Source organism: Apium graveolens, chromosome 11 (genome assembly GCF_009905375.1).
Source record: "Apium graveolens cultivar Ventura chromosome 11, ASM990537v1, whole genome shotgun sequence".
NCBI lineage: Eukaryota > Viridiplantae > Streptophyta > Magnoliopsida > Apiales > Apiaceae > Apium > Apium graveolens.
In genome coordinates this window covers 161,145,982-161,218,070 of record NC_133657.1, presented here as the reverse complement: position 1 = coordinate 161,218,070, position 72,089 = coordinate 161,145,982, and the positions used below count along the sequence as shown (strand labels likewise).

Genomic DNA, 72,089 nt, shown 5'->3' with positions numbered 1-72,089 from the left:
TCCTGCTTTATAGCCTCTTGTCTTTCCGGGGAAAAATTTCTTTTCTTTTGTTTCACTGTCTTCCTGCTTGGATCCACGTTTAGCTTGTGAGTAATTAACTCCAGGTCTATGCCTGGCATATCAGCTGCTGACCATGCAAACACATCACTATTTTCTTGCAAAAATTTCATCAACTTCCCTCTAAGGGGCTCCTCTAATGTGGCTCCAATGAAAGTCATCCTCTCAGGATTCTTGGGGTCTAAAGGAATCGAAACCAAATCTTCTGCCGGCTTTCCTCTCTTCTCGTCATTTTCTCTGACATCCATATCTTCAATAGGAAGAACCTGCCCCCCGACTCCATCTGCTCTCAAAGAGGCCACGTAACAGTTTCTAGCCATTTTTTGATCTCCTCTCTCTTCTCCAATCCCGTTTCGGGTGGGAAACTTCATAACTGAATGGTAGGAAGAGGGGACTGCCTTGAAGGCATGTATCCCTGTTCTCCCCATGATAGCATTATAAGTTGAACTAGCCTTTACCACTACGAAATCCAACATCTACGTTGCTTGCCTTGGTTCCGTACCTATGGTTGTTGGAAATTTGATTATCCCTTCCACAGGACATTCTACTCCAGCAAATCCATATATCGGCATGTCGGTTGGTTTCAACTGAGAGTCGTTATACCCCATCCTTAAAAAGGTGTCGTGGATCAAGATATCCACAGAAGCACCATTATCCACAAGGACCCTCTTAACCGGGTTGTTTCCTATTATCGGTGTTATGACCAGCGGGTCGTCATGGGGAAACTTCACACCCTCTAGGTCGGAATCATCAAAAGCCAACGTTACTTCTGTCCTGGCCCTCTTCGGGGCTTCTCCAACAATATGCATAACCTCCCTAGTATATGCCTTTCTGGAATTTTTGGACAATCCAGCAGCAGTTGGACCTCCAAAGATCGTGTTTATCACAGGTCCTCAAGGGGGTTGCGGTCCTCCAAAAATTGCATTTATAACCGGCCCTCTGGGTTGGGGATTTCGCCCCTGATCGTCTTGGTCCCTCCTACAATCTTCAAAGTTCTTCCTTCCATTATTATTTCTGTCCCCTCCATCTCCAGTATACTTGTTCAATCTTCCTTTTTAAATCAAAAACTCAATTTCTTCTTTCAATTGCCTACACTCATCGGTTTCATGGCCAACATCTTTGTGAAACCTGCAATACTTGCTCTTATCTAGCTTGGCGGGATCAACCTTTAAGGGCTTAGGCCAGCGAATATCTCTGTCTTTCTCAATCTCCATCAAAATCTGACTTCTAGGAGCATTCAGCTTAGCGTATTCAGTAAACTTTTGCCCAGGTCCTCCCTTCTTGGGGGTTGAATCAGGGTTTTGTTCGGTTCTAGGATATTTGTCCTTTGCAATATATTCTAAATCAGCTTTCCGCTTCTTGCCTCCAGTGGGCTCATTACTTACTACGGTCTTCCTCATACTTTCTTCGACCTTGATATACTTCCCTACCCTCTCTTGGAGCTGCAACATGCTTTCAGGGGGACGTTTGGCCAAAGACATCTTAAAAAACTCGTCCCTAGTTCCTTGTTGTAGTGTTATCATGGCTACCTTATCATCAAGGTCCGGGACTTCTAAAGCCTCCTTTGTGAAACGATTCAGGTAATCTCTCAAGGATTCCTTAGCACCCTGCACAAGACTCATAAGAGATGCTGAACTTTTCTCATGGAATCTTCCACTGATGAATTGCTTAATAAAAGCCTGACTTAATTCTCTGAACGATCCAATAGAATTTGGGGGCAGGCGACTGTACCATCTTTGAGCCATACCCGACAAGGTTTGAGGGAAGGCCCGACACTTTATAGCATCATTCACGGGTTGCAGCAGCAGTGCATTAGAAAATGTCCTAACATGATTAGCGGGGTCTCCCGTGCCATCATAGGCTTTGATAGTGGGCATCTTGAATTTCCTTGAGATATGGGCATTCATTATCTCTTCTGTGAAGGGTGGAGTTGGATCATCAGGATCTCCAAGGGGAAGGAGATTGCTTGGATCAGTTCTTGGGACAGCAGCCCTTCTTCGTACTGGACCATCCAGGTCTATGACAGGAGGAGGATTTCTCCCCCTAGGAGGTATCTGGGGTCTGGTGGCCTGGTGAGCCTCCAAATCACGCCTCAGCCTTTGGATTTCAGCCTCATGAGCCCTGATCCTTTCCTGCACTTCTTGGGGATTCACCCCTGGGGTGCTTTGGGGGCGTTGCCTTCCATCGGCCATTGGCTCTTTTCCAGGACGCCTTCTTCTCGGGGCCACTTCATCATCCGAAGATTCAGAGTCTCTCTCAGTGTAAGGACCAGAAAATTCCCGATCCTCAGGGATAGGACCCAAACCTCGTATATAGGGGGCGACTTCCCTCGTGCTTCACTTTGCCCAGCATATCCGCTTCCTCCAACCTTGAATAGTCGGGGGAGTTGTCCCTTGTGGTTGAGGTTGAGTTGCCCCTATCTGAGCTTCCCCCTGAGTAGATGCATAAGTTGAATGGAGAGGAACCTCCACGGTTGACGAAATCACCTGGGTTGTCTCTGATGGTGTTCCTTCCTCTAGAGCTCTAATTGTTCTCCGTGTTCTCGCCATGGTTGTTGTTGTGTTTCCCACAGACGGCGCCAAATGTTATGGATTAAAACTAATAGATATAATTGCTGTGTTTAATAATAATAAGGAACGTGAGCTTCAAGGCTCGATTTGACTGCTCTTGTGTTTCGTGACTCAATCTGCCTTAACAAGATGCCTACGTACCTTGCTGATTGCCAAGGATCAAGTCAAAAAACGTAGTTTTGATTGGTGGGGGTGAGACCCCTTATATAGATGTTGGGAGTCCTTGAATTGGACTTGGTATAGGAGACTTGGTGGGCAAGTCTCATAATTAGAATGGACTTTGGAGTCCTAGATAGTAGGAAACTGATTCCTTATCCTTTTAGGTCCCCTTGAGGCTAATCTATAAGGATTTATATCCTTATCGGGACTCTTCTCAATAGCTGATTTTTCTCTTATTAATTAATTACGAAATTAATTAATAATCAGGGCTTTTGGGCCTTCTTTATTTCATCAGGCCTGATCTGGTCCATCAGGCTTAATCTTTCCGGTCTGAGTATCATATATCTTTTTATTGGGCCTAGCAGCCCACAACTTGCAGTATTTAATTATACTATCATAATTTATTTATCCCTATTAATCTCCCTCTCCATTGTCCCCAACTCAGGAAGCTGCTACAGATAAGGCAAACACACCATCTATGTCTCCTGTACATGAAACTGTATCTCCTGTAGACCCAGGCACAAGTGCTGAAATTGATATTCACAACCTGGTTGTGCCTGAGGTTCTCTACTTACAAGCTCCAACAACAATTAATCCATCAACAACACCTTTTACTGATGCTACTAAAACTCCAAAATTTTCTACAATACCTTCTCTGCATCTAGATGTTGATGATAAGAATATAGGTGAGCATCAGGATATGGCTGTTGATCAGAACATGGAAACAGATCAGCACTTAGAGGATGATGCTGAAGCCTCAATTGATTCTCATACTGTTGTTTTATCAGAAGATGCTGATTCTGTCAGTTCTGATGCTTCAAATGCTGATACTACTGGTGATGCTGCTATTAATGTAGATGCTGATGAAGCTGGTCCTTCAGGACATGCACCTCAACAAACTGTTCATAAATCTGAACTAGTTAAGAAGTTTGTTACAAGAGCAGCACCAGTACCTTGGAGTGAAACTCCTAGAGGACAGGAGTGGAATAAGGAATGGAACTCAGTTACCTTTGTTCCATCTGAAAAGATTCTTGCTGAGCACTTGGCAAAAGCTGATGAAATGTTAATTAATGATGATTTCAAGACACAGCTTCGAGTCACTGCATTGAGTAGTAGACATCTTCAAGGTCTCCATTCAACAACTCATGCAGATTTACATAATATTCAGGAAGAATTGCTCAAGCAAGAAACGACTCAGAAAATTGATAAGAAAAAATTCTTCCAACCTACCTTTGACAGAGTTGCTTACATTGAGAAGACCCAAGAGAAGCAACAGTCTCAGATTGATGATATTTTGAAAAATCAAGCTTCTCAGCAATCTCAACTCGATGAAATCCAAGCCTCAGTGGAATTGCTTGTCTCTCTTCTCTTACCCGCTGATGCCAAAAAGGGGGAGAAAGTAATTAAGTCCAAATGCAAAACTGTTAAGACACTGAAGGGGAAGGATGATGAAAAAGATGACTAGGGAAACTCTGGAATGGGTGGAGGTCATGGTCAAGGTAGAAGTTGATGGAATTTATGGATGAGCGGAAGCGTGAAATAACTATTATTCCGTAAAAACCATATACCGCACATATAGAAAAACATATAAAAGGGAAAAACTGAGGAATCGAAACCATACCTCGTGAATCGAAGCTTTATAAAATTGGGGTGCTAGCAGTTGCTCCTCAGTGTGTGAAACACTCTACCGGTATCCACCAAGAACGATCCTCTTCGATGAACCTTTTTATAAAACTAAGCTTTTATAAAAATGGAGTTTTGGGAGAGAAAGAGAGAGGAAGAAGATGGAGGCTAGGGTTTTCACAAAACCAAAATTGTGTGTTTTTTTACAAATGAGCCATCCATCTCATTCTATTTATAGGACTCTCCTAGGGTTTTATAATATATCTTTATATATTTTAACCCCCACATTTTATCTTCATAAAATGCTTTAATAATAATTAAAACTATTTTAATCATTATTCCTTTTTCTTAACTATTTAGAAAAATAATTCTCTCTCTCATTATTCATCAAAGGAAATATTCTTTTATGGTGTGACCCTGTAGGTTCAATATTATGTCGGTAGTAGAAATAAATAATAATAAACTTTTTATTAATTATTTATATGAATATTAAAATTCACTAAATATAATTAACTGATTAATTATATTTATTCTACATCGTGAGTGATGCTTCTCAACATATCGCGACTATCCGGATAATATGAATTCACTGCTTAGAATACCAAGAACCTGTCAGTGAATAGTTACCGTACAATTAACTCCTTCTACCCACCAATGTCCTGATTAAATACAAGGCATGGATCTTGTGTCAAGCCTATCTAATTTAATCATTTGATTTTTCCATTCACTATGCTCAGTTCTATGTAAATTAGAAACTCCTTTCTAATTTCATTCACTCTGGCCAGAGATTCCTGAACTAGCATAAGTGGATCAGCTATGAACATTCTTTTCCTTCACTGGAAGGGGTAGATCCTTTATTGATCATACACTATCTTCGTGTACAAATTCCTATACCCAATAGAGCCCTAATAATTGTCCCTGGAGACTAAGAACTAAACCAAAGCATAGTTCAGTGTACACAAGATGACTATGATGACCTCAAGTCTAAGGATACTTGTACAACTATCACTATGTGAACAACTGCTGACACGTGAGTGAACTCCATCAGTTGTTCAGCTATGCGAGTCATGTTCAGTGAACTTATTCTATAATAAACACCTACATACTAGCTATAGTGTCACCACATAAATGCCTATGAGAACAGACATCCTCCTGAAGGGAGCAAACATAGTATGTACCAATCTTTGCGGATTATTAATTACCAGTTAGTAATCCTATGACCGGGAACTATTTAGGTTTAGAGTTATCATCTTTTAGGTCTCACTATTATGATCTCATCATAATCCATAAAAAGCTTTACTCTAAACTATGGTATATCTTATTTAAACACTTAAATAGATAGAGCCCGAAATAAAAGCAAAACAAGTCTTTTATTAATATCAATGAAATCAAAACAGATTACATAAAAGTTATTCCTAAATCCTCATATGTGATTGGACTTAGGACATATCTCTTTCAATCTCCCACTTGTACTAAAGCCAATCACTCTGGTATCTAATACCCATCTTGTCTTTATGACGATCAAAGTGACTTTCAGAAAGTGGCTTTGTGAGTGGGTCTGCTATGTTGTTATGTGTGTCAACTCTCTTTCAATACAATACAAGAAATGTTATCGCGCTCCCACTAACCCTTTTGTAGACACATGGTTCATCTACGTTTTTGATAAAACGAAACTCTTTGATTATCTCATCAAAACGGATGTTCCATCTACGAGAAGCTTGCTTTAAACCACATATGGTTCGCAGCAGCTTACACACAAAAGAAAACCATCTGGCCATCTGCCAGATCTCATAGTCGTAGTAAGCAGCAATCGCAAGCAAAATCCGAACTGATTTTAACAGGGCTACAGGTAAAAGGTTTCATCAAAGTCAATCCATTGCCTTTGTTTGAATCCTTTTGCCACAAGCCTGGCTTTAAAGGTCTCCACCTGGCCATCTGCTCTAATCTTTCTTTTGTATACCGTATACATAGATTCCATTTCGGATTTCATGGCACTTTGCCATTTCTCTGAGTCAACACTACTCATAGCCTCATTATAGGTCATAGGGTCGTCATCATCAATGATTGACAACTTATTGTCATTCTCAATGACAAGGCCATAATACCTCTCAGGTTGGCGAGACACTCTCCCTGACCTACGAATGGGCTGTTCCACAGAAGGTTGTTCAGTCTGAACAGGTGTTTCCACTTGATTCGTAGTAGTTTGTGCTTCTTGAACTTCATCAAGTTCAATTTTGCTCCCACTATTTCCTTCAAGGATAAACTCCTTTTCCAAGAAGGTAGCATGTCTGGAGACAAACACCCGATGATCGGTGTAAAAGTAATACCCTAAAGTCTCTTTAGGATATCCCACAAAACTACATTTTACGGATCGAGATTCCAGCTTATCTGGGTCAACTTTCTTGACATAAGATGGACATCCCCAAATCTTAATGTGTTTAAGACTCGGTTTCCTTTCTTTCCATATCTCATATAGAGTTTGAGGAACAGATTTGGAAGGCACCTTATTCAGTAAATATGCTGAGGTTTCCAATGCATAACCCCATAAGAATACTGGAAGATTCGCATAGCTCATCATGGACCGAACCATGTCTAACAAAGTTCGATTTCTCCTTTCAGATACCAATCTGGAGGAGTCCACTGGGAGACTATACCCTTTTATTTGAGATAATCTAGAAACTCTCCATTCAAGTATTCACCACCTCGATCTGATCGAAGAGTTATAATACCATTTTTGGTTTGTTTCTCCACTTCATACTTATACTCTTTGAACTTTTCAAAGGCATCAGACTTGTGTTTCATCAAACACATATCCAAATCTAGATCTATCATCTATGAAAGTAATGAAGTACGAAAATCCACCCATGGCTTGCGTAGACATTGGTCCACATACATCTGTGTGTACCAATCCTAGCAAATCTGTAGCCCTCTCTCCATGTCCAGTAAATGGAGACTGCAGTGCCACAATGAAGTGAGATCTTCATCATCCCTTTTCTTTTATTAGTTTGTTCAATCTGAAGTAAATTATGTCACATTTATACAGACCATTATTTAAAGTACCACGTCCATAAATAATATTATCTCTAAGAATAGAACATTCATTATTCTCAATAATAAATGAAAATCCAGCCAAGTCTAACATGGGAATAGAAATAATATTCCTCATAATCGAGGGAACAAAATAACAATTATTTTAAACAATAATCTTGCCCGTAGGCATATGTAAATGAAATGATTCTACATCTTTAGCAGCAACTCTTGCTCTATTTCCATCAGTAGAATCACCTCCTTTTCCTCAAGAGTCCTACTTCTCCTTAGTCCCTGCAACAAATTACAGATGTAAGAACCACAGGCGGTATCTAATACCCAAGTAGAAATTTGACTTAATGATATATTCATTTCTATCATGAACATACCTGAATCAGAAGCGGTAGTCTCACTCCCCTTCTTCTTTTTCAACTCTGCAAGGTAAACCTTGCAGTTCCTCTTCCAGTGCCCCACCTTGTTACAGTGAAAGCAAACAACTTTGCTCTTGGGGTCTTCAGCTTTTGGTGGAACCGGCTTTTCTTCACCTACTTTCTTCTTCTTGGAAGGGTTCCTCTTCCTTATCTTAGGATTGGAACCTTCACCAATTAGAAGAACGGAACTCTTCTTAGGGGGAAAATTCGATTCCGCAGTCTTCAACATGTTGTGGAGTTCAGCCAGGCTGACATCCAACTTATTCATGTGAAAGTTCACAACAAACTGCGAAAATGAACCCGGAAGTGATTGCAAGACCAAGTCTTGGCTCAGCTCCCCATCCATGGCAAAACCAAGTTATCCAAGACGTTCAATCAAATTGATCATCTTAAGTACATGGTCATTCACGGATGATCCCTCAGACATCCTACAACCGAACAGCTCCTTCGATATCTCATATCGAGCTGTCCTCCCTGCCACATCATACAACTCTTGTAGATGCATAAGGATAGTGTGAGCATCCATATGCTCATGCTGCTTCTGTAGCTCAATGTTCATGGAAGCTAGCATGATGCATTGAGCAACATTTGCATCATCTATCCACTTACGATACACAACATGTTCATCATTATGTGCATCGTTAGCAGGTTCAGTAGGCTTAGGTGAGTCAAGCACATATTCCAGCTTCTCCACCCTGAGAACAATTCTCAAGTTTTGAAGCCAGTCAGCAAAATTAGGACCAGTCAACTTGTGAGCATCTAGTATACTCCGGAGTGATAGTGCAGAAGACATAACGAATATAGTAAATCTGTGAATGATAAACATATAACAACACTTAGCAAATATTCAATTTCATTTCAAAACACTATATGAATCGGGTCTTTATTCATAAGTGGCTCCCACTAGTTTATTTAATTTATTCAACCCCCTACGTGAAAAATAAGCATTCATAATGCTAGTGGGAATAGGGATCCTACATTCCATCACACAACCTCGGCTGTGGCACGAACAACCATGTAATGTTCAATAGGCAGACAACTCTTGTCAATTACATCTTATGTTATTCCCTAATCAAACTTTAGCCTCTTGAATACTTGAGTCACGGCTGTAGCACGACAAACTCAATATTCTAAGTCAAGTCTAACCCAACATTCCGTACAATTGAATCAGTCTCCAACGGCCCACGGTTGTGGCACGTAACGACCTTTAGATTCTAATTCAATGTACACATCTCTATGTAATAGACAAGTATTTCTTATTTCGAAATTAAAGCCCTCGGCTGTAGCACGAAACAACAATGATTTAAAATATAAGAAGCACTTTCTATCATGTTGGAAGGCTATGACCGACACAAGCCCGTTGTGTCATTGGCCAATTACTACTTGATATTATTTAATTTTAGAGGGATTATATTACGTTACAATCATAATCATATTATAAAGAGATTCTTCCTTTTAAATTAAATATTTCAAATCAATAATCGATAATCAGATGATTCCCAGATCGGGTGGAGCATTGTCAAGAGGCGTCACTTAATAACCCTTTCTTACAGATAGAAATCTGTTGTTGACAGAATCATCCTTTATCTCAAAATTGAAAATTCATGTTTAATTACGTATTTCATAATCACAAGAATCTCATGATTGTATTCATAATATTATTGTCAAGGCAAGAAACGATTCCTATTCTAGATTTTCTAGAGCACGCCTTATATTGATTTAAGTTCACCTAAATCTATCATCGCATGGTAAACACAGGCATATATCTCATATATAAAAATAAATAAACAAGTAAGCATGCTAGTAATATCATGTCACACATTGATATAATGATGTATGGATTTATTATAGCATTTAAAAGCAATTAAAACAATTAAAACATGCTTTAAAACACTTTCGGGAATATAAATAGTTCAAAACTTTTATATAAAAAAAATATTTGACCACTCCATTAGATCCGTCTCGGAAAAATGAATCCAACGATATATTGCACGCCCAAAACGGAGTTACGAAACTCCCAAAAAATCAAATTTAATATGGACATACGGGCTGTAACGCATGTACGTAATGCGTTACAACACTGTTAAGCCATTTACGCGTGTAACGCATTCCGTAAATGCGCAACAGTGTGTAACGCATTCACGGAATGCGCAACACCCCCCCGGCCCGCGTGCGCTGCACGCGCCCGCAGCAGCCAACCGATAGCAGGTTTTTTTTTTCTTCTTCCCTGCTAATGCCTGTTGCCTTTCTGCTGCTGTTACAATTTAGGAGATGTAACCCCCCTTTCCCTTTACTCCCTCATTAATAACTCTTAATTAATTTATTATTTTAATTTTATTATTAATAAATTAATTAACATTTAATTAATAAATTAATAAAAATCAAAATAATATGATTTCTCAAACAGGGAGTAGCAGAAAAATACCAGATCAGCCATGGGTCCTTGTGCAAATTTTAATCATAATTATTCACATGCATAATTATTTCATGAATTTTAATTAAAACAATTTTTAAAAATTCATAACAAATAATCTACACATCACAAAATTATGAAAAAAATACCTAGATGATCTACAACACTTGTAGAACCCAGATCAGTAGTCAAAATCTCATGCAAAAATTATTTCGAATTAATTCATAATTAAATCCAAATAAACTTGCAAAAATCATAATAAATCCATACATGCATTAAAAAATCTGAAATTTTTTATATGAATCTCTATATGCAGAACCTGGCTCTGATGCCAATGATGGAATTTACGGATGAGCGGAAGCGTGAAATAACTATTATTCCGTAAAAACCATATACCGCACATATAGAAAAACATATAAAAGGGAAAAACTGAGGAATCGAAATCATACCTCGTGAATTGAAGCTTTATAAAATTGGGGTGCTAGCAGTTGCTCCTCAGTGTGTGAAGCACTCTACCGGTATCCACCAAGAACGATCCTCTTCGATGAACCTTTTTATAAAACTAAGCTTTTATAAAAATGGAGTTTTGGGAGAGAGAGAGAGAGGAAGAAGATGGAGGCTAGGGTTTTCACAAAACAAAAAATTGTGTGTTTTTTTTACAAATGAGCCATCCATCTCATTCTATTTATAGGACTCTCCTAGGGTTTTATAATATATCTTTATATATTTTAACCCCCACATTTTATCTTCATAAAATGCTTTAATAATAATTAAAACTATTTTAATCATTATTCCTTTTTCTTAACTATTTAGAAAAATAATTCTCTCTCTCATTATTCATCAAAGGAAATATTCTTTTATGGTGTGACCCTGTAGGTTCAATATTATGCCGGTAGTAGAAATAAATAATAATAAACTTTTTATTAATTATTTATATGAATATTAAAATTCACTAAATATAATTAACTGATTAATTATATTTATTCTACATCGTGAGTGATGTTTCTCAACATATCGCGACTATCCGGATAATATGAATTCACTGCTTAGAATACCAAGAACCTGTCAGTGAATAGTTACCGTACAATTAACTCCTTCTACCCACCAATGTCCTGATTAAATACAAGGCATGGATCTTGTGTCAAGCCTATCTAATTTAATCATTTGCTTTTCCATTCATTATGCTCAGTTCTATGTAAATTAGAAACTCCTTTCTAATTTCATTCACTCTGGCCAGAGATTCCTGAACTAGCATAAGTGGATCAGCTATGAACATTCTTTTTCTTCACTGGAAGGGGTAGATCCTTTATTGATCATACACTATCTTCGTGTACAAATTCCTATACCCAGTAGAGCCTTAATAATTGTCCCTGGAGACTAAGAACTAAACCAAAGCATAGTTCAGTGTACACAAGATGACTATGATGACCTCAAGTCTAAGGATACTTGTACAACTATCACTATGTGAACAACTGCTGACACGTGAGTGAACTCCATCAGTTGTTCAGCTGTGCGAGTCATGTTCAGTGAACTTATTCTATAATAAGCACCTACATACTAGCTATAGTGTCATCACACAAATGCCTATGAGAACAGACATCCTCCTGAAGGGAGCAAGCATAGTATGTACCAATCTTTGCGGATTATTAATTACCAGTTAGTAATCCTATGACCGAGAACTATTTAAGTTTAGAGTTATCATCTTTTAGGTCTCACTATTATGATCTCATCATAATCCATAAAAAGCTTTACTCTAAACTATGGAATATCTTATTTAAACACTTAAATAGATAGAGCCCGAAATAAAAATAAAACAAGTCTTTTATTAGTATCAATGAAATCAAAACAGATTACATAAAAGTTATTCCTAAATCCTCATACGTGATTGGACTTAGGACATATCTCTTTCAGAAGTTTCTCATCAAGAAGAGCTGAAATTACAAGTCACAGGACAAGTTCTGATGCTGGAAAAAGAATTATTTCTGCTACTGGTAAAAGGATAAGTTCTGATGAACTTTTGGATCTCGATGAAGAAATATCAAGACAGCTATTTCTGAAAGAAAATCCAGGAATGGACTTTGAGAGTCTGATGGAAGAAGAAGCTAGACTTAAGTCAAAAAAAGTCAAATCTAAATCTGAAGCTTCTGTTGGTAAAAAGAAACTTCCAAAGGCCAAAGGCATTGTGATAAAAGAAAGAACAAATCCTGAAGCAACCAAGGCTAAATCACAATTGCAGATAGATCCAAAGTCCAAGGGCAACGAGAAAGTTGGTGAACCTATCAAGGTTTATGTGCCTCCTGTGAATGAAGAAATTACTGTTGAAGATGCTGATCTTGCTCTGACTTCAAGAAAAATTTCTAAGACAACCTCTGACATGGCTCAAGTTGTTCAGAGTCAAGATATAGTTAGTTCTGATATCTCAAAGAAGCAAGTAACCTCTGACATAGCTCAAGTTAACTTGATATCAGAACATAAATCAAAGGAAACCTCTGACATTGCTCATGTTAAAACTTCAAAGTTACTCCTACCAGGATTCACCAAAGCCAAACAGACTCAACCTTTGAAGACTGATGTAAGTGGTTTTGAAGCAAGAGTGGTTACTGGAAAGGAAGCAAGAGATAAATCTGGATTGGGTAGTGCTGATGAAAGAAGAATACAGAACACAACCAATGATCCAACTTCCTTAAGTGAACTAGGTATTGGAGCAACTCCTGAAAGATAGAATCAACTAGAATCTGTACAGATGGTTTATCATACCTACTTGAGAGAACACATCTTGTTGTACTTCATGATAGATGGTAGGGTTTATCATATAAGGGAAAATGCCATTCCACTGAAGTATTTTGAAGAATTGGAACATGTATTATTCTTACTTCAAGTGAATGACAAAATAACAGAAAGTGCTGCAAACTATTTGAAGAGTCAAATTCAGAGACAGAAAAGGCTTTATTCTGTAAAGTCTGACAGCACATATTTTCCAAAGTACAGAGATCACAAGGGTGATATTGTTGAGATGAAGCCTAACTCTGCTAAGATTATAACTACCTTTCTGGGTTACAAGGCTGTGGAATTTAATCTTGAGTCTGACAAGGCGTATTTGATCAGACTTGATCATGACATAAGGAAAGCTAAAATTAATGATCTCAGGGCTGCAATCTTTCAAACTGGTGAAGATTCTGTAGAACTTAAAGATGCTAAAAGGAGGATGATTGATGAACTCAGATATGCTGAGAGATGTTTGTTAAAGAACGATCTCAGAACAACTCCTGACATCAGAGAGATCAGAAAGTGAAGCCAAGTCAAGATCTACAACTGCTCAAATTCTGATATGAATACAGACTGAAGTTGTTATGAGAAGTTAAAGTTGGTAAAGCTTTAAGGACTGTAGGTTGTAGTTATCTAGTCAAATTCTCATGCATTTGTAGTTAATGTTTTTGACATCATCAAATATCTGTTAACTTGTATATTATGCTAATTTACAAGTTGGGGGAGATTGTTAGATATATTTGATATTGTCATGTCTCATATGATTTATGTTTAGTTTTCAGATCTTACTTAAACAGGACAAATCAGTACTTAACTGAAATCAGCACTTATACTGAAGTCAGAACTTAAGTCATCAGTACTTAAGGTTCAGGAGATATTTATCAGAAGATAATATCAGGACTTAAAGGAAACGTTCAGATAAGGAAGGCGGCTGATTGAAAGGAAAAGAAGATCAAGACAAACGTAAGAAGAGATATGCATTAAGAAGGAATTCTATGAAGAATAGAATACTTAGAAGAAAAGATATCTGATTGATATATTTTAGGAAGCAGAAATATATTCCATATCAATTAGCGATTATCTTATAACTGTGTAGTATATAAACACATACATAGGGTTTATACTATAAGTGTTATCATTATCGAGAAGATTATTCATTGTAACCCTAGCAGCTCTCGTGATATTTGTTCATCACTGAGAGAGGACAGTTCCATACTGTAACAGAATTTATTGCTTTGAATAAAGTCTGTTTTCTGTTACTTGTGTTATTAGAATTTGATTTAATTGTGCTATACACTGTATTCACCCCCCTCTACAGTGTGTGTGACCTAACAAAGGTACCTCAAACAACTTATGCTTTTCATACCGATGATATTACTGAGTTGAGATCTTATCTTAAAACCATATTAATTAGTTATAGAGATCAGACTTTAACTTGTGATAGGTTAACTTATAAAAAATTGGCTTTTAAGAAAAGGAATGACTATTTAGAAAAGGAGTTAGTTATGTTCCATCAAACTCAGAAAGAAAGAGATGATGCTTTTTATGTTAGAGATGAAGTGTTAAAATTAAATCAATCTCTAAAAACTGAGTTAGAAAAGGAAAGAGAGATTATCAGGACTTGGACTAACTCTGGCAGAACAACTCAGAATTTATTAAGTAGTGGAAACTGGAAAGAGGGCTTAGGTTATGGAGATGATAAAAGTGAAACAGGAACTGAACAAATTAAGCAAATTATTGTTAAACAGACTACTAAGCCAAAGTTAAATCCTATTAAGTTTGTAGCTAAATCTGTAAAGTCTGATTCTGAAAAGATGAAAGATACTGAGAGAGAAGTTAAGGCAGAGTCAACTTCTGACAAATTGAAACAGGATAAGACAATTGAAGTTAACATAGGCTTAATGACAAAGAAGCAGCTTAAGTATAAGCTGAAAGAGATTAAGGATATAAACAAGGTAAAGCCACCTAGGAAAAATAGGAATGGAAAGGAAGGTGTGAATAAAAGCAATAATTATAAGCCTGTTCCTAATGCTTCCAGAAAGAAATGTTATAACTATGGAAATTCTAACCATCTGGCTTCTTTTTGCAGGAAGAATAAGAACATAAACTCCTTACCTTCTAAGTCAGGAGTTAAGAGTCAGTCTGTTAGGTTTAAGCCACAAAATCCTTGTTTTCATTGTGGTAGTTTATGGCATTCCATTTATACTTGTAAGGAATATCATAGTTTGTACTATGATTATTATCAAATAAAACCTTCTTTAAAGAAAGTTAGCATTGTTCCTTCTAGTGTAAGTTCTGATGCAAAGTCTGATACTGTAAATTCTGATAAGAAAAAAGTTAACATAAACTCTGATGTTAAATCCGCTGCAAATGTTAACAAACTTAATAAGGCCAAAGGATCCAAGCAAGTCTGGGTCCTTAAAACTAATCATTAGTGGTCTTTGTGATTGCAGGGCAACAGGAAAAACATCCTAGTTCTGGACAGTGGATGTTCAGGACATATGACTGGAAATAAAGCCCTACTATCAGACTTTATGGAGAAAGCTGGCCCAGGTGTTTCTTATGGAGATGGAAACATAGGAAAAACTCTGGGATATGGCAGTATCAATCTTGGGAATGTCATCATTGAAAAAGTAGCACTAGTCTCAGGACTTAAACACAATCTGCTGAGTGTTAGTCAAATCTGTGATAGAGGTTATCATGTGGATTTCTTTGAAGAACACTGTGAATGTGTAAGCAAATCTACAGGCAAAGCTGTTCTAAAGGGATACAGGCATGATAACATTTATGAAGCCAAGCTTTTAACAAGTTCTGATGGTTCTGCAATCTGTCTGTTAAGCAGAGCATCAATTGAAGAAAGCTGGGATTGGCACAAGAAACTCTCTCATTTAAATTTCAACAATATAAATGAACTAGTCAAGAAAGATCTTGTGAGAGGACTGCCAAAATCAGTATTTGCTCCTGATGGCCTTTGTGATTCATGTCAAAAGGCAAAACAAAGAAAATCCTCATTCAAGAGCAAGACTGAATCTTCAATTCTTGAGCCTTATCACCTACTACATGTTGATCTATTTGGTCCAGTGATTGTCATGTCTATTACAAAGAAGAAATATGTTATGGTCGTAGTAGATGAGTTTACCAGATACACATAAGTGTATTTCTTGCACACAAAAAGTGAAACTGCATCTAACTTGATTGACCATGTCAAACAACTGGATAAGTTGGTCAAAGACTCTGTGAAAATCATAAGAAGCGATAATGACACTGAGTTTAAGAATTTGATCATTGAAGAGTTCTGCAAAGACCATGGAATAAAGCAGGAATTTTCTGCTCCTGGAACTCCACAGCAAAATGGATTTGTTGAAAGAAAGAATAGAACTCTTATTGAAGCTGCACGAACTATGCTTGATGAAGCAAAGTTACCAACCTACTTTTGGGCTGAAGCTGTGCAGACTGCTTGTTTTACTCAGAATGCAACACTTATTAACAAGCATGGAAAGACACCATATGAGATGGTGAAGAAAAAGAAGCCAAATCTGAAGTACTTTCATGTATTTGGATGCACGTATTTTGTTCTTAAGACTCATCCTGAACAGCTATCCAAATTTGATCTAAAAGCTGATGAAGGAATTTTTGTTGGATATCCACTTTCCACAAAAGCCTTCAGAGTCTACAATTTAAGAACAAGGGTTGTCATGGAATCTATCAATGTCTCTTTTGATGATAAGAAGATTACTGGACTTGAAGATTTCAATGATCATGATCAGCTGAGATTTGAGAATGAAGCTTTAAATTCTGATTCTGTAAATTCTGATAGTCTAAATCCTGATACTGCAAACTCTGATGGGTTACACTCTGATGTTACTGATACTGTGGTGACTACGCCAAAGGAAAATGTACCTGTGCAGGGGGAGCATATTGAAGATCCAATCACATTTCAAGAAGCATCAGAACCTAGAACAGGCTCTTCAAGTTCTGATTCATCAAGTTCTGATGGGCCAAGTTCTGATAATTCTGGAAACTTAAATTCTGAAGGATCCAACTCAGAGAGAATAATTTCAGGGGGAGCATCTGAAAATGTTGATGGAGTCAGCATGGATCATTGGGGAGCATCCAGTTCTAGAGATAATCTCCCATCTGCAAGGAAGTGGACTAAAGCACATACACCTGACTTGATTATTGGAGATCCTGAAGCAGGTATAAGAACTAGAACATCAATATCAAATGAATGTCTCTATCACTCTTTTCTTGAAAGGAATATGTCCTAAGTCCAATCGTGTATTAGGATTTAGGAATAACTTTTATATAATCTGTTTTGATTTCATTGATATTAATAAAGACTTGTTTTGTTTTTATTACGGGCTTTATCTATTTAAGTGTTTAAATAAGATATACCATAGTTTAGAGTAAAGCTTTTTATGGATTATGATGAGATCATAATAGTGAGACCTAAAAAGATGATAACTCTAAACTTAAATAGTTCCTGGTCGTAGGATTACTAACTGGTAATTAATAATCCGCAGAGATCGGTACATACTATGCTTGCTTCATTATGAAGGATGTCTGTTCTCATAGATATTTGTGTGGTGACACTATAGCTAGTATGTAGGTGCTTATTATGGAATAAGTTCACTGAACATGACTCGCACAGCTGAACAACTGATGGAGTTCACTCACGTGTCAGCAGTTGTTCACATAGTGATAGTTGTACAAGTATCCTTAGACTTGAGGTCATCATAGTCATCTTGTGTACACTGAACTATGCTTTGGTTTAGTTTTTAGTCTCCAGGGACAATTATTAGGGCTCTTCTGGGTATAGGAATTTGTACACGAAGATAGCGTATGATCAATAAAGGATCTACCCCTTCCAGTGAAGGAAGCGAATGTTCAAGGCTGATCCACTTATGCTAGTTCAGGAATCTCTGGCCAGAGTGAATGAAATTAGAAAGGAGTTTTTAATTTGCATAGAACTACGCATAATAAATGGTTAGCAAGTGATTGAATTAGATAGGCTTGACACGAGATCCATGCCTTGTATTTAATCGGGACATTGTAGGGTAGAAGGAGTTTATTGTACGGTAACTATTCACTGAATATGTTCTTGGTATTCTAAGCAGTGAATTCATATTATCCGGATAGTCGCGATATGCTGAGAAGTATCCCTCACGATGTAGAATAAATGTGATTAATTAATTAATCATATTTAATAAATTAGAGAATTTATATAAATAATGATAAAATAGTTTTATTATTATTTATTTCTACTACCGGCTTAATATTGAACCTACAGGGTCACACCATAAAAAGAGAATGATTTAATGGTGGAGGAATTAATTAATAATGGCTAATAATTATTTATTTGTGAAATAAATAATTAATTGGCAAATTTAATAATTGATTAAATGAGATTTAATTGATTATAAATTAATTAAGAAAAGTTCTTAATATTATTAATTAAAGGATTTAATTTTTGGAAATTAAATTAAGAGAGATAATTATTTCTAAAGTGTTTAGAAAAAGGATTAATGATTAAAAGGTGTTTTAATTATTAATGAGAATAATAAATGGGATAATAATAATAATATTTACGGGAAAATTTCAGCTGAAAATTTTGCCTATAAATACACTATTATAGACCCTATTTTATTCTAACCCACATAGAACCCGAAAACCCAAAAGGTTTGGAAAACCCAATTCTCTCCACCTCCTTCCTCCTCCTTAACATCGTTTTCTTGGTGGATACCGGTGGAGTGCTTCACACTTGAGGAGCAACTGCTATGGATCTCTGATTGTTGTCTCCGAATTATTTCAAAAGGTTAGATTCGATCCCTCGAATTTTTATTCACGATTTATATGCTTTTATTTAGATTTTGTATGTGTAAAAGTGTTTTGCCATGCCCCCGCTGCGTTTAAAATCCAACATTTCTTTCACAGGCTGAACCAAAAAAAGTGGAAGAAGCTCTTCAAGATGCTGATTGGGTGCAAGCAATGCAGGAAGAGTTAAATGAATTTGAAAGAAATAAAGTCTGGACCCTAGTGCCAAGACCAAAGGACAGATCAGTTGTTGGTACAAAATGGGTATTCAGAAACAAAACTGATAGTGATGACATAATTACAAGGAATAAAGCAAGGTTGGTTGGAAAAGGATATTCTCAACATGAGGGAATTGATTATGATGAAACATTTGCACCAGTTGCTAGATTGGAAGCCATAAGGATATTTTTGGCTTATGCTGCTCACAAAAAGTTTACAGTCTTTCAAATGGATGTAAAAAGTGCTTTTCTTAATGGAGAATTGGAAGAAGATGTATATGTTGAACAACCTCCAGGTTTTTTAGATTCAAAATTTCCTAATCATGTCTACAGACTTGATAAAGTACTTTATGGCCTTAAGCAAGCTCCAAGAGCATGGTATGAGACATTAGCTCAGTTTCTTCTGGAAAGTGGATTTAACAGAGGGACTATTGACAAAACTTTATTCTATCTTAACCGTGGAAATGACTTACTTTTGGTGCAGATATATGTTGATGATATCATTTTTGGTTCTACAAATGACAGACTTTGTAAAAGGTTTGCCAAGCTAATGCAGTCAAGATATCAAATGAGTATGATGGGAGAACTTAGCTATTTTCTGGGCCTTCAAGTCAAGCAGAATGAAGAAGGAACTTTTATTTGTCAATCTAAGTACACCAGAAATTTGTTGAAGAAATTTGGAATGCAAGATTGTTCAAGTGCATCCACTCCTATGGCCACTGCAATAAAATTGGATAAGGATACTGGTATATCAGTAGATTTTACTGATTAAAGAGGTATGATTGGCTCTTTACTCTATCTAACTGCAAGTAGACCTATTATCATGTATGCTACCTGTCTTTGTGCAAGATTTCAAGCAGATCTAAGAGAACCTCACTTAACAGCTGTGAAAAGAATTTTCAAGTACCTTAAGGGTACAGCTGATCTGGGATTGTGGTATCCGAGGGAATCAGACTTTAAGCTAATAGGTTACTCAGATCCAGATTTTGCAGGGGGCAAAATTTACAGGATAAGCACAAGTGGAAGCTGCCAATTTCTTGGAGGCAGATTAGTTTCTTGGTTTAGCAAGAAACAAAAGTCAATTTCCACATCAACTGTAGAGGCAGAGTACATTGCTGCAGGAAGATGTTGTGCATAGATTCTTTGGATGAAGAATCAGTTACTGGATTATGGGTTAGAATTTTCTAAAATCCCTATTTACTGTGATAATCAAAGTGCTATTGCTATGACAGGTAATCCAGTTCAACACTCAATGACAAAGCACATTAGCATAAGGTACTATTTCATAAGGGAACATATGATGAAAGGTACAGTGGAATTGCATTTTGTTCCAACAGATCAACAACTAGCAGATATCTTCACAAAACCACTGTGTGAAACTACTTTTACAAGATTGGTAAATGAACTTGGAATGGTTTCAGGTTCTTTCTCTAAATCTGTTTACTTTATGTTCTAATATATCAACAGACTTTATGATCAATATTTACAGATATTACTTTCTTTATGTAATCTGTGCTTAAATTGAAATTTACCTAAGTGCTGATTGTTGTCTGATGTGAATTTCTAAACTCTGATAGTGATATTAATGTTTCTGTGACTATTCAATCCAATGAGGATAATTGTGCTAGATGCTGACCTATTAGTCTTTAATATACTAAAGATCCCATGTTTGAAGTAATTGTTTATGTGGAATCTTTTAACACAAGCAAATTCTGATATTGAGCTTAGTTAAGTTTACTTTGTGTATCTTATTAATAAGTCAAAAACTAGAATAGTGCTTCTTATCTGTTAAGTTCTGATGTTGGTAAATCTTATGGATGTACTAAGTGCTGATAAGCCTCACTTATCAAAAGAAAAAGAAAAAGAAAAGAAATAAATTTCAGGTACTCCTTTGAGATCTAGAGAAAAATATATGTGAAAGGGAAGACCCAAGTGCATTGCTTGTATTAAGTAATATGCATTAGAAAAGAAAAATAAAATTTTCTTTGTGACTTTTCACATTCTCTGGTTACTGGAGAAATACTCTGATAACAGCATACATTTTGATAAGTAGTCGTGACTCACTTACACTGAGAAGCCACTGTAAAAAGGAATTTCAAAAGATGCATAAAATGAGCACAAAACAGTTGAGGTAGACTCATGCATGAACTCATTCTATAGTAGACTTCAGACTAATGACAGATTTTGAGCAAAGTTCTTAGTTATGCCTTATTTCTAAGATGTACTGAAGTGAATCAGACTTTACTCTTTGTCTGATATTTAGCTTAATGCACACACTTACACTCCATATGAATGATGAAAATTACTGTGGTGATCAATGTTGTTTTAGATGAACAGTTTAAGTGTCAGTTGCATAATTTCTGAGGACAAGTTCTGATGGAAGTTTTGATGATTAAGTTTTGAGAAAACCATATCAGTATTTGTGTGAAGAATTATAGAAATAAACAATCACTTTTTGGGTAAAGAAGCCATATTTTGATGACTTTAAATTCTGATAATAATCAAGTTCTGATACTTACGTGGCATGATTTATTTACTTGATTTATTTTTTTTAGTCAATACTTGAACAGTTATATTTTATCAGAATATTAGATTACGTGAGATAAAGCAGTCATAATCATTTATTTTGTGGGAACAGTTTTTTTGGAAAAACTGAATGTGCATAGTAATCATTACTTATTTCCCGTGCCCGTTAACTTTTGTTTTAACTGCTGCATGCCTGACAGGTGTAATGTCTGTTCCACTTCTCCATAACTGTTGTCACGTGGGGGTGTCTTAGTAAAAGAGATACAAGATTTTCAAATCTTTTATTTACATTTATGTTCTATTTACTCTCTTTCTTTTTCTTACTCTCTCATATTTTCTGACGGTTTACAATACAGACATTTTATCAAACACTTTTCAGGCATTCTAACTTCTCATCTATTTTCAATGGCACCCAAGGATATAATCTTTGATGGAACAAAGTTCGTCCCCAACAACTATGCTGCCATTCTCACTAAGAGTAAAGCTCCTTTGGAATTTCATTTTATACAGGATTTCTTAGCTAATAGTGAGATTGGGTATGCTCTGACTCAACCTCAATCTATTTCTGGAAAACAAGTGCTGACGTTCTGGCGAACTGGGTTATATGATGATGGTGGTGCTGCTGGTTCTCCAAGTATAATTTTTACATCAGGAGATGTCGAGTATGTGGTTACTAAATCGACTGTTCATAAAGCTCTCCATTTACCTGAAGACTGTACATTCTCAACAGTGGAGGAGCCTGTTTTACAGCAACTTATGGCCAATTTGGGCTATGACCAAAGCTTGGGAAAGCTGGGTCAATTGAAAAGATCACATATCAGAAAGGAATGGAGTTATTTCTTTGACTGCATCACCAAGACATTCGCAAATAAATGCTCCAACTTTGATGCTATTCCCATTCTGAGTCAGCAAATCGGGTATGCTCTTATAAATCAAACTCATTTTGATTATGAAAGAGCTGTGATAGGTTTTATAGGGGATAGGATGATAAAAGATAGGAATATAGTATATTTTGCTAGATTCTGTAAGCTTATATATAGTTACTGTTGTGCTGAATAACCCCAACTATTTAGTGACTTAATTTCACCCTTTAAGCTTGCAAAAAGGGCTTTTAATGATCTATTAAACTCTGATACTAAGAAGAGAGTTTTAAGACCTTTACAAATCCCTCAATCAGTAAAACAAGTCTTGGTAAATGCTGATCCAGAAACCTATACAACTCTATATCCTGATGTCCAACCCACCAACATACAACAGCCATCAGTACCTGCTCCTGTCACTCAACAACCACAAACATCAGATCAAGCCACTCAACCATCAGCACCTACTGTGAAGCCTTCTTCTTCTAGAGCAAAGAGGAAAAAGACTGTACCTCAGACACAACAGAAAAGAAGGAAGATAATTTTAAAAGATGGGTCTGATGATGAGGAGGTACAGGTTCAACAATCAGAACCTTTTGCTAAAGTAGCTAAGAAGGTCTTTTCTCAGAAAGTTCAGGAAACTGGGAGTTCTAGGCCCCTCAAAAGGTTTAGAAAGATAAATTCTGATGATAAAGCTCCCAAAGTCTCTCCACCCTTGAAGAGATGGAGGAAACAAAGAGCTAACAGGGACACAGTTGAGTCAGATTCAGAGGATGTGGAAGCAACAGCTAAGGAAGGGGATCAGGAATCTCTGATCTCAAAGGAGCCAATTGTGATTAAATCCCTTCCTTCTACACAACCAGAATTTGCTGAAGCCACTGAATCTTCACCACCACTGTCACCAATTCAAGCTGAAGAAACTGATCAAGACAGAGTGTCTACACCTCCTGTGTCTCCTATCATTGAACAAGTACATGCTGAAGACCCAGGTACAAGTGCTGAAATAGATATTCATAACTTGGTTGTGCCTGAGGTTCCGTACTTGGAAGCTCCAACCATTCTTCAACAAAAATCACCAATAACACCAATTTTAGATGCTGATCTCAATGCAGATATTCCAACAACACCTTTTCTGAATCTAGATGATGAAGAACATATATTAGGTGAGCATCAGAATTTGGATGTTGATCAGCAGTTAGAGGAAGATTTTGAAACCTCTATAGCCTCACACACTATCATTTTATCAGAGGAAACTGATTCTGCAGGCTCTGTAAGTTCTGATGTTGCAAATGCTGAAAATACTGGTGAAACTGCTATAAATGAAAATGCTGATGCAGCTGGTCCTTCAGGACATGCACCTCTACCAGCAGTTAATAAAGCTGATTTGATTAAAAAGTTTGTGAGAGGGGATGCACCAGTACCTTGGAGTGAAACTCTAAGAGGAAAATAATGGATCAAGGAGTGGAACAAAGTTGATTTTGTTCCTACTGAAAAAATTCTTGCTGAGCACCTGGCTAAAGCTGATGAGATGCTACTGAATGATGATTTCAAAGCACAGCTCAGAGTTACTGCATTGAGTACAAGGCACCTTCAAGGTCAACACTCAATAACTCAAGCCAAGGTGAACAAAATTCAAGAAACTCTGATTCAGCAAGACATGAATGTCAAATTGGAAAAGAACATGTTTTTAAACCAGCCTTTGACCGCATTGGGTATATTAAGAAAGCTCAGGAAAAACAGCAAGCTCAGATTGCTGAAGTGCTGAAAAATCAAGCTTCTCAACAAGTTCAACTAAATGAAATCCAATCTTCAGTGGAATTACTTCTCTCTCTCCTATTATCTGATGATGCCAAAAAGGGGGAGAAAGTGATTAAGTCCAAATGCAAATCTGATTTAGCATTGAAGAAAAAGGATGATGGAAATGATGACCAGGGAAACTCTGAAAGGGGTAGAGGTCATGGTCAAGGCAAAGGCTCTTCATTCATGAAAGCAGAAACTTCTACATAGCAATCAAGTTCTGATGCTGATAGAAGAATAAGTTCTGATAAGCAAGTTCTGATTAAGCCTGATGTTTTGAAACAGGGTGAAAGTCATGAATCACAGAAGTTTATGCAGACACTGAAGCTTAAGGGGAAGGAAACATCAGTCTACTATCAAGACCCCAAGTTACAGAAGCCGGATGAAGAAATTTCAAAAAGACTATTTCTCAAAGATAATCCAGGAATGGACTTTGAAAGTCTGAAGAAAGAAGAAGCCAGACTTAAAGCAGAAAATGACAAATTCAAGTCTAAAGCTTCTATTACTGCAAAGAAACCTCCAAAGCCTAAGGGCATTGTGATTAAAAAGAAGATAAACTCCGAGGCAACCAAATCTGAATCCAAAGCCAAATCATAAGTAGAGGTAGATCCTAGATCCAAGGGAAAAGAAAAAATTGATGAACCTGTAAAGGTTTATATGCCGATCATGGATCTGGAAGGAAAATCTGATGAAGATACTAGTCTGATTTTGAAGAAGAAGAATATTCAACAACTTCTGACAGAGCTCATATTGTTCAAGATCAGGACTTAGTAAATTCTGATATGACAATGAAGCAAGCAACCTCTGACAGAGCTCAAGTTGGCTTGATATCAGAAGATAAAGAAAAGGAAACCTCTGACACTGCTCATGTTAAACCTTCAAAAATTCTACTACCTGAGTTTACTAAAGCTCAACAATCTACACACCTTTTGAAGACTACATCAAGTGGTTTTGAAGCAAGATTTATTAGAGGAAAGGAAGCTAGAGACAAATCAGGATTGGGTAGTTCTAAAGAAAAGAGAGTAAATAATACTACCTCTGATCCAACTTCCTTAAGTGAACCAGGAATAGGAACAACTCCCGAAAGATTGAATCAACTGGAGTCTGTACAAATGGTTTACCACTCTGTATTGAAAGAAGATATCATGCTATATTTAATGACAGATGGGAGGGTATTCCAGATTAGAAAGGATGCTATTCATTTGAAGTATTTTGAAGAATTACAACATGTGTTATTTCTACTTCAAGTGAAAAACAGGTCAACATATGGTGCTGCCAGTTACTTAAAATCTGATATTCGAAGGTAGAAGAAACTTTACTCTGTAAAGTCTGATAGACCATACTATCCTAAGTACAGAGCTCATAATGGTGATATAGTTGAGATGAAGCCTAATACCGCCAACATCATTACTACATTCATTGGTATTAAAGGTCTTGAATTCAATCTATAGTCTGAAAAAGCCTATTTCATCAGACTGGATCAGGATACAAGGAAAGCAAAAATAAATGATCTCAGGGCTGCTATCTTCCAAACAGGTGAAGATACAGTTGAACTTAAAGATGCAAAAAGGAGGATGAAGAATGAACTTGAATATGCTGAGAGAAGTCTGTCGAAGAATTATCTCAGAACAACTCCTGACATTAGAGAGATCACACACTGAAGCCAAGTCAAGAACTACAGCTGATAAATTCTGAAGGCTATACAGGTTAAAGTTGATATCAGACTTTAAGGATGGTAAAAGCTATAATGACTGTGAGTTGTAGTTATTTAGTCAAATTCTCGTATGCATTTGTACTTAATGTTTTTGACATCATCAAATTTCTATTGAACTTGTATATTATGCTAATTTACAAGTTGGGGGAGATTGTTAGATATATTTGTGATGTCATGTCTAATAATGATTTGTGTTTAGTTTCAGATCTTAACTAACAGGACAAATCAGGACTTAACTGGAAATCAATACTTATACTGAAGTCAGAACTTAAGTTATCAGAAGATATTTATCGGGAGATAATATCAGGACTTAAGAAGACGTTTAGATGATGAAAGCGACTGATTTAAGGAAAGAAGAGTAAGGCAAACACAAGAAGAGATATGCATAGAGAAGAATTCTATGAAGAATAGAATACTTGGAAGAAAAGATAACTAGTTGATATATTTTAGGATGCAGACTTATGTTCGATATCAATTAGAAGATTATCTTGTAACTGTGTGTCTATATAAACACAGCATAGGGTCTACACTATAAGTGTTATCTTAATCGAGGATATTGTTCATTGTAACCCTAGCAGCTCTCGTGATATTTATTCATCACTGAGAGAGAACGGTTCCATTGTAATACTGTTTTATTAATAAGATTATTCTATGTTTCATACTTGTGTTCTTAATTCAATTTGATTGTACTAGACACTGTATTCAACCACCTTCTACAGTGTGTGTGACCTAACATATTCCAATTTGCTGAAAATCAAATATATATATATATATATTTTAAAGGAATATACTCCAAAGCAATGAGATCGTAAAAGAACTATCGGAAATATGATTTTTATCAGGCTCTCTTGCAATATTAATAAGGCAACAAGTTTGAAAAAGGAATATCAGAACTTTGATATTCTTTAGAAGACTCGTGCTAAATTTATTTCAAAAACAGATGGTTTTTAAAAGGGATAAAAAATATATCTTTCACTTCATAAAATATTTATAAATCCAAAAATATATTTTTACACTCCTAGAAATTAATATTTGATAAAGGAATATTAATATCTCATTTTATCCCCCTCCTCATATTTTCCAAGTAATTTTCTTTCATATCTCAAATATATTATTTATCGGAGAAAATACTTTTAAATACTTAAAAATATTCTCACACTCTCAAATTATTTTATACTTAAGGAAACATGTTCTAAGTATTTATTTTAGCCCAAAATGAGCCAACAATGTCTATATGTTTTCATAAAAGATCGTTCATATTTTATTTGGAATCGAACCCTGATTTAATCGTTTTAAATCCAAATAAAATACTTCCACTTGCTAGAAAATCTTGAAACTTAATATTTGTCACTTAAATGATATTTTATATGCATGGTTAAAGTTTCGTAATTTTTAAGAAATTTTGTCCGGGTGTGATTTTTCTGGGTGTTGACCAAGACTTTGACCGAGCGTTTGACCAAGCTACCTTTGACCAAAATTGACCAAAACTTGCAGATCATCATTTTATGATATTTAGGTAATTATCATATTTTTGGTTGTATTTATTAAGGGTTTTCAAAGTCGTTATATTTAATGGTGCTAATTACTTAATTAACTAAGTAAGTAATGATTAATTGAAAAAGCTAAAATCCATTATTATATAATTAATAGTTGCTGGGATTTTTCTTATTTGTCCTATATGCAAGTTGCAAAATAACACACCTTATCCTCCATGTCATCAATCCACACAACTCTCTTCATCCACCATTCATTTTAACTCAATCTCAATCACTCCCTTCAACTAACTCCTTCTATAACTAAACATCCACCCCCACCATTTTTCACACAAGCTAAGAGCTAAATAATTGTTGGGCATTTTCAAGAAGTATTCTCTCTACACACTCTCTAATATCCAAACCCAAATACTTCATCTCAAAAACCTTCTCTCTTACAAATATATATATATCATATATCAAGGTTTTTGATCTTCAAGCTTAGTTCCACCAACCAAGCTCTATCGTCCTAAGAAAAACTTATCCATACCACTTCCTTGCCTCCCTAAGGGCTGCCCAAGTTCGACCAACAAACCAAAATCCGGCCGAACCTCCGGCGAATTTTTCCGGTGAACTTTTCCAGTGAACTTTTCCGTTCATCTCTTAAAAGTGGTAAACCTCTTAGCTTCCATCCGAGTTTTAGCAGACCACTCTTAATATTCATATAAGAAGCTTAGTAACATTTTTCTCTTCATCTCTACAAGCTCTTATATAGAATAACTTAAAGAAAAACAAATCTGTATAAGGATTGTTTTCTACAAATTATACACTTGTAGCACGAAGTGATAATTTCAACAATGCTTGGTTTATATTCCTAACTAGCTCCTTTAATGTTTTGTGAGAATTAAATTACAAAGCTAGCATTTTATTATTTAAACTTAAACGCACTTATTTTGGCCATATATTGATATATTCGTTATAATTGTTTAACAAGACTTAATCGACTTCCCTTACTAACACCTTTAGTATTCCGTGGGAAAAACTTAAGGCTTATATTATATATATCTATATATACATATTTATTATATTTAGTTAAAAGATTTAAGTGAATTCCCTTACCAGCACCTCTAGTGTTTCGTGGGAAAATCTTAAAGCTTTTAAGTAAATATAAGTATATATATAATCGTATAAGAATTAAGCGACTTCCCATACTAGCACCTTTAGTGTTTCGTGGGAAAAACTTAAAGCTTATATTGTATTATACATATACACATATAAACTATGCTAATATAATTTAAACTCTGCTCTTATATGGTTTTGATATATTGTGTTTAAATTATGCACCTTTTATTTTCTCGGCCAAATATTTTATAAGTGCAAATAGTTAAAGAATAAGTGTAATTCTCTCGACTTATAAAAGTCTACACACAACTATATTAAACGAGACATTATTTTATCAAAGATCCGAAAGCTATAACGCTTCACCAAGGACTTGATATATTTATTACTTCGGAAATAAGATATATTATTCGAAATGAAGTAAAACCAAATATACTCTAAAATTCACTTAATCTAAAGAAAGTATACATTAATATTCTTTTAATAATATTTGTTTGTCATCCGGTCTAGTTAAGTGTATTACTAGTCCAAACTCTTTTTATCTATAACGGGTATTGTTTCGTAGATATTGTCTTCTTCATTTTGCAGTGAGGTGAAGTATAGTGAGGTGATTCTCATTCTAAGACCCAAATCCTAGACGTACTAATGGGGAGTTAGTATTCTTCGTACCGTGATGAAGATGAAAGACCTAAGACCAACTGCTGAGATCCAAGACCGACAAAAGCTTAGAAGGACAAAGACTACACCAAGGGTTCTACATCAACTTTGAAGAAATAATAGGGAGTTATTGTCTAAGATAGGTTGTGTAGGTTGCACATTTATTTTGAGGTGGTAACCCGGAGTTACGCACCAAGACAAGTATTTGTGGGGTTGTAAAGACTTCTCCGCCTACGTAAGGAGCAAGGTTATTTTAAGGGAAAAACTCGGGTCCTGGAGAGGAGCTCAGGGACTGGACGTAGGGGTGAGCGAATCTATTAGAGGTTGCGCCATCGCGAACCAGGATAAATCTCTCATATGGTATTTTCTTCCTTGTCTTTTATTTCCGCATACATAATCTGCATCGGTAAAATATTTAAAATGGGATAAATATTTTTAAAATGCCATAATAATTTTTAAATTGGTAATTAAGATATTCAACCCCCCTTCTAGCTTAAAATATCCCTTTTATGGGACCTAACAAATTAGTTGATCCAAAAATGATATCAATAACATAAATTTGAACTAAAAGCAAATCTTCACCTTTATTCAGATAAAACATGGTTTTATCTATTGTACCTCTTTTGAATCCACTTTCAAGTAGAAACTGAGCAAGGGTTTCATACCATGCTCTAGGTGCTTGCTTCAGTCCATAGAGTGCTTTATCAAGTCTGTAAACATAATAAGGATGTTTAGGATCCACAAATCCTGGTGGTTGTTCAACATAGACTTCTTCTTCAAGTTCTCCATTGAGAAATGCACTCTTAACATCCATCTGGAAGACTTTGAACTTCTTGTGAGCAGCATATGCCAAGAAGATTCTGATTGCTTCCAACCTAGCAACAGGAGTAAATATCTCATCATAGTCAATACCTTCCTGTTGGGAATATCCTTTTGCCACCAATCTTGTCTTGTTTCTGATGATTGTTCCATTAGAATCAGTCTTATTTCTAAAGACCCACTTTGTGCCCACAATTGACCTGTTCTTAGGTCTAGGCACCAGCTTCCACACTTTATTTCTTTCAAACTCATTTAATTCTTCTTGCATAGCCATGACCCAATCTGCATCCTTGAGTGCATCTTCTACTTTCTTTGGCTCTTCTTTTGAAAGTAGATTATGATATAAACATTCATTCTGAGTTGCACTTCTTGTCTTTACACCATCATCAGGATTTCCAATGATCAAATCAGGAGTATGATCCTTAATCCATTTTCTGGCACTGGGAAGTGTCCTTCTGGAACTAGATGCTCCCCCTGAATTGTATGCCTCATCAAATGCATTTGAGGCTCCCCTGAATCCGTTGGGTTATTTCCTGATGAAATATTGGGACTTGACTCATGTTCTTCTAATGTTGAATCAACATTGGATTGAGAACAACTTTGAGATGATTCTTCAGTGTTAACATCATCAGCTCACCTTTGCTGTTGCTCCTCCTCAACTTCTGCAGGCTAATTAGCACAGTGATTATCTTCAGAATTTGAAGGAGTGTCAGGATTTGGATCATCAGGATTTGACAGTTCATTAGAGTTTGATCCAGATTCCAACAATGCCTTTTCATTTGCAAAAATTAAATTTTCATGAGTGTCTTCTTCAAAACCAAGAATCTTCTTATTATCAAAAGATACATTGATGGAGACTACTACATTGTATGTTCTTAGATTGAACACTCTGTAAGCTTTTGATGGTAAGTATCCAACAAAGATTCCTTCATCATCCTTTGATTCAAACTTTCCAAGCTGATCAATATGATTTCTCAAAAAAAAGCACTTACATCCAAATACATGAAGATATTTAAGACTGGGCTTCTTTTCTTTTAGCATTTGATAAGGAGTAACACCATGTCTATTTATCAGAGTGACATTCTGAGTATAACATGCTGCGTTTACTGCTTCAGCTCAGAAGTGAGTGGTTAGTTTTGCTTCTTCTAGCAGAGTTCTGCCAGCTTCAATTAAGGTTCTATTTTTCCTCTCAACAACACCATTTTGCTGAGGTGTACCAGGAGCTGAGAATTGTTGCTCTATGCCTTTATACTTGCAGAATTCCTCCATATTTGAGTTCTTGAATTCAGTGCCATTATCACTTCTCAGGATTTTCACTTTATGAGTAGATCCATTTTCAATTTGCCTTATGTGGTCCAGAAGAATTTCTGGAGCTTCAACTTTCCTGTGTAGAAAATAGACCCATGTATATCTAGTGAAATCATCAACAATTACAAGTGTGTACCTTTTCTTGTTGATGGACATTATGTAAACTGGTCCAAAAAGGTCCAGGTGCAGCATGTGATATGGCTCAGAGATAGAGAATTTGTAACAACCCAAATCCGGGGTCAAGATTTGGTGTCACTAAACAATCTTTACATAGAATAAAAGAATATTCAATTATCCCCTTGAATCCGGATCGTTTACAGGTTATGGTATGAAATAAGAATCTAACCTTCTATAATTCACAACAACTACAATACGAGTGTAAGTACCTTTATGCTAACGTCCTTGTCATATTTTTCTCACATCTTCGTCCTTTCGCAGCGGAGATTTCTCTAACTTCTGTTGTCTAAGGAAAGCTATTCACTTCTATCCTTATCTGCTTCTGAAAGAAATGAGAATTTACAAAGCAAGAGTGAGCCAAAAATGCCCAACAAGTATATAATTTAAGTTTCAAGCATTAATATCGAAGGAAAATTTCTGGACAAAATCTTTAAACAATTTTAAACAATTCTATTTATTTGAGTGAGTTGAGCGAGTAAACGTTGGCTGTCACCAGCCTTTAATTATAAATCCAAAAGTAACAAGCGATTCCCCGATTCCTCTCCTGAATCAGGGTTTTGTCCGATTTTGGAATCATAAACTTTTCGAGAGAGAATGTCATTAATGGCGATCAACAATAAATTAGACTGGACACTAGATCACACTTATACCCTGTTGATCAGTCAGGATACGGTATGGATCTATACCCAACCGTATAGATCCATTCAGGTACCTAGGCACTATCGCCCAAGGGTCCGGTCCATCCCCGGCCCATAGGATCCAGCTCATCACTGGCCCTTACAATAAACATCCAGCCCGTACAGTGTTTTGATGTTAAATCATTTTGATTTCAAAACATCCCAATTCAGGGTTCGCAAATAACCCGAAAGAACGGGTATTTGCTCAAGAGAGCAATCGAATTATAGGAACAATAATGAAAAGAACATGCATAATAAGAGTAATTGCAGCGAAATGTAAAACATTTAACTATTCTGAACTTAAAATAGGAACGAAGAAATAATTACAGTATTGTAAAAGAAAGTTCAGGAATACTTGCCTTGATAAGCTTTAACCACTATTATCGGTTGACTTTTGAATTGCCTTGAACATTTGTCTTTATCGTCAGACCACTATCCTATTCTGGCTACGATCTCAATGCTCAGGTCCTTCGATTGAAACTTTACCGAGCTCAACGTCTAACCACTATATCATTCTTAGTCCGTCGTCACTCATCGGGTCTTCCGACTAGGACCTATAGGGTTGAAATACCCTAATTCAGATAATCGTCTCGCTTAACATAACACCACTATCATATTCTACCCATACGATTTCATAACCTAACTCATATTTATATGTATCATTGAAATACACATAGCAATTATGGTTCACATCTTCGAAACTCGGTTCGGTATTTTTTTCGGAAAGTACGTATATTCGTCATTTTGGAAAATAGTAGGGTGATCATAAAATATTTTGTCACAGCACATACCTAAATTCATATAATATAATTACATACTTTCGTTCGACATCTCCGATAATTATAGGTTACGTTCCCGTATTTTTGAAATTAATTTCCCGAAAATCGGGCAGCGTCTCCTTTATTTATCGGCCTACCCATCGAAATCAAATCGACGTCAATCACAAAAAACAAAAAACCATACAATTCACAATTCAATTCATCAATCCCATCCACCGATACAAATTTGCTTTATTAATTATTATTATTAGTCTTTGTTTCGAAATTTATTTATAACTAATTTTATTTATTTATAATTTAGAACTCAGAATTAATCATCATTGTTCACCGTCGGCTCGTCGAGACTCATCGCCGACGGCGATAAAATTCGTCGGTACCCGTTAAATTCGGGTTTCCATACGAATTTCACCGATTAAATAATTTCAGAATAATCAGAATTTAATTTCGAAAATCAAGAATGTTTCATTCGAATTTTTTTTCATAAAATCACGTAATAATTCGAACCATCAAAGAAAAGGATCGAATTAATCACAGAACTCTAGACCACGCGCCCACGCGCGGCCGGAAAAGGCAAGAACCAGGCGGTCACAGGAAAAACAGCAACCAACGCACACAATCTACACAACCGACACATCCAATCCAACTGATATATACATACATAAACGTATACTCATATATATACATATACCAGTTAAACAGAACGGAACTGAAGCAAGGAACGGTGGCCGGAAAAAATGAAGCGACGGCCGGAAAACTCGACCGTAACAGAGAGAAGAACAGGGGAGGTGGGAGAAGGTGGGAGAAATCAGGGAGGGGAGAGAGATAGAAAAAAATCGAGAGACACAGGGGGAGAGGAGGTCGGAGAGAGATGGAGAATGGCAGTGATACAGAACAGGGGGTTGGGGGGGATTAGGTTTTATATTTTATTTTCTTTTTTTGTTTATGTTTTATCCCTTTTTCTGTAAAGCCTAATTTGTTTCGTGTTTCGCACTATAATGGTATAATTTATGAATAACGACAAATTACAACACTTTCATATTTATTTGAATTTTACAAAATAATAAATAAATAAAATGAATAAATAAAATTTCTATAATTTTTAAATCATTTTTGGATCGCAAATCCGACCCATATTTTATGATTTTAACAAACAAACGTGCGTGTGGATTTAATACAAAAATTTCTAAAATAATTTTAAAATTCTTGAAATATTCCAAACTTAATAAAATAAAATTTTTATGATTTTTGAAGGATTCTGGAATTAAATACCGATTTTACAATTAAATGAAATCAGAAAAATCATTTAAAGATAAATAATTGATAAAATATTGATTTATGAATTTTACAAACTATTAAAAATAAACATTAAAATTATAAAAGCATAAAAATTATTTTTGAAAGAATTTTAACATTTATGAGAATAAATATTCAATAAAATCACTTTATAATGAATTAAATTCATACAACTCGATAATTAATTATAAAATTAATCTTCGCGTCCTGCAAATCACAAATAATTAATAATACAGCAACACATAGCCGACAAACCCATCACATATATTATTTACTTAATAATTCCATAATTACATTTACATATTGGATCCGAAAATAGGTTACTTAGCCGCTAAGTTACTAAAAAGACGATACGATTTTAATATCAAATTTGGATAATTATCAAAACAGAGCTTCCTATAAAATACTTCATACGAAAATAAGGTAATAATGTCTCGCCTTTTGAGAATACAAATTTTTATCGATATATAAAATGATTTGCGTATCAAAAATTTTACGTCGGGACTCATACGAGTCAAACCGTATCCCGGATCGAAAAAGTCAAAACACGAAAAGTGTTCAGAATTATCAGATTGGGTTAGGAAGGAACTTTCGGAAGAGTTTCGGGTTGTAAAAATGCAAAAACGGTTAAAGTTTCGGGTTGTAAAAACGCAAAAACGGTTAAAGTGGGACGATTTCCGATTCTAAAAAGAAATTTTATAATTACGTAAAAATAATCATTAATAATTCTATAAATTTTTAGAAAATCATATAATAATCCAAAAATTACCAGAAAATTACCAAAGCTATCTATATTTTATTATGGATAATTAAGGATTAAAATATCCTAATTTTATCATAAATAAACACCTAAATATTAATATCAATCATCAAATAATTCACCAAAATTGACATAAAAACCACATAATAATTATTTATTGATAGAAATAATTACATAATATTTCCCAGACGTTACAGAATTCTGTTTTGCTTTTTAAAGACACTCTTCTTTGTTTAGACTTTTGGCAAGCATCACAAAGACCATCACTTGAGTATAGCATGTTTGGCAATCCTCCTACAAGCTCCTTCTTGGCAACTTAATTGATTGAGTTGAAGTTGAGATGTGAGATCTTCTTATGCCAATTCTAGCTCTCATCTACTGATGCCTTAGAGATAAGTCAAGTAGCTTCCTTTTCAAGGCTTTCATGTAGCCTAGCTTCATAAATGTTACCATGTCTGTATCCTATCAAGACAATTTTCTTTGACTTGTTCTGAACAACTTCATAGTGTGAGTCATAGAATATAACATGATAACCACTGTCAGTGATTTGACTGATGCTCAGAAGATTATGCTTCAGTCCTTCCACTAGAGCTACATTCTTTATTACTACCTTTCCAATTATCAAGTTTCCATATCTCAGAGTATGTCCTACATTTCCATCTCCATAAGATACATCTGGACCAACCTTCTTCTCAAATTCTGACAGCAGGGATTTATTTCCAGTCATGTGTCCAGAACATCCACTATCCAAGACAAGTATATTTTTCTTGTTACCCTACAATCAGAAGAATAATTAATTATAAGGATTTTTAAGGACCCACACTTGTTGGGCCCTCTTTTTGGACAACTTAAGCCTTTGTGTGTCAGGAGTACTTTTGACAGTCTTTCCTTTGTCAGGATTTGTCTTGTCAGAAGCAAGTTTAGTAAAACCAACATAATTAATCACACAAGCAACTTTATTAAACTTAGGCAAAGGTTCATAGTAATTGTGATACAACTTGTGATAAAAACTACAAGTATAAATCGAATGCCAACTACTACCACAATGAAAATAAGGATTTTGTGGTTTATAAAATATTGATCTACCCCTAACATCAGATTCAGGAATAGCAGTTTTCCTTTTCTTATTCCTCTTGCAATCAATAGCAAGATGATTAGTATTTCCACAATTAAAACAAGTTTTCCTAGGAGCATTAGGAACAACCTTGTAATTTGAATCCTTAGAAATACCTTGCTTACCATTCCTGTTTCTTTTAGGACTCTTTACTTGAGGTTTGTCAATAACCTCAGATATTTTCTTTTTCAATTGTCTTGCTGACAAAAGTCCTATATTCTTTTCTTTCTTAACAAAATTAATGGTTTCCATGCTTTTCTTTCTTTGAGTTTTATCACAACCAGTTTTTCTTGTGATACTGATGTTGAACCCTTTTCAAAAGTGGATTTGGGTTCATCAGCTTCTGATGAAATAAACTTAACAGGAGTTTTAAGGGAAATTCTATTTTCAGTGTCAACATCCTTAATTCCATCTTTATAGCCTAGGAATTCTTTCCCGTTTTTCTTTGAGATCATCTCATGAACCTTTTTGCCTGAATCAGTCCATGCTTTAAGGGTTTTTCTCTCATTTTCTAGATCCTTTTCTAACATACTGTATCTAGCCTCAAGAATCTTAACTATATGTTTAGCTCTTTCACACTCTTTCTTCAAATCTATCTGATGTATTAAGTCAGACTCTAACTGATTATTCCTAGATTTCAAGGTCTTAATTTCAGTTATAAGTCTATCATTTTCTAAAGTCTTATTCTTAAAACTACCATGCAAAGATTTAAGAATAGATTTCAATTCAGATATATTTTCAGTATCAAAAGAGAATAAAGGAGTTTGTACCTTAGGCTCAGAAGCAGCAGGATCATCAAGACTGGCCATTAGTGTATAACATGTGTTTTCATCTTCAGAGTTAGAGGAGTCCATCCAATTCTTGCTTGAAGTGATTAGGGCTTTGCTCTTCCCTTTATCATGCTTTGTTTTCTTGCACTCTGAGGCAAAGTGACCAGGTTCATCACAGTTGTAGCACTTGATCTTTGTCCTGTCTACCTTCCCAGCTTTAGAGTCCTTTCCATCTTTTCTCCCAGTTCACTTCTTTTCACCTCCAGTGAACTTCTTCCTAAAGCTTTTGTTGTTCCTAGGCTTCCTGAATTGCATTCTCCTGAAGCCCTTAACCAGCAATGCAGCCATTTGCATGACATCAGAATCTGTCATGTTCTCATCAGGTTCAGAATCAGTATCATCATCAGGATTTGATGATGAATCATCAGTATCTGATTCTGGCAAACTGTTCTTCTTTCGTACAGCTCCAACAGACTTTTCTTTTGAAGCTTTATCATTAACTTTCAAAGCAACAGATTTCCCTTTGTTGATTTTCCTCTCTCTCCTTTGCTGAACCTCCAAACCATGAGTTCTCAGCATGTCATAGACTTCATTCAGAGTAATTATGTCCAGATCATACTGATGTCGTATGATTGAAGTCCGAGTCTCCCATTCTTCACTCAAATCTCTCAAAAACTTGGTGTTTGAATCCTCTCGATCATACACCTTTCCCACCAAAGACAGATTGTTTAGCAGAGTCAGAAATCTGTCATAGATGTCAGTGAGACTTTCATCAGGCTTGGCCTCAAAGTGTTCATATTCTTGAATCAGAACAGCCATTCTGTTATTCTTGATGGCCATGGTTCCTTGACATTGAGTTTCAAGAGCATCCCAGATTTCTTTGGCAGTCTTGTAGGCTATGACCCTGTTTGACATCACAGAATCAAGACTATTATGCAAAATGTTTCTTACCTTTGCATCTTTCAGCACAACTTCTTTCTCTTCTGGTGTCCATTCTTTCTTCTCCTTCAGTTGATAATGTTCAGCAACAGTAGGAGTTGCAGGTACCAGTTTTGTTGGCATGAAGGGTCCATCATTGATTACGTCTAGATAATCTGGATGTGTAGCTTCCAGGTACATGAGCATCTTCACCTTCCATGTTGGATATTCAGTCTTTTTCAGAATGGGAATTTTAATGCTTTCATACTTGTTCAGAGACATGTTTAGATCGTTTCTGATTATAAATTTATCAGTGAGCTCTGATACCAATTGTTGCCCAGTAAAGATACAATTGTTTAAGGGGGATTGGATACAATTGTATAAATGTTTCGAACAAGTAATAAAATATAACAACTTTTTATATATCTGATAAAAACTGTTACAAAATCCTCTCAAGAAATACTGATGTTCTTGAGAGCTGCTAGGTCGAATGATCCTCGAGTGTGATTCATCTAAGAGATGACCTAAACTGTATTTATATACTACACAGTTACAACAGATTAATCTAAGATATGCATTATCAAAAAACTAACTGAAACTGATACATATCTTAAACTAAACAGATAAAGTCCTATAACTCAGACGTAACAGATATCTGCTCTACATTATAAGGAACGCAATAAATCCTTTAATGCTGACTGTCTTCAAATACTGATGTCATACAAATATTGATGACATACCAAATCCTGACGGTACATCAGATCCTGATGACATCCGAACAGCCAGATCCTGAGCTTCTTCTGATCATTGAGAATTCAATATGTAACAAAAACCTATGACCGGCACACCCCTGACCTTATCTGATGCGTGAGTCAAACCAGAAAGTTCATGCTGGCTCTATCGTTTCACTTAGAACAAAAGAATACATCCATCAGGGAAATGCTTGATTTTGTAACTATGTCCCTGGATGAGATCTAAGGCAAATTTAGGACACATGAGTTGGAACAAGAACATAGAGCTATAATATATGGCCCTGGTTCTGTAAACAGTAAGACTATGGCACTTGCAAAAACCACTGCACTTGTAGCTCATGAACCTGAAACTTCTGAAATTAAAGTTACACCAACCTCAACTATCAAGAAAATTGTGGTAGTTGAAATTGATCAAGATGAGCCTGAAGATAAAAGTGAATTTTATACTCGAGACGAACTTGAAGAGTTGGATGATAAATCAATGGCTTACATGGCATTGAAATTCAGTCATGTTCGATTCAGAAGCAAACCCAACTAGAAGTCGAAGGGTTCAACTGAGAGATTTCAAAAAGGAAACTACTTTTTGTAATCTGGTTCAAGAGGAGGGCGCAAGTCAAGCTGAGTGGATAAAAGCAAAACAAAATGCTTCAATTATAATGAATTAGGGCATTTGGCATCTGAATGCAGAAAGCCTAAAGCAGTGAGATGAAAGAATTCCTATGAAATGAAAGAAACTTACGAAGATCTGAAGAGACCGAATGAGAAGCTGAATGCATATGTGGTCAAAGGGAAAGGGAAACCGTACATTGTTGAAGGAAAAAGTTGGGATGATACTGATTGGATGAAGAAGACAAGTATATAAATCTTACTTTTATGACAAACTTTGTAGAGGAATTACCACAATCATCTCAGGTTCCTAATCTTACCACTATTGATATGTCTGAATCTGAATACAAAACTATTGTGCATGAACTTACCTTAGAATTGTATAATGTTCATACAAGCATGCTTACTTATAAACTTGAAATTGGTAAACTAGTTTTTAAGGTTGAGAATCTGAATTTAAGGAATGCGGAACAAAAATTTCTTATTGTGTCATTAGACGATCTTAAGCAAAAGAATGAGTATTTAGAGAACAAGGTTAGGTGCAATGCAGAAACATAGGCCATACTTAGAACCTTAATTATTATCCTAAAAAAGAAGTTACAGGCCTTTAAGAATTCAGTTATGACTCAAAAGGAGATAATAAATAGTCAAAGATTTAAACCCAAGGATGTTGTAGGACTTGAATATTCTAAGCTAGCCGGTAATAAATATGTTGGTGCATTAGAGACAAAAAATTTTGTCCCCCGAAAAGGTATCATATATTGTTAAGGATGTAACATCTCCATTATACACTCAACAAATTGAGCCTCTAGCACATTGTTTCTTTCACTTAAAAATACATCATTCTCTTTAATTTTATTGTGTTCTTTAGTGAGAGACTTGAGTGTAACACGCAGGTGATATAACTCAGTAGACATGTCATTTATGGCATCATTACACCCAGCTTTAGATAAATGAGCTAGGTTGGTAGTGATTACCTAATTGTTTGATGAACTTTTCTCTGTTTCATCTAATTTGGCCATAAATGCTAGATTGACATAGCTTGTATCTTCATCCTCTTCCAATCCATCTACAGCCCAGTCATTTTCTTGTGTAATGAAAGCCCTTTCCTTTTGCTTGAGCAACTCAAAGTATTTCTGCTTATTATCAATAGCCTCAAACTTCTTTTTACCAGAATCAGGCTTTCTACACTCACTAGCAAAATGACCTGCCAAGCCACATTTGAAACACTTGAATTTAGACTTATCAAACATGTTTCTATTTGGCTTAGCTGCTCCAAAATTCTTCTTGAATTTGAGCTTGGCAAATCTCCTGGATAGAAAAAAAAGATGCTCATCTATGTCATCCATGTCATCTTGACTAAGCTGGTCTTCCTGCTCAGCTACTAGTCCCTTTCCTTTTCCTTCACAAACTTTTAAGTTTGGTGCAGATTCAACAGCTTCAACCTTTATCTCCTTCTCCTTTTCTTGCTCAGCAACTAGTGTAATAGACCCTCCCTTCTTTCTTTCTTTTTCCATCTTCTCATCTTACTCTATTTCAAGTTCATAGGTTTTTAGGATACCATACAGTCTATCCAAGGTGAACTCCTTATAATCTTGAGAGTTTCTCAATGAGACTGTCATAGGCTTCCATTCTTTTGGTAGAGATCTAAGAAATTTGAGGTTTGAGTCTTTTGTTTGATAGACCCTTCCATGCAGTTTTAGAGCATTCAGTAGTTTTTGGAATCTACTGAAAATGTCAGTGAGTGACTCACCTTCTTCACTATGGAAATGCTCATATTGCTGAATCAAGAGTTGCATCTTGTTCTCCCTTACTTGCTCAGTTCCATCACATATAACTTGAACTGTATCCCAGACATCCTTAGCAGTCTTGCAGTTTATGATGTTGTCAAACATGTCACTGTCAACACCATTAAACAGAATGTTCATGGCCTTTTTATCCTTTTAAACTTGTTCTTTATCCAGATCTGACCATTCTACTTGTGGCTTTGGGACTGATGCTTCATTTCATGTAGCAGCTCTCATATGGACATGTGGACCTTTCTCAATACAGTCCACATATGCTTCATCTTGAGATAGGAGATGCAGGTGCATCTTCACCTTCCAATGGTGATAGTTGTTTTTGTCCAGAAATGGAATTTTTACTCCAACATCTATTTTGTTCATCTTGTTGATTGTGGTGATCTTTACACTCTTTGTACTTCAAGAGCGCTCTGATACCAATTGTTATTCCTAATCAATGCAACAAGAATTACAAAAGGAGGGGTTGAATGTAATTCTGGCTTCTTTTTCTAATTATAAGAATGTTCTTACTTAATATATAACTGTGTTTGATTTTGCAAGAATTGCGGAATGAAAGTAAAATGAAAATCAAAACACAAAGCAATAAAATACAAGGCTTTAAAACTTTCTGGTGGATTTGAACTTATCCACCAGAGATATATAAAGATGAGAACTATGTGATGCTTGAATAACACACAGCTGCTTACAAGTGAACTTACAGAATTACAAAGAGATGCTTAACATATACTGTTTTATCTATCTCTCTGAAAATAATGCTTACTTGGTTAGTTTGTTCTACTTGCTACACTTGGTTTATATACTACCAAGTTACATGATAAAAAGACAAACAAGTAAAATAAAAATTATTTCTATTCTAATTTCATGCTACTTCATTATTCTATCCAGCATCTTTGAATATCTTTATAATTGCATGGAAATGGTAATACTTCTTTATTCTCTAAATCCTGCAATTAGGCTGCCACATTCCATTTGCAAACACCCGACGCATGTGACTGTGTTGTCACTGTCAACTGCTCTTTTGAATTATGATCATCCGTCGGGACTATATTGGTCATCCGTCGGGAGCCTTTGTAGATTATCTGTCGGGAGCCTTTGTAGATCATCCGTCGGGAGCCTTTATACCACTTGACTCTATTTCACTTATACAAAATTACAAGACATCTTATATTTACAATTATCCAACCTATTCTGCATATCAATCTAGTAGTCAACACGACTTAAAGAATCCTACAACATCTACTAATACATTGTTGTTTGCAGGCATGTGCCACAAGACTTATTTTTACATAAGCTACACTCTCGATGGATGTTCAGTTGTCATCCGTCGGGACTATGAAGTTCATCCATCGGGACTATTGTAGAACATCCGTCGAGAGCTACAAAAACACTAAGTTAAATCTACTAAGGTATTTTGTTCAACTTATCATCAAGTTTACAACATATTCCTAACAGTTTTAGATACCCGTATTAGGCGCACAAGTGTATAATTTTAGATATCTATTAAGGGCGCATCATTATTGAACTTTAGATGCCGACCACTAACAAAGTATGGTGTAAAGAATAAGAATAAGATGTGGTCTACTGGCAAAGTATGACCGTAAATCAAGACTGTGGTACTTACAAGAATTATCATTTCGTTCTGTTGTACTCTGTTTAGATCCTAGTTGTAAAATCTACTATGTTCTATTTTAAATTTTGAATTTTAAAATATAAAACTTTGGGTCAGATTTATTTTAGATTTTTTTTACAAAAATATTATTATTTTGAGAAAAATCTTTTTATTAAAACACCCATTGTTTTTCAGTTAAATAGTTAGTCAATTTGTACTTACGGAGTTTTGTAGCTCACCCCTTTTAATATTTTAGGTTTGGAATTTTTGGAGCATATTCAATATGGAGATCCGTGCTGTTTAAGTTTCGTGCTATTTGAATTAGAATAAAGACTTTATTTTTAAAGAATAAATTTGATTATCTATTTAGACATTTAATATCGGATTTGTGGAGTCACGTCTTTATTTTTATGATTTTGATTTAATAAGTTTGACCGATATTTTGACCTTCGTTATATTTTGAATTTTTTGAATAAAAGAATGTGTTTTATTTAAATTGTGTACTTAGATATAATAGTCCGAAAAGTCGGACTGTTACAATAAGTTACTAAAATATTTAGCTTTTTCGGTTTACATCGATATTGTGTACACAATTAATATCAACTGATTTTATTTTTACACGTGAATACATGATATTTGACTAACCTTATTAAATTTAATCAAATCTTTCTCAACCGGTTAAAATAATAATATTTTTTAAATTATTCATTTTATTATATTTTAACTAAATAAATAATATTTTAATCAAATATATTCATAGACTAATATTGAATATTTATATTATGAAAGGGGGTTCAGCTTTTAAAATGTTATTTAGTCATACTTAAAATTTACTAGTTTTGTTCAAAAAAATTGTGTTTATACAATTATTTTTATTCTCTGTATTTATTATTTTTTCACGATTATTAAAATATTTGATATATAATTAGAGTATTTTTTCAACTGATTATTCATGTAAATTGGTTTGAATAAATTTCTTTTAAACACTTACAATGATTATCAAATTATTTTTGAATAACAATATATATCATTTTTAATATTTAATAAATAAAATGACTATATGTTATTTCATTATAATGTGTCAGAATAAATAAATATAAGAACTAAAATGTATGTATGTTATGAAACGGTGTCGACTTTTATGGATGTTATTAAGTTATTTTTAGGATTTATAATTATTATCGTAAGAATTATCTTCATGTTGTAATTGTTATTTATATATATATATATATATAATTTTTCATGATTATTAAAAAGTTAATAATATAATGAGAGCATTTTTTAAGTAATGATGATTTATGTAAATTGTTTTAAATCAATTTTCGTGAAAATCTATTAAAATTGCACTAAGAGGGTAAAATAGTAACATAATGAAGAAAAAAAGAAATTTATCCGCTCAAAATGATTGAAGTAAGACTCAATGAAGTACATGTGTTTATGAAATTTCTTTTCAATATATAATCGAATTTATGAACAACTTAAGCCAAATATAGATTTTATGACTTTTATATACCACTTTAGAAAAATTCACAAATGTAATTTTTTTTGTCCCATCAAAGATTTTGTCAAATACAATATCTATTATTTTTATTTTCGTAACATATAACATGCAAACTTCAATTTATTATATCAACTATCACATAATTAGTCTCGATACATAATAATCAAATACGTATTTTTTAAAAAAGAACTAGGTGTTGAGTTAATTTATTTAAATAATTTTAAAAACATTATAATAATATGGGTGCTTTGTCAAAATTTCTAATTTTTACTCTAGAAAACCCAACCTAAATTATCCCGTGATGAAAAATTGCCCAAGATACCCACTAAACACGAATGTGGGTAATACATCACGAAGATATATGTTTTCTATATATCTATGCATGAACATGTCGAACATGCATATTTTTTTAATTTTCTTTCAATATATGATACACTTGTTGAACATTCGTATTCAACAAACTCAAAATTTTAATTGCAGTAATCACACATAAGAAACATGTGTATAGTTCAAATAAAATATTAGCTCACATAAGTTGGTCGGTATTTTAACCACTATTCCACGCTAATATGTATTTTCGGGCATTCAGTTTTAAAAGTGGGGTATTCCATGCATTTTTTTTATTATACATCATCATTATAATCTAAATATATTATTTATTACGGTATAACTGGTTATTAAAAAATTACAATTACAAATATAATTCTAATAATCAGATTAAATTATTGAAAATTAATTTAGAATTGTACAAAATATGAATCTAGAGGTGAAGAAAAGGTAAGAACAAATCGGGAATTAAAGTTATTATTAATTTTATTTTTATTTATAATTATTTTAAGAAAAGTAAAAAATTGTAATATACATGTGATAAATACATTATTTGCATTAAAATTATAATAAAAAGATTATAATAATATAATTGTAATAATTTTATTATTTGATTAAAAAATACTATAGAGTTATATAGATTCATATCGGAAATAGGTTTATCGAGCTGAAATAAAAATAAGAATAATTACAATATGATTTCAATAATTTAGTAATATTTTACTAAAAATAAAATAATATAGAGTTGTATTAGAAATTAGATAATTAGGGTGAAACTAAAATATGGGTTGAACAAAAATAAGGTGATATAAAATTTGAGACCATTTAAAAAAGAGTTTCTATTATATGTACGATATTTGTGTTATAATTATAATAAAAAGATTATAATTATTATACGATTTCAAAATTTATTATTTAAATAAAATATACTATTGAATCATATGAGAAATATGAATACTGAGTTGAAATCAATATAAGAATTGTAATTAAAAAACGGCCGGTAAAATAATAAATATAATTTATAAGTCATATAGAAGTAGAAGAAGAATAGAGTTATACTGAGATTCAAAAATTGATGCAACCAAAAAGATTTGAAACCAAAGTATCACTTAAAAAGAGTGTTTCACTTATTAATAAAGGTCATTAATTATAATAAATAAAAAGATTATAATTATAATACGATTTCAAAAAATTTATTACTTCACTAAAATGTACTATTGAGTCATATGAAAAATAGTATTATAGAGTTGAAATCAATATAAGAATTGCAATTAAAAACGCGCAAAATAATACATATAATATTATAAGTTATATAGAATTTAAAAAAGAATACACGGGTGATGCTTAGAAATCAAGAAGTATAATAAAAATAGAATTATACTAATTATACTAAATCAAACGGATAAAAACAATATTTTTTTCAAATGAGAGTTTGTTACGGTATCTATATTTATATATGGAATTAGGATGGTTTGAGTGTTTCTTAGAAATCAAGAAGTATAATTACAACAGAATTCTAATAATTATATTTTAAAAAGTATATAATTTAAAAAGGTTAAAAAATATAAAATTACTCTTGTTACAATACATATAATATATTGAATTCAGAGTAGGATTAGGAATAAAAGGTAAAATGAAATAAAAATAAATTTAATATTAAAAGTGATCGACATTATACTCAAACAAAGTACAACTTACAGTATCATATCTTATGTGTCAAACTCTTCATTAAAACTTACATAATCAAATTTAGATGTTAAGCTCTCATCAATTTTGATGATGTCACCTTCCACTATCAATCCCCCTCTCATTTAATTTACTTTTAACCTCTTTCTTTCATTTATTAACTCCATTAGTTCTCTCTCACCCATTTCTCATTTTCTTTCTTTCTCATTTTTATATTCTTAAATTAATAATTTTTAATAGTTTTATTTTTTCACTAATTTTATCTTATTCAAAATTAATTTTATTTACGCCAATATTCATTATTATATTTTAATAATTAATAAAAAGTTGATAATCAATATTTGTAGTTTGGGTAATAATATTTATTTAAATTTTTATGTTTATAATTTTATTCTACTCTCATTATTATGTATTATAAATATTATATTAATATATATAATTCAAATTAAGCTATTTCAAAATAATTTTTTTAAAAATAATTATAATATATAACCGGTATTGGCCCGTGAACTAATCTAGTACAAAAATTAAAGAAGAATACACGGGTGATACTTAGAAATAAAGAATTATAATAAAAATAGAATTCAACTAATTATACTAAATCAAACGGCTAAAAACAATATATTTTCAAATAGGAGTTTGTTACAGTATCTATATTTATATTTGGAATTAGGATAGTTTGGGTGTTATTTTTAAATCAAGAAGTATAATTACAATAGAATTCTAATAATTATATTTAAAAAGTATGTGATTCAAAAAGGCTAAAAAATATAAAATTACTTTTTTGTTATAGTAGGTATAATATATTGAATTAGTAATATAGAAGGAAAATATGAATACAAAGATTAACGTCAAAAGGGTGAAATAAAAATAAAATTAAACTCAATAGAGTAATAAGACACATAAAATATAAATACATGAATAAATGGTGTAATAAAAAATTTTAATAAAATGAAAAGACATATAAATGTAAAATTTATAAGATACATATCAAAGAAGTGAAATAAAAAATTGATGGTAACATTTGTGTGCCGCTTAGTTTCATTTATTAATAAAGGTTATTAATGGAGGCAGAAAATTTGATACTAAGACGGTGGGAGAATTACTGGAGGAAATAATTGACGAAGAAATTATTAAGCGCCTCCCAATTAAATATGCGGTACGTTTCAAATCCGTTTCTAAATATTGGCAATCTCTACTTTCGGGCCCCGATTCGTAAACCAGCACCTCACTCGCAATGCGGCACAAAACCCTGATTCTCATGACTGCGTGATAGCTAAAAAGGAAAGCAGAATATTCATTCTTACTCGCTACAAAGAAGCATTTCTACTCCCTTCCCGTAACTATCAGCAAGTTGGTTCGATAAATGGCTTAGTGTGTGTCTGTAGTAATACAAAGTTATCATTATGAAACCCTGCTATTCATCAATCCAAGGAAGTCACTCTTCCGTCAAGTCGTGAGCATATGTATAAATATCTTCCAACAAGACGTGAGCATGCGTATAACATTGGACTCGGTTATGATCCTGCAAATGATAATTACAAGGTTGTAGTTCTTTCAGCTGATTTAAGGTCTGCTAGTGTTTACAACTCTATTTCGGATTTTTGGATGGACATAGTTGTTGCTCATAATGTGTTTTCTAAGAATGCACTTGAGATATCGACTCCGACCTGGACATGTTCTAGTGTATCACCCGATAAAAGAGTTTATTTTACCTTTGGCTGTAGTAATGTTTGATGCTACAAGTAACAAGTTCAAGTTGTTGCCCGAGTTCTACTCTAATTTATTTGCAACTCGAAAGAAATGTAAACTGGGTTATAAATTCGTGGATATGACCGATCGTCTTACATTGCTTGTGCTTGACAAAAGCGATACAAACTGTACTGGTGGATATATATTCTTTGTATGGGGAAGAGGGATGCTGTATATGGATTAAAATGTCCAGTGCAGGACCAGTTGATTTCCATATGCGAAACCGTTCTGTATCAGTTTTACAAGGTTTTAAATACGGTGATGAGATTGTATTTAGTGACAGTGGATACATTTCCTGCTATGACTACAACAAAACTATTGCGGACCTGTTTCCTGCTTTGACAAAAAAACTGGAGCAATCAAGCATCTTCATGGTTCAAAATTTTCCTATGATGGCTATTTTAGCTGCTTTAGATATACTCCTACTTTGGCTTTCATTCAAGGTATGAATTCTGTTCACTGTACAACTCAAGCTCGCACATCTCGTTGCTACAGAACTCCCCAGCGATTAATTAGTTTATTGAGATAATCATCTGCTTAAGGTTATTTGGTAGTCCTGACCAGGTATGAGTTTCTGATTAAATGTTCACGTATTCAATGAAATGTTTAGTTAGTTAGAGGGTAGAATGACATTTAACTGCTTTGTACAAGCACAATAATTGCCCTTCGGAATTCTTTCTGTTCTATTCATATTTGGGTTTGTTTGTTCTCATATTTAGGAATCCGATAATTGCTCTCTATGAAATGACCTATACAACAGCTTAAAAATACACTTCAACCCCAGAATTTGTGCTCGAACAAATTAGAATTGTTACATTCTGTAGTCTTTGCACTCTTGAAACCTTGTTATAACTTCTTTAAAGCAACCAATCCTAAAATTTTAACTTAAAGAAGTTACTTGTTATAATATCAAAATTTGCAAAGGTCATCCAGGATCTTGCATTGCAGCTATACCTTATATGTGTATTCCGGTACTACATGTTTTATTTTTAGATTCCAAATGCTCGATCCATCTTAAACAGAAAAAAGAAGATTAAAACCAACGGGAATAACAAAAAGATCATAAGAAGCTGTTTACTGTGATAACAAGAGTTGGATATCATGTTTTCCCTCACTCATCTTTTGTAGTAATTAAATCAAGTGTAATGTTATCCTAGAGTTGTCAAATATTATAGGAGATAAGAGAGGAACTTGCCCTGTGACTCTTATCAGAACAACAGGTGTATGCACGTAGGACATCTATCATAAATTCATAACGCAAAAAGTATGTAATTTGTTTTCTTCCTCTTTTTTGGGGAAAGTAAGGGTTCAGATAGCATACATTTTTTTAAATTCATTGGCCAGTTCTGCATCTGAATTCACAGATGCTGGCAAGCTTCTGTGTGATCTGCTGTTCATTGAACTCTTCCTAATGCTTCTCAAATTTGAAGCTTCAATACGATGCATAATCACCCAATATAACATAGTTCCCAAAGTTGTAGCCATGATTGTTGTCCCAATTATAGTGACGGCAATGGCTAGCCACTTCTCATGTTGCCCGACCACCACAAATGACAATGCCAAAAATGCAACTGAAATTAGGACACAAGCCAACCACATAAGCTTGTTTATCACTGCCATCATTTGTTTCTTTGCCTTGCTTTCTATAACTACCACTGATGTTTGCACCACGACAACAGCAAGAGATATAAAAAGGGCTATTGAATCAAAGATAAAGAATATTAAAAATGAGGCATTTGGAGCAATATTTGCTTGACCCAAGGAGGTTCCAGGTGAAACCTCTTTTGGATCGTCAACATACTGTCCCGGGACTGTAAATATTGCTGCAAAGGCAACCGTGGCAATGAGTACAGCTACAACTGTAGTGGAGTTGATGGCATTGTTAAGGCCTTCTGAGTGCATTTTATTGAGGCGTTTGGCTATGCCCTGGACGCGTTTTCTGGTTTGGCGAGTATGTTCTAGCTGGTGGTGGACCTCATGTTTTATGTCACTCACTGTTTGTTTTAGCTCCCGTGCTGGATTTGCTTTGGGCATCGACCTCGCACTTTGAACACCATGCTCTTGAAGTATAGAGGCTATCTCAGCTTGGCTAGTTTTCTCTGCTGTATCAAGGGCTGTTTCATTAGACCTATTCACAGCTTTTGTGTCAGTTTCACTCTGCGCTAGTAGCTTCCAAACAATCTGCAAACAAAATATATAGGATTTATCAATTCCTCCATCTTCCATTGTAGGGATGATAATGGATAGGATTCCAGCAGGTTTTATAGTACAATTATCCATGCCTCATTTCTGATAAGTTGCCCACCACTCTGCATTCACTCCACTATTGAGTAGCGGTGGGATACAGTGTATCCATGTTCAACCCATGTAGCGGACGCCGTATAATATATATTTATCTGTTTTACCAAATAAATGTTTAAATTTTCAAAATTCTTACTAGTTTTGTATCACACAAGCTAGACCATTGCATTATCACATACTATCACAATGTAAAAAAAAAAATTCCAAGAAAAATAAGATAAAAGTTCACCTGAGCTCTGCCTTTTCTCGTTGCTATATGCAGCGCTGTATTGCCCTTATTATCAGTGATGTTTATTGACGAAGGATCTGCCTTAATTAGCTCCTCCACCACCTCTAAATTCTGACCCTTGGAAGCCATTTGTAGAGCAGTCTGCCCCTTCTTGTCAGTACGTGTTGCAAGTCCAGGCTCCTTGCTCAAAAGGGCCTTGACAATCTCTACATGACCATTTCTTGCTGCGGAATGCAAGACAGTTTTACCATTGCTTCGAGCTATAGTAGCCAGGCTGCTCTCCAACTCCAAAAGATAATATACAACCTCCCTATGCCCTTGAGTGGCAGCTGTATGCAAAGCTGTCGTGTTCGCCATATCAACAGTCATTGACAGCTCCGGATGAGCCTCCATAAGCACCTTAACCATATCTACAACATTCATAACATAAAATTATATTCCAATTACCCTTTAATAAGCATAACATAGAAATTAAAAATTTAAAGATTAAGACATGAAATTCGAGAATTACCCAAGTCCCCTTGTTTGGCAGCAATATGGAGCGCATCAAAACCATTTCTTGCTTTGATTCCAGCAGTAACTAAATCATAATACTCAATCAACTCCTTAACCAGCTCAACATAACCATATTCCACCGCAACATAAAGGGGTGTTTCACCAGAAGAATTTTGCTTCGACAGTAATTCTGCCAATTCATCTTCATCACATTCACTGAAGAGTTGTCTCATCAAACTAACATTTCCAGCTCTACAAGCCGAATGAAGCTGATTGTCGTCACGTTTCCCAGTCAATTGTTTTGTCATTTTTTTCCGAGGCGCAGTAACCAGCGGCACCTCCATGTTATCCATCAACCCAAGAATTCTCTTCCCACACTATCAAACAGACAGATTCTCTTCTTCCTCCTTAAAAACCCGTATCACCAATCGCATTTTTACTCCGTAAAAACAAGTCCAGGCCCCCTAAAAAAGGATCAACAAGAAGATCATTCACAGCAATTTATCCAATGCAAAAGTCTTGAACAACATTTCCAACCTTCCATATCCTGTCATTTTCCAAACCAAATTTATTAGCTTATTCACAAATCTTACCTCACAAGCATATAAATAAAGCAATATGGGCCATTAACTAATTTCTTTATTTTCTTTCCTATACTGGAAACACCTAAAAAAAGTTGGTCAATATAGACACACACATATAACACATTTTAATATAACTTACCTTGTGATGAAGAAAAGGCCACCTTTAGTTCCCCTCCATCAAAAAACCCACATGAGTTAATTTGAGGAGGCTTAATTGTGATCAAAACAACCTGTAAAATGGCATAAATGAAAAAGATTCCAAAGGTTTTACAAAGTTTATATGTATGGAAAAAAGTGGAGAAAAGAAACAGAAGCTAGAGGTTGGACAAGAACATGAAAGGCACATGTATGCAACAATGCTTTAATGTTTTAAATATGTATGTGTAAAATTATATTCATCTGAATCAATAAAAGAGACCAAACTTGACAAATAAAGATTGGCCTTTTGTAAAGTTAAGGATGATGATGGTTTTTAACATCTGTGAGAATCTAAATGTTGTTTAAAAATAGACCTTGCAAACAATTTTTTACTAATAAAATAATTCTAAAAAACAAAGTAATGCATGGGGCGCGTAGGGTGTAACGATGTTACCTGAATCACGGTCGGTGCGTTTACCGGGGTCCAGGAAATGGTGCAAACTGCAACCGAGTCAGGAAAAAAGGACATGTTTAATTGAGAATACAATATAAAACTAGATTAGTTTGGGGCCGATACCCGGTAATATCTAATTTATTTGAAATGAATGTGTGAGTTTAGTAAAAGAAAAATTAAGTAAATATTAAAGAAAATGTTAATATTTTTATAATATGAAAAAAATAATTTCATGTGTATGTTGAATAAAGGTTATATAAAGGTTTTTACTTAAAATTTTACTTGAAATTTTACAATATTGTGAATTAATCAAAAAAATAAAAAATGAGTGAGTAATTAGAATTAGAGAGGATGAAAAATGGGGAGAAGAGAGAGAATAAGTGGAGATTAACGAGTGAAAATTAGATGATGAGAATTAATGAAGAGAGAGAGAAGTAGAGTATATGAAATAGAAGATTTTAAAATAATATAAAAAAGAGATTAAATGAGAAATTGACACATAAGCAAACATGACATCATCATAGAATAATAGCATGACACATCAGTAAGGATGACATTAGCTGTATTTTGTTTTAGTATGGTGCAGATATATATATATATATATTATTATATAATAGATATGTGACAAACAGAAAAAGAAAGGTAATAAATAAATAAATTTAGATTGATTCAAGTATTTTTACAAAGTCTAATTAAGCATGAGGCCTGTTTATAGACTTACAACTTATAAATTATAGGAATTCAAAAGACTCGAAAGTTTCATGGATATAAAGAGTCAAAATAATCGAAAAATCAAATATCTTAACTAGAACTTTCTAGGATTTTCTAGAATTGTCTAAGACATTCATTCACAATGCTCCCCCTTGAATGTACATTTTTATTAATCGTGCTTCATTAAAACCTTTCTAGGAAAAAATCATTTGGGAAAAAAAACTAGAAAGTAAAAAGAGTACATCGATTATGAAAATTTATTTTAGATCTTTAAGCCAACGCATCCCAATTTTATAGACCAATTTCTCGAAAGTTGTTAGAGGTAATGACTTCGTATACAGATCTGCAAGGTTATCACATGAACAAATTTGTTGAACTTTGATTACTCCTTTTTCTTGAAGGTCATGTGTGAAGAAAAAATTGGGTGATATATGCTTAATTTTGTCGCATTTAATGTAGTCTTCTTTTAACTTCTCAATGCATGTCGTGTTATCTTCAAACAATACTGTCAGGGTTTTCCTATTATAATGCATGCCACATGACTCTCAGATATGTTGACACATTGATATCAACCAAACGCATTCTCGGCTAGTTTCATAGATCGCAAGAATTTTTGCATGATTAGAAGATGTAGCAACAAAATAGTATTTACCGATCGCCATGAGATGGCTGTGTCTCCATAGGTAAACAAGTAACCTGTCTGTGATCGAGCCTATTCTGGGTCAGATAAATAACCTGCATCTGTATAACCAGTCAAAACTGCTTTGGATTTATTAGAGTAAAATAATCCCATATAAGTTGTGCTTCGTAGATACCGAAAAATATGCTTAACTCCATACCAATGTCTCCGCGTTGGAGCACAACTATGCCTTGCTAATAGATTTACAGAAAATGCTATGTTGGGCCTTGTGTTATTCGCTAGATACATTAATATACCGATAGCACTAAGATATTGTACTTCGGGACCGGGTAAATCTTCATTTTTCTCTCTTGGTCGAAATACATCCTTTTTCTTATCAAGTGAACTAACAACCATTTTGGAGCTTAATGGATGTGATTTGTCAATGTAAAAGCGTTTTAAAATATTTTCTGTATATGCTGACTGATGTACTAATATTCCATTAAATACATGCTCTATTTGAAATCCAAGGCAAAGTCCTATTTTTCCAAGATCCTTCGTTTCAAATTTTGCCTTTAAATAATTGACTGTCTTCTGGAGCTCTTTAGGAGTTCCAATAATATTTATATCATGAAAATATACAACAATAACAAATGAAGATTCAGTTTTCTTTATAAAAACACATGGACAAATAACATCATTTTTATATTGTTCCCTCAACAAGTACTCGCTTAATCATCCATATCACATTCGACCAGATTGTTTTAATCCATATATGGAACTTTGTGACTTAATCGAATAGAGATCGCGAGAATGTGATCTTGATGCTTTAGGCATTCGAAATCTTTCTTGGATCCTCATATAAATATTTTTCTCAAGGAAACCATACAAGTATGTTGTGACAACATCTATTAAGCGCACATCTAGTTTCTCAATAATAAGATAACGAAAAGTTGTAGCATCCATTACAGGAGAATATGTTTTTTCATAATCAATTCATGTTTTTTTTTGTAAATCCTTGAGCAACTAGACGTGCTTTATATCTCATATTTTCATTTTTATCATTTCTTTTTCATACAAATACCCATTTATAATTAACCGGTTTTGTCCCTTGAGGGGTGCGGATTACAGGTCCAAAAACTTTATGTTTATTAATTGAGTTCAATTCTGTGTCAATTGCAACTTTCCACTTTGGCCAATCATCTCTATGCCGACATTCATCGTCGATTTTTGGTTCAAGATCCTCATTTTCTATCATTATATCAAGCGCTATATTATATGCTAAAATTTCATCGATAATAATATCATTTTGGTTCTATCTCTTTCTTGTGACAACATAATTTATATAGATCTCTTCACATTCAACATTTTCAGGTACCTTTTCCTCTTCTGGGATCCATCTTTCATGTCACAGGTCTATTCAGGAGTCTCTTCTGGAGATTTTATTTTCTCTATTTGGGTATCTTCGCTCCTTACTCCTTTTCTTTTTCGAGGATTTTTATCTTTGGAATCGATTGGTCTACCACGCTTCATGCGAGGTCTTGACTCACTTGCTTTAATTATTTGTCCTCTGGGGCTTCTATTTTTGCAGGAGCATTCTCAGATGGGATATGTGACTTAGTCGCTCTATTTATATCAATGAATGCATCAGGCAATTGATTTGAAATTCCTTGTAGATGAATTATTTTCTAAAGCTTTCAGTTCACATTAATTTGTACGAAGATCATAAACATTCAATGTTGATGCATTCCATGTAATTTATTTTTCCAGCTGTTAATTTTCTCCCCCTGATTTTAATATAATCTTGTTTCCTCCCCCTAATCTTGGAAAAATTGTTTCATCAAAATGATAATTAATAAATCTTGTTGTAAACAAATCGCGTGTCATTGGTTCGAGATATTTTATTATCGAGGGAGATTCATAACCAATATATATTTCCAATCTTCTTTGGGGACCCATCTTTATTCGTTACGGTGGGGAAATAGGAACATATGCCGCACATCGAAAAATTCTTAGATGGAAAATATTTGGCTCTCTTTTGGAGGCCAATTGTAAGGGAGAAAACTTATGGTAACTTGTAGGTCTGATGCGTACAAGTGATGTTGCATGTAAAATAGTATGCCCCCAAGTTGAAGTTGTGAGATTTTTTCTCATAATCAATGATCTGGGAATCAATTGAAGTCGTTTAATGAATGATTTCGCGAGACCATCCTGTGCATGAACATGAGCGACATGATACTCAATATTAATTCCAATTGAAATACAATACATATTGAATGCTTGGGATGTGAATTCTCCATCATTATCTAAATGGATTGTACCAATATTATGATCAGGGAATTGCGCTCTTAATCTAATAATTTGCGCAAGTAGTCTCGCAAATGCGATGTTACGAGAAAATAATAAATGTGACCATCGAGTTCATGCATCAATTAATACCATAAAATATTTAAATGATCCATATGATGGGTGAATGGGCCCACATATATAACCATGAATCCGTTCTAAGAATCTCAGAAATTCTGTCCCAACTTTTATCAAGGAATATCTAAAAATTAATTTTCCTTGAGAACAAACAACACATGAGAATTCGCTCGAATGAAAAATCTTCTGGTTTTCAATGGATGCCCACGTGAGTTTTCAATAATTCTCCGCATCATAATTGATCCTGGATGTTCCAACCGGTCATGCTAAATGATAAAATTATTTGTATCAGTGAACTTCTGGTTTACGAGAGAATTTATCTCAATTTCACGTATATTTATATAATATAATCTGGAAGAGAGAGCGGGTAATTTTTCCTTCACATATTTCTTACCGAAAATAATGCATGTTATACAAAGAAATTCTTTTCTCTCTTTATCATTTCAATATGATATCCATTTCTGTGAATATCTTTAAAACTCAATAAATTTCTTTGAGATTTCGGAGAGAATAATGCATTTGTTATAACAATTCTTGTTCCTCCAGATAACAACAAGTTAGATCTTCCAGAGCTCTCAACCAAATTAATACGTCCAGAAATTGTGTTAACATTATGTTCGTACTTGTGCGAGGAGATAAAATATTTTTATTTTTAAGTATTATGTGAGTAGTAGCGCTATCTACGAGACAAATTTATTCATCTATTTTATGACCAGGGCGGGAATGAGATTTATCCATATCACTAAAATTAAATTACACATAATTAGTGTTAGATATTGAGTACAACACAGGGGGTGAATGTGTTTCTTTGATTTTTAGCCTTTTTACAAACTGGATATTAGATGAACAAAGCAGTTTCCAATTTGCAAAGATATTTTGTTTAACAGAAATAAAACAACAAGCACAAAATTTAAAAACTCACTTAATTTGTATTAATTAAGTTTATCTTGCTAAAAATTATGTTCTTAAAAATATAAGAACTCGGCTTTTTCCTTGAGAGAATACAAGAAAATATGAATCTGTTTGTTACCACTAAACTAAGGACCAATGCATGCTTTATACACTAGCATCACGGGTTTACAAGACTTGCACTAAAATGTACTAAACTACTTTCTAAAGCAACCTTTTTATATTACCATTTCTAGCTTAGCAAATCTGTGCAGAATCTTGTAGGTCTGTGGCCATCCTTTGTCCAGTTAATCTTAGCCCTTGATCTTGTATTCTCCCAGCTACTTTGTAGACTTTTCAATCTAGTTGATAGATCGTTTGTTGACTGATAATCTTGAATCTTGAAATTGTTTGCATTCTGTATTAGAAAGACTTATCGAGATCTCTAGTTTATTCTATAGAGAAGTGACATCTCGATAAATGTAATGACTTATCGAGATCTTTGAGTTCTCTACTGGTATTTGACTTATCGAGGTCTCTTGATCTTTGCATGTGGAATGGCTTATCGATATGTATGAGATCTCTACATGTGGAAATTGACTTGTCGATATTTCTGAGATCTCTATATACATTTTGACTTTTTGATATCTCTGAGATCTCTATATGAGAAATTGACTTGTCGATATCTCCAATTCTTCACATCTTTACTATTTGATATCTCTGAGTTCTCTATATACAGAAATGACTTGTTGATATCTCCAGTTCTCTACAATTTCATTTGACTTATCTGTTAGGTCACACACACACTGTAGAGGGGGTGAATACAGTGTATAGTACACTCAAATCGAACTTAAAGAACTTGAGTAACAGAAAACAAACTTTATTGAAACAATAAACTCTGTTACAATATGGAACTGTTACCTCTCAGTGATGAACAAATATCACGAGAGCTGCTAGGGTTATATAGAATAATAACTTCGATAATGATAACACTTATAGTATAAACCCTATGCCTGTGTTTATATACTACACAGTTACAAGATAATCGCTAATTGATATGGAATATAATTCTGCTTCCTAAAATATATCAATCAGATATCTTCTATTCCAAGTATTCCATTCTTCACGGAATTCCTTCTTCATGCATATCTCTTCTTATGTTTTATCTCTATCTTCTTTCCTTTAATCAGCTACTGTCCTTATCTGATCGTCCTTCAGCACTTAAGTTCTGATATCTATCTTCTGATGATTATCTCCTGATAATATAAGTACTGATATCCTTAAGTCCTGACTTCCAGTATAAGTACTGATCAACAGTTAAGTACTGATCTATCCTGTTCACACAAGATCTGAAAGCTAAACATAAGACATATTAGCCATGACATTATCAAATATATCTAACAATCTCCCCCAACTTGTAAATTAACAAAATATACAAGTTAAACAGATATTTGATGATGTCAAAAACATTAAGTACAAATGCATGAGAAATAGACTAGATAACTACAACTTACAGTCCTTAAAGTTTTACCAATTTTAACTTCTGATAACAACTTCAATCTGCATAAATATCAGAATTTAAGCAGTTGTAGATCTTCGACTTGGCTTCATCAACTTCTGATCTCTCTGATGTCAGGAGTTGTTCTGAGATAGTTCTTCAACAAACATTTCTCAGCATATCTTAGTTCATCAATCATTCTCCTTTTAACACCTTTAAGCTCTGCAGTATCTTCACCAGTTTGAAAGATTGCAGCTCTGAGATCATTAATCTTTGCTTTCCTTAACTCCTGGTCTAGTCTTATGACATAAGCTTTGTCAGATTCAAGATTGAATTCAAGTCCCTTAATACCAAGATACGTTCTGATCTGTGCAGTATTAGGCTTCATATCAACAATATCCCCATTGTGATCTCTGTACTTTGGAACATATCTGCTGTCAGACTTAACAGAATAAAGCCTTTTCTGTCTCTGAATCTGTTCTTTTAAGTAGTTTGCAGCAGTCTCTATTATTCTGTCATCCACTTGAAGTAAGAAAAGTACATGCTCCAATTCTTCAAAATACTTCAAAGGAATGGAATTTTGTCTTATATGATAAACCCTACCATCTTTCATAAAATACAACATGATGTATTCTTTCAAGTAGGTATGGTAAACCATTTGTACATATTCTAGTTGATTCAATCTCTCAGGAGTTGCTCCAATACCTGGTTCACTCAAGGAAGTTGGATCATCGGTAGTGTTGTGTACTCTTCTTTCATCAGCACTTCCCAATCCAGTTTTATCTCTAGCTTCCTTTCCATTAACTACTCTTGCTTCAAAACCACTTGGAGTAGTCTTCAAAGATTGAGTCTGTTTTACTTTAGTGAATCCTGGTAGGAGTGTTTTAGATCTATTTTCTGATATCAAGTTAACTTGAGCACTGTCAGAGGTTACTTTCTTCTTCTGAATATCAGAACTTACAATTTCTTGACTCTGAACAACTTGAGCCATGTCAGAGGTTGTTTTAAGAACTTTTCTTGAAGTCAGAGCAAGATCATCTTTTCCATCAGTAATTTCTTCTTCCTCAGGAGGTACATAAGGCTTGATAGGTTCACCAACCTTTTCTTTACCCTTGGATCTTGGATCTATTTGTGGTTGTGATCTAGCCAAAGTTTCTTCAGTATGTATCCTTTCTTTGATCACAATGCCTTTAGGTTTTGGAAGTAACTTTTTACCAAAAGCTTCAGATTTAGATGTGACTTTCTCTGATTTAAGTCTGGCTTCTTCTTCCTTTAAACTTTCCAAGTCCATCCCTGGATTTTCTTGAAGAAATAACTGTCTTGACATTTCCTCATCAAGATCTAGAAGTTCATCAGAACTTATCCTTTTACCAGCAGCAGAACTTATTCTTTTCCCAGTATCAGAACTTGTTCTATGACTATCTTGTCTTGATGTAAACCTTCTACCTTGACTATGACCACTACCCATTCCAGAGTTTCCTTGGTCATCTTTTCCATCATCCTTTCCTTGCAGTGTCTTGTTGGTTTTGCATTTGGACTTAATTACCTTCTCCCCCTTTTTGGCATCAACAGGTAATAAAAGAGAGATAAGTAGTTCCACTGAGGTCTGGATTTCAGTAAGTTGCGATTGCTGAGAAGCTTGATTTGTCAGAATTTGATCAATCTGAGCTTGTTGCTTCTCTTGAATTTTCTCAATCTAAGCAACCCTGTCAATGGTAGGTTGGAAGAACTTTTTCTTATCAATTTTCCAAACTTGTTCCTGTTTGATAAAGTTCTCCTGAATCTTGTGTAGCTCTGCATGAGTGTTAGAATGAAGACCTTGTAGATGTTTAGTACTCAATGCAGTGACTCTAAGCTGGGTTTTAAAATCATCAGAATGTAACATTTCATCAGCTTTAGTCAAGTGCTCAGCAAGATGTAAAGCATTTGGAACACAGGAAACTGAGTTCCATTCCTTAGTCCACTCCTGACCTGCAGGAGTTTCACTCCAAGGTACTGGTGCATCCCTGATAACAAACTCCTTTACCAGTTCAGACTTAGGAAGAGTCAGTGGAGGAGTATGTCCTGAAGGACCTGCTTCATCAGCATCTACAGTTATAGCAGCTTCACCAGTATCTCCAACATTTGCAGCATCAGAACTTAGAGAATCAGTATCTTCTGATAAGACAACAGTGTGAGTAGCAATGGAGGCTTCAGCATCCTCTAATTGCTGATCTGATATTAAGTTCTGATCAACAGCCATATCCTGATGCTCACCTAAAATCTGATCATCAGCATCTTGATGCAGAGAAGGTGTTAGTGATAACTCAGGAGTTTGAACAGCATCAGTAACAGGTGTTGTGGAAGGATTATTTGCTGTTGGAGCTTCTAAGAAAAGTATTTCAGGCACAACCAGGTTCTAAATATCAATTTCAGCACTTGTGCCTGGATCAACAAGAGACACAGAAGGTGAATTAGCCTTGTCAGATACAGGTTCCTGAGATGGAGTTGATGGAGAAGAAGTGACTGGAGCAAATTCCTTGTCTTGTGAGATCAGAGATTCCTGATCCCCTTCCTTAGCTGCTTCCTCCTCATCATCTGAAACTGGCCTTTGTGCCCTCTGTTTCTTGTACTTCCTTGTTGATTTGGATTCCTTGGGAGTTTCATGAACCGTCATACGTCTAAGCCTCTTGAGAAGCCTAGAACCCCCAATTGCAGAATCCTTCTGAGAAGTTGCCTTCTCAGCTTCATTTACCACAGGTTCTGAAGAAGGAATCTGATCCTCAGAATCTGATTCATCTCTCAAAGTAATTCTCCTCCTCTTTTGAGGTGTGTGAGGAACAGTCTTTGTTCTCTTTGGCTTAGAGGATGTAGGCTTCACAGTAGGTGCTGAAGAAGAAGGTTGAGCAGTCTGTGAAGTGGAGAGATAGGATTGGAGATAAGTTCTGAGGGTAGGTTGAGTAGAATGAGAGGTAGGTTCTGAGGTTGATGGATTTTGGGTGGTTGGAGGTGGTTGAACATCAGAGTAAACAGATCTATAGGTATCAGGATCAGCATTTACTAGGATCTGTTTTACAGACTTAGGAATCTGTAATGATCTAACCATTTTCTTCTTAGTATCAGCATTTACTAGATCATTAAAGTACCTTTTTGCAACCTTAAAAGGTGGGGTTTGGGTGCTGACTAACTGAGGTTCATCAGTACAATAAGTGTAAATAAGTTGACAGAATCTAGCAAAATAAACAACATCTCGATCCTCTGTCATCCTATCCCCAATAAAACCAATTAAAGCAGTTGCAAAATCAAAATGAGTTTGATTGATAATTGCATACCCGATGTGCTGACTCATAATGGGAATAGCATCAAAATTTGAACACTTGTTGCCAAAAGCCTTGGTGATGCAATCGAAGAAGAAACTCCATTCTCTTCTGATATTAGCCCGTTTCAACTGTCCAAGTTTCGTCAGAATCTTTTCATATCCCAAATCAGTCATTAACCCCCGAAGTTCTGATTCCTCTGGTATAGAGAAGGTACAATCTTCTGGAAGATGTAATGCTCTTCGTACTGTACCAGGAGTGACTACATAGGATGAATCACCCACTTGGAAGATAATACTGGGAGTGCCTCATTTACCACCATCATCAAAAACTCCAGTCCTCCAGAACCGCAGAACTTGTTGACTTGAAAATAATTCAGGCTGAGTTAAGGCGTACCCAACCTCACTATGTGCAAGAAGATCTTGCACAAAGTGCAATTCAGATGGAGCTTCAGCATGATCAAGAATTGCAGAATAGTTGTTTGGAACAAACTTTGCTCCATCAATGATTAAATCCTTTGGTGCCATGTGAAAAAATATTGAGATTCAAGTATGCCTGTTAGGTGTTTGAGATAATGTCTGTATGAAAAACCAACGTGAGAAAGAATGAGAAAGAGAGTAAAAGTAAGAAGAGAGATAAAGTATAAAGAAAATAAAAGATTAAAGAAATCTTCTCTCTGTTGTTCTTATACTCTGAAAAAAATGTTACCATTGGACACCTGTCAGACATGCAGTAATAACGGATAGTTACTGGGCTCGAGAAAACAGGAATGATTACTTACCCAGTTGCCTTGTTTCAAGGAAAAACCGTTCCATTTATCAAGAGACACAGTTTTAATTCAAAATTTAAACCGTTAGCACTGATTGAATTATTTTTCACTGCAACATTAATATTCTGAAAATGAATCATGTTAAAAATGACCGAGATAATTTTGATGAATAAGTGCTGACAAAGAATCAGAACTTAAATAAAGACAAAATTTAAATGGTCATCAGAATATCAAGCAGGATTTAACAACACAAGATAAAATAACTCAGAGACAAAATCTTGAAGTAAAAATAGTTTTCATTAATATATCAAGTCAATACATATATGAAATAGAAAGTACATCAATACAAGATTTTCCCTAAGCTTCTAATCCTAACGTCAACAGCTTTAGTCCTAGCTAAGAAGCCTGACAAAGCTGAGGATGAAGAAGAACAGGAAGAAGACGAGATTAAGTCATCTTCCTCTTCCTATCTTCGACGAACAAGATGGCGAGTCGTATGATTCGCTCTTGCTGACGGATAGCTTCCCGCCTTTCCTCCTCCAGGCGCTCCAGATGGCGATGATAATCCATCTCGAAGAATAGAAGGTGAGCCAGCACCTCCTGTGGGACAGAGTCCCAGATCTCCTCAGGAATGGCTGTTGCATGCCACTCCTACTGCCAGTCGGCACAACTGAGCTCCATTGTGAAGGTTTGTGTGTTCAAAAACATGTTGTATCGAACCATTGTGTTTTTGACAGAAGAAGGAGGATAAGTGTGTGAGAAGAATGTGATGGAAAGACTGATGTGAAGTGGTTGTTTATATAGGCAAAAGAATGCCAAGAGACGCAAAGATATTTAATGCTGACAGGTAGAATTAATTCTACCTCGTCTCCCTAGACTTTGAAAAAGAATAACAGTCATTGGAAAGAGGAATCATGGTCTAGACCGCACAAGACACAAGAAACAGTGGACTGTTCAAGTACAAAACCATTAATCCTAATCATAGTGACTATTAATCTTCCACTTCAACATATGCGAGTACAAACTGAGACTGTTATTAAATTTTATTCAAAGATAAGCCAAGTAAAGGATTAGACTGAGAAATCAGAACTTAGACCTATACCAGAACTTAACAGTCATCAGAACATAATTTCTTAACTCGAAAAAGGAATGCTCATCTTAGTAAATCCTCATACAAGTTCTTAGTTATGAACGTCAGAACTTAACCATCAGAACGTGTACCTAGAACTTGTCCTCAGAATTTGTGCAAAAATGACACAATGACTGTTTATCTAAAATAACATAGACCACCACAGAAATTTTCATCATTCAGATGGAGTGATTAGTGTGTGCATTAAGCTAAAAACAGATAAAGAGTAAAGTCTGATTCACTTCAGTATATCTTAGAAATAAGGCAAAACTAAAATTTTGCTAAAGATCTGTCATTGTCCTGAAACTTACTGATGAATGAGTTCATGCTTGAGTCCACCTCAACTGTTTTGTGCTCATTTTATGCATCTTTTGAAATTCTATTTTACAGTGGCTTCTCAGTGTAAGTGAGTCACGACTGTTTATTAGAATTTATGCTATTATCAGAGTATTTCTCCAGTAATCATAGAGTGTGAAAAGTCACCAAGAAAATATTTTGCTTTTCTAATGCATATTTACTTAATACCAGCAATGCACTTGGGTCGTCCCTTTCACATTTTTACTCTAGATTTCAAAGGAGTACCTGATTTTATTCTTTAATCTTTTTGCTTTTTCTTTTGATAAGGGAGGTTTATCAGCACTTAGTACATTCAGCAGTTTAACTAGTATCAGAACTTAACAGATGAGTAGCATTATTCTAATTTGTGACTTAGTAATAAGATATACAAAGTGAACTTAACTAAGCTCAGTTATCAGAATTTGCTAGTGTCATAAGATTTCCATTGAAATAATTACTTCTTCCATGGAGTCATTTGTTTATTGAAGATTACTAGGTCAGTATCTAGCACAGTTATCCTCATAGGATTGAATAGGTACTAGAACAAACATATCACTTATCAGAGTTTAGAAATATATATCAGACAACAGTCAGTACTTAAAGACATTTATCAATTAAGCACATAATACACAAAGATATCAATTCTGTAAATACTGAGCATAAAGTCTGATAACACAGAACAAGTCTAAGCAGATTTAAAGAAAGAACCTGAAACCATTCCAAGTTCATTTACCAATCTTGTAAAGGTAGCTTCACATAATGGTTTTGTGAAGATATCTGCCAACTGTTGATCTGTGGGAACAAAATGCAATTCCACTGTACCTTCATCCACATGTTCCCTGATGAAGTGATACCTGATGCTGATGTGCTTTGTCATTGAGTGTTGAACTGGATTACCTGTCATAGCAATAACACTTTGATTATCACAGTAAATAGGGATTTTGAAATATATTAACCCATAATCCAGTAATTGATTCTTCATCCAAAGAATCTGTGCACAACAGCTTCCTGCAGCAATATACTCTGCTTCTGCAGTTGATGTGGAAATTGACTTTTGTTTCTTGTTGTACCAAGAAACCAATCTGCCTCCAAGAAATTGGCAGCTTCCACTTGTGCTTTTCCTGTCAATTTTGCAACCTGCAAAATCTGCATCTGAGTAACCTATTAGTTTAAAATCTGATTCTCTAGGATACCATAATCCCAGAGCAGCTGTTCCTTTAAGATACTTAAAGATTCTTTTTACAGCTGTTAAGTGAGGTTCTCTTGGATCTGCTTGAAATCTTGCACAAAGACAGGTAGCATACATGATATCAGGTCTACTGGCAGTTAGATAGAGTAGAGAGCCAATCATACCTCTGTAGTCAGTAATATCTACTGATTTACCGGTATCCTTATCCAGTTTTGTTGCAGTGGCCATTGGAGTGGATGCACTTGAACAATCTTGCATTCCAAATTTCTTTAGCAAGTTTCTGGTGTACTTGGTTTGACAAATAAAAGTGCCTTCCTCATTCTGCTTGACTTGAAGGCCCAGAAAATAGCTAAGTTCCCCCATCATACTCATCTGATATCTTGACTGCATTAGTTTGGCAAACTTCTTGCAAAGTTTGTCATTTGTAGATCCAAAAATGATATCATCAACATAAATCTGGACCAGAAGTAAGTCCTTTCCATGGTTGAGGTAGAACAGTGTTTTGTCTATTGTCCCTCTGTTGAATCCACTTTCCAGAAGAAACTGAGCTAAAGTCTCATACCATGCTCTAGGAGCTTGCTTAAGTCCATAAAGTGCTTTATCAAGCCTGTAGACATAATCTGAATGTTTGGTATCTACAAAACCTGGAGGTTGTTCAACATATACCTCTTCCTCCAATTCTCCATTGAGAAAAGCACTTTTCACATCCATTTGAAAGACAGTAAACTTTTTGTGAGCAGCATAAGCCAAAAATATCCTTATGGCTTCTAACCTAGCAACTGGTGCAAATGTTTCATCATAATCAATTCCCTCCTGTTGAGAATATCCTTTTGTAACCAGCCTTGCCTTATTTCTTGTAATTATGCCATCACTATCAGTTTTGTTTCTGAATACCCACTTTGTACCAACAACAGATCTATTCTTTGGTCTTGGCACTAGGGTCCAGACTTTGTTTCTTTCAAATTCATTCAACTCTTCCTGCATTGCTTGCACCCAATCAGCATCTTGAAGAGCTTCTTCTACTTTCTTTGGCTCAGTCTGAGAGAGAAAAGAATTGTATAGACACTCATTTGAAGTACATGTTCTAGTTCTGACACCTGCATCAGGATTTCCAATTATCAAATCAGGTGTATGTGATTTTGTCCACTTCCTTGCAGATGGAATGTTTTCTCTAGAACTGGATGCTCCCCCATGATCCATGCTATCTTCATTTTCATTTTCTGATGCTCCCCCTGAAACTATGCTCTCTGTGTTGGATTCTTCAGTATTTAGATTTTCAGCACTATCAGAACTTGGCTTATCAGAACTTGACGAATCAGAACTTGAAGAGCTAGATGCATGTTCTGATGTTTCTTGAGATGTGGTAGAATCTTGAGTATGCTCCCCCTGCATAGGTGCATCTTCCTTTAACGTAGTCACCACAGTTTCAATAACATCAGAGTTTAATCCGTCAGAGTTTGTAGTATCAGGACTTAGACTGTCAGGTTTTTCAGTATCAGAATATGAGTCTTCATTTTCAAATCTCAGCTGATCATGATCAACGAAATCTTTAAGACCAGTGATCTTCTTGTCATCAAAAGAGACATTGATAGATTCCATGACCACTTTTGTTCTCAAATTATAGACTCTGAAGGCTTTTGTGGAAAGTGGATATCCAACAAAGATTCCTTCATCAGCTTTTAGATCAAACTTTGATAGCTGTTCAGGATGAGTCTTGAGAACAAAACACTTGCATCCAAATACATGAAAATATTTCAGATTTGGCTTCTTTTTCTTCACCATCTCATATGGTGTTTTTCCATGCTTGTTAATGAGTGTTGCATTTTGAGTAAAACAAGCAGTCTGCACAGCTTCAGCCCAGAAATAGGTTGGAAGCTTTGCTTCTTCAAGCATTGTACGTGCAGCTTCAATGAGAGTTCTATTCTTCCTTTCAACAACTCTATTTTGCTGTGGAGTTTCAGGAGCAGAAAATTCCTGCTTTATTCCATGGCTTTTGCAGAACTCTTCCATTATCAGATTCTTGAACTCAGTGCCATTATCACTCCTTAAAATTTTCACAGAATCTTTGACCATTTTATCCAGCTGTTTGACATGATCAATCAAGATAGATGCAGTTTCACTTTTTGTGTGCAAGAAATACACCCATGTGTATCTGGTGAACTCATCCACTATGACCAACACATACTTCTTCTTTGCAATAGACATGACATTTACTGGACCAAATAGATCAACATGTATAAGATGATAAGGCTCAAGAATTGATGATTCAATCTTGCTCTTGAATGAAGATTTTCTTTGTTTGGCTTTCTGACATGAATCACAAAGACCATCAGGAGCAAATACTGTGTTTGGCAATCCTCTCACAAGATCTTTCTTGACCAGTTCATTTATATTGTTAAAATTTAAATGAGAGAGTTTCTTATGCCAATTCCAGCTTTTTTCAATTGATGCTCTACTTAACAGACAGATTGCAGAGCCATCAGCACTTGTTGAAAGCTTAGCTTCATAAATGTTACCACGTCTATACGTCTATATCCTTTCAGAACAACTTTGCCTTTAGATTTACTCACAATTTCACAGTGTTCTTCAAAGAAATCAACATGATAACCTCTGTCACAGATTTGACTTATACTCAGAAGGTTGTGTTTAAGTCCTGAGACCAGAGCTACTTCTTTAATGATGACATTCCCAAGATTGATATTGCCATATCCCAATGTTTTTCCAATGTTGCCATCTCCATAAGAAACACTTGGGCCAGCTTTCTCCACAAAGTCTGATAGCAGGGCCTTATTTCCAGTCATATGACCTGAACATCCACTGTCCAGAACTAGAATATTTTTCCTGTTGCCCTGCAATCATAAGGACCACTAATTATTAGTTTTAAGGACCCAGACTTGCTTGGATCCTTTGGTCTTATTAAGTTTGTTAACATTTGCAGCGGATTTAGCATCAGAGTTTATGTTAACATTTTTCTTATCAGAATTTACATTATCAGACTTTGAATCAGAATTTATACTAGAAGGAACAATGGAAACTTTCTTCAAAGAAGGTTTTATTTGATAATAATCATAGTACAGACTATGATATTCCTTACAAGTATAAATGGAATGCCATAAACTACCACAATGAAAACAAGGATTTTGTGGTTTGTATCTAACTGACTGACTCTCAACTCCTGATTTCGAAGGTAAGGAGTTAATATTCTTATTTTTCCTGCAAAAAGAAGCCAGATGGTTAGAACTTCCACAGTTATGACATGTTTTCCTAGGTGCATCAGGAACAGGTTTATAATCATTGCTTTTATTCACACCTTCCTTTCCATTCCTATTTTTCCTAGGTGATTTTACCTTGTTTGCATTCTTGACATCTTTCAGCTTATGCTTAAGCTGCTTCTTTGTCATTAAGCCTATGTTTACTTCAGCTGTCTTTTCCTGTTTTAGTTTGTCAGAAGTTAATTCCTCTTTAACTTCTGATTTCTCATTATCAGACTTTACAGTTACAAACTTAACAGGTTTTAACTTTGGCTTTTGCTTAACAACAGGCTTAATTTCTTCAGTTCCTTTATCATTCTTATTTTCTCCATAACCTAAGCCCTCTTTCCAATTTTCACTACTTAGCAAATTTTGAGTTGTTCTGCCAGAGTTAGTCCAAGTCCTGATTATTTCTCTTTCCTTTTCTAACTCAGTTTTTAGAGATTCATTCATTTTTAGCACTTCATCCCTAACATAAAAAGCATCATCTCTATCCTTCTGAGTTTGATGGAATATGATTAACTCTTTTTCTAAGAAATCATTTCTTTTCTTATATGCAAGATTTTCAGAAGTTAATCTTTCACATGTTAAAGTTTGATCTCTATAGCTAACAAACATGGTTTTAAGATATCTTCTCAACTCATTAATATCATCAGTATGAAAAGCATAAGTAGTCTGAGGTACCTTTGTTTCAGCAGCTTCAGAACTGCTCTCAGCACTTTCTTTATCAGCATTTGCCATTAATGCATAGTTCTCCTCACTTTCAGAGTCTGAGGTGTCTGTCCAGGTTTTCTGCTTTGTGACAAGAGCCTTGCCTTTGTTACCCTTTACCTTCTTGCAGTCAGGAGATATGTGGCCTTTCTCACCACAGTTATAGCATTTAACATTGGTGTAATCTCCTCTGTCAGATTTTCCTCCTCTCCCTTCAGATCTTCTGAAATGCTTCTTATCAGAACTTATGCTTTTCCTGGGAAACTTCTTTCCCTTCCTGAACTTCCTGTATGCAATCTTTGTGATTCCTTTCACCATAAGAGCACACAGTTTCATCATCTCCTCATCAGCATCAGTCTCAGGCAAGCTTTCAGAATCTGAGTCATCATCACTCTCAGAACTTGATGACTCAGTATCAGACTTTATGAAAAGAGCTTTACCCTTGTCTTTTTTTGAGGAAGCTGCTTTGGGGAATTCTTCTTCAGCCTTAAGAGCAACTGTCCTTGACTTTCCTCCTTTCCTCTTGCTTCTTTGTTCCATCTCCAGCTCGTGTGTCTTGAGCATTCCATAGATTTCGTCAAGAGTTGTTTCATCAAGATTGTAGTTGTCTCTTATTGTCGTTGCCTTCAAATCCCAGCATTCAGGAAGAGCTAACAGGAACTTAAGGTTTGAATCTTCAAGATCATACTCTTTATCAACCAATGATAAATCATTCAAAAGTTTGACAAATCTATCATATAAATCATTCAATGACTCATTAGTCTTTGAGTCAAAGTGTTCATACTCTTGAGTGAGTATTGTCTTCATGTTCTTCTTAATTGTGTCAGTTCCCTGACATCTTATTTCCAGAGCATCCCATATCTCCTTAGCAGTCTTGCAGTTGATTACCCTGTTTGACATTACATTGTCAATGGCACTATGCAGTAAGTGTCGTACCTTAGCATCCTTAGCAATTGATGCTATGTCCTCAGCAGTATAATCACTCTTTTCCTTTGGTACGGTCGTTGCTGCTTCACCTGCAACTGCAACTGCGAGTTTGGTTGGTTTGTGAGGACCTTCCTTGATTCTATCCAGGTATTCTGGATCTGTTGCTTCCAGGAACATGGTCATCCTTACCTTCCATATGGGATATTCAGATGGTCTCAGTATGGGGACTCTGATGGTCTCATACCGACTCTGAATTTGTGTCTTTGGTGGTTCCTCAGTTGTGGTAGGCTTAGTTCGAGTTTCTGTGTCCGACATGATTGTGTTTGGATCTTTAACTGTATGTAAGTTAACAGATAGGCTCTGATACCAATTGTTAGGTCACACACACACTGTAGATGGGGTGAATACAGTGTATAGTACACTCAAATCGAACTTAAAGAACTTGAGTAACAGAAAACAAACTTTATTGAAACAATAAACTCTGTTACAATATGGAACTGTTACCTCTCAGTGATGAATAAATATCACGAGAGCTGCTAGGGTTATATAGAATAATAACTTCGATAATGATAACACTTATAGTGTAAACCCTATGCCTGTGCTTATATACTACACAGTTACAAGATAATCGCTAATTGATATGGAATATAATTCTGCTTCCTAAAATATATCAATCAGATATCTTCTATTCCAAGTATTCCATTCTTCACGGAATTCCTTCTTCATGCATATCTCTTCTTATGTTTTATCTCTATCTTCTTTCCTTTAATCAGCTACTGTCCTTATCTGATCGTCCTTCAGCACTTAAGTTCTGATATCTATCTTCTGATGATTATCTCCTGATAATATAAGTACTGATATCCTTAAGTCCTGACTTCCAGTACAAGTACTGATCAACAGTTAAGTACTGATCTATCCTGTTCACACAAGATCTGAAAGCTAAACATAAGACATATTAGCCATGACATTATCAAATATATCTAACATTATCAATATCTCTGAGACTTCTATATAAGCCATTTTGGACTTCTCGATAAGTCATTCTGGACTTCTCGATGACTTCTCGATATAACTTGATATGTGACTTGTCAATATCTTGACTTAGAACATTTTTCATAAAACAGTTTTATTCAACTCCAAGCTTTTACACTTTTCTCTGAGGCATGGTCATGGCTTGATCTTCTTCCAGAGTTTATTCCTTAGCTTGAATCAGTTCACAGAATAATATTCCAGTCTAATCTTCTAAACTTTTTACAGACTCAAATAATACAATATAAAATATAAAGTTGATTATCAAACAACTAAATCTCAGGCTTGTTATTGTATAGGCATGTCTTGCACAACAATCTCCCCCAATTTGTGAGAAGATTGCTTATCAAAAATTCATGCCTGATAACAAGACTAACCCTAAACTAAAAATATTTACATAAAAACTGATAGATTGATAAATACAAATTTTATACATTTGATGATTACATAAGTTAAACAATTACAACCATCAAGTGAATTTTTCATAGCCTGATTCTTTTCTAATGAGGTCCTTGAGATTTACTAGCACTTAAAGTTCTTAAATTATTTTAGTCCCTCTTAAAGCTTCTACCAGCTTGAGCCATTCATCCAATGAGTAACCATTTAAGTAACCAACTCTGAATCTTGAGAATCTTCCAATTTGAATGTTCTGAAAATGTATCTTTTGATATTCTACTCAACCCCCTTGGCTTGAGTTCATTTGATCTCTTCTCAAACATTTTTATCTCCCTTGCATACTTTCTATCCCTTTCCTCCTTTTCAGCCTTCAATCTTGCATATCTTTCATTCATTTCCCTCAATCTTTCAGACATCACAACCTTCCACATTCTTTTACTTGTGTCCTTATCCTTCATCAAGCTTATCACCCTCTTCAATTATGTGGTTGAAAATGTTTTCATTACTCCCCTGCTAAGAAAAATGAAGGAGCCATCCATGTAGTAGATTCTGACTTCTGCTAAAGATACAACCCAAACTTTGATAATTTCTTCAGATAGTTGTTGGAAAAAGTCATCATATGTGATGCACATGTTTAGAGGTAGAAAGTCATTTTGATTGAAATAGTTCCAGATGACCCCAACACCAGCTTGCATTTTTATAAGTGGATTTTATATCTACTTGAAACACTTCATTACAGGCTTAAGTTGGTGTTTTGGACTCAAGTTGTTGGTACTTTTGATATGTTTTTGCGTTATTACATTTCAGGCATTAGGTTGGGGAATAAAGAAGCTTTTCAAGGA

At 34.8% G+C, this 72,089-nt stretch overlaps 1 protein-coding gene across 1 annotated transcript; it reads right to left on the bottom strand.

The window, feature by feature from the left end:
• Positions 1 to 49,098: 49,098 nt before the first annotated feature.
• LOC141696725 (ankyrin repeat-containing protein At5g02620-like) lies at positions 49,099 to 51,916 on the bottom strand. The gene is made up of 4 exons (XM_074500848.1): positions 51,622 to 51,916; positions 50,915 to 51,445; positions 50,404 to 50,813; positions 49,099 to 50,054 (listed from the first exon to the last, which is right to left on the bottom strand). The coding sequence occupies exons 2-4, from the start codon at positions 51,249 to 51,251 to the stop codon at positions 49,182 to 49,184; spliced, it is 1,620 nt and encodes a 539-aa protein (XP_074356949.1). The 5' UTR covers positions 51,252 to 51,445; positions 51,622 to 51,916; the 3' UTR covers positions 49,099 to 49,181.
• Positions 51,917 to 72,089: the final 20,173 nt, after the last annotated feature.

Bases quoted from the DNA above. Each gene is read 5' to 3' on its own strand.
- LOC141696725 (XM_074500848.1), bottom strand. From the start codon at position 51,251: ATGGATAACATGGAGGTGCCGCTGGTTACTGCGCCTCGGAAAAAAATG. The intron at 50,814-50,914 runs GTAATTCTCGAA...TGAATGTTGTAG, and splicing joins TGCCAAACAAGGGGACTTGG to ATATGGTTAAGGTGCTTATG. The intron at 50,055-50,403 runs GTGAACTTTTAT...TTTTGTTTGCAG, and splicing joins CGAGAAAAGGCAGAGCTCAG to ATTGTTTGGAAGCTACTAGC.